Genomic DNA, 60,948 nt, shown 5'->3' with positions numbered 1-60,948 from the left:
TTTTAGCTATTTAGCTTTTTGCCTGCCTATTTTAGTATTTGTGATGCCTTTTTGCGTGCCTATTTTTATGATTCATAATGCCTAAACTTCCGATCTCATTATTATTATTATTATTATTATTATTATTATTATTATTATTATTATTATTATTATTATTATTATTTAGTTTCCGTTGCCACGGCTGACTTGATCTTAAAGAAAGCTGTTCAGGGAATATTGTAATATTTGTTTTACAATCTGAATTGCGAATACGTAACTAATACGGTACGGTAAAGACAGGTTCATTTTCATATTAATGTGTCATAAGGTAAGTCTTTGCTCGTGAATATTATAAATTTTTGCATTCAGTGTAGGTCTGCTGGTGAATTACCCAACTTTGATATCAGTCATTCACAATTTTGTTTTCCAATGCATGCTATTTTATAAGGTGGATGTTGGCTATTATTTATGTCATACCTTATACTACTTAATGGCACTTGGAGAAATGATAAGAGTATGTGCAATGTGCACATCGTTTAAATTAGACTTAATTAAATGAAAAGAACAGGAACGAATGCCCTTTCGTAGCGCTTTAGGAACAAAATCTATATCATGACTTGTGGCTCAATCAACAACTTTATCATACAAAGTATGAAGTACCGTAATTTAAGAATTAAAATATGATCATACCGAGGGGACAACCATTTTTGTGCAGGAATAATTAATTTAATATGTTACTTAGTTCTTTTTTTTTGACGTTGTAGGTAAGTAATTAAAATAACCCACAATCATTTTCGTCCAGAACATACATTTTCGTGCAAACTTTTTTCTTAATTATTATTATATCAAAATAATTAAAATATGACGTCTTGGTCCAGGATCTGTTTTTGGTGCAAGGATAATTCGTTTAACGTGTTTCTTAATTTCTGGTGTATTCATATTAATAAAATACAGTACTTTCTTTTGGTGCACTGATAATCGCATTGACATGTTTCCAATTTATGTTGTATCCTAATAATTAAAATATGATCATTTGGTCCAAGGAGCATCAGGGCCGTACCAAGCCATGTCAGACAATAATGACTATATTTATTGTGATTGCCGTATGTTTTTAAAAGTTTACTGCAGCATTTATATGTAAGGCATTGTTGCCAATTCAGCGGTTTTCCCGCTAAATCTAGCTTTTTTGGATAACCATCTTGCGGGTAAAATTATATTATCCCGCTTAGCGCGAATACTAGCGGTTTTGAATCTTTAAAATTTCTGAAATGAAATTCATATTAGCATTATAAGCGCCTTTCATAATTACGTTTACGCTCGACCATGCCGAAATGCAGTAATTATACACCTGGTAGCAGTCCTTTAATGCATGTCATTAAAGTACACCTACTCATTAAAGTACAGGTCTTCAGCCAATGACAAGTCAGCTTTGTACCGTTATAAAACCGCAAGTATCGATTATTCTCGGATATGCAATCGAAAGAGAATTAGCGAAAAGTCAAGGAGGCTGGAAAGCCAATACTGTCGCAGAAGGTTTTGTTCTGTTACTATAATAATTAGCGTTAATTGTAAATAATATGCAAATAAATTCAATTTGTCATCTCATTTTCCAATGTCTAATTTAATTTCAATGTTATATCAAAGTTAATATTTAGTTTACTCTGTAGGTTCTTATAGGCTGTCAAGGTCAATGTGGACATCTGTTCCTCGGAAAAAAATCAATACTTTCGCGTCTGCGCACATCTCACAATTTACGAGGTATTTCTCAAGGTCAGTTAGATACAAATAAAATGAATAATTTCAAGTTAGAAATATGGTCGAGCATAAAAAGTCGTATGAAACTCGCCTATAATGGTAATTAAGAAGCTCGTATGAAAATTATGAAACTCGCTTGCGCTCGTTTCATAAACATCCATACTCGCTTCTTAATTACTATCATTATAGGCTCGTTGCATAATGTACTATTAATTCGTTCATTGTGTGTTCTGTGAAATAATGGATGTGTTAATGTAGTGTTAATTCCATATTATGTATGTTACCGTTATAACCCAAAATCCGTCAAAACCAGTTTCAGCTAGTAAAAACTAGTTTAAGCAAATAAAGATAGAATGTGAGTTTTCGTATAGGCTAATCGAGAATCATTCTCAGATTAGGTCACAGTCTACTATATACAGTCGCGAAGCTCAATATGTACTAAAAATGCAAACATGGGTACTTGCCCACCACTAGGATCGCTACTATCACCTCATCATCGCAGATCTCTCTCCTAGTAGACGACAAAATATGTTACACTTTCGTTGTGTTGTTTTGGAAAAATTAACACCTTCCTTCCATTATTGAAATATTAAATGCATAAAGTTAATTTATTATTTTAATGAAGTATATTAAATTCCACCATAAACTCGAAGATACCTGCAAGAAATAGGTTAATATTATTTTTGTTTGTGCAAAACGAACTGAAATTTACTATAATAGCTTCACTCATTCAAGATTATAGCGATAATTAACTATGAAACCAATAAATATTAATTTGCATTTCCCTTTACAACAATAATAATGGAAATATGAATTAATGGAGTAACTTACGTGTACCAGTACTTGTAGTGTAGGCTTATGTAGTTAACAAAGTGGGATGAGGTTAAGCAATAATAATCACACCAGAATTGGAAATAAAACGTTATCAATAAATTGTATTGTAACAGACTTTTTCTACGTTCCTAGTAAAGTAACAAATAAAAATAACAACAAAATTAACAGCTATAATTAAAAACATATCCTTTGAAAAAAAAAAGTAGGCCTAAGCAATAATAATCCCACCAGAATTGAAAATAAAACGTGATCAATAAATTTCATTAAAACAAACTTAATTTTTCTACGTCTCTAGTAAAATATTATTATTCCAATTATTGTATTTTAGCCATTAACATTTTCATTACAATCAATAACGAACATTTCACAAGCATCAATGTGAAATACGCGACGAGCTAGCACTCAATGGAAATACGACACAGTCCATAGTCGACCGTGGACAGTCTATTGTTTCTAGTTGCTAACCGCTTGGTGCGCTTTATCACGAGATTTGCAAAAAATCACCTCAAGCTTCGCGACTGTATATAGTAGACTGTGGATTAGGTCTGGTTTGTTTAGGGTTTTGTTTGGTAAAAGCCTAAAAAAACCTATACGAACCAAACCTAACCTGTCATTGATTCTAGATCTCACGAAAATTCGTTTTCTATTTATCTATATTTTAAAATTACTTTTTACTAGTTGAAACTGGTTTTGTCGGATTTTGGGTTTTAACGGTAACATATATATGTATATAGTCCAATAAGAATTTAAATATGTTGTGTATGTAATAAAAGTGTTGAAAATTGCTTTATAGCGCCACATTGGGAATGAAAAAAGTGTGCAGTATTCGTTACATTGGCGGGTGGATGCTCTATCTTGACCATTATTATTATTATTATTATTATTATTATTATTATTATTATTATTATTATTATTATTATAAGTATATATTAAAATGTAGAGATATTTGCTAGAAAATCGCGGGTTTTCGAAAGTCATCTAGCGGGATTATACGAACTGTTGGCAACACTGGTGCAAGGCTTAGCTTGCATTGTGGCGAATTCTTGAATGCCTGTATGCACAGATTGAAAATGTACACCTTCAAAAGTGTAATATGTAGGGCCTGGAATTTTATGTTTTTACATATATCTTTTGCTTCATTGAACATAGCTGAAATTTCGTATGGCGATGTTACGCACCTCCAGGACCCAATTGGCGAAGTTTCATTTCACTTAAAAAATGAACATTTTGTATGTTAGCGCATAAAACCAAATATTTTGAAACAAATACATAAAACTCAAATTTTCTTGATTTATTTGTCTTTAAATCACATAGTGTTAATGAAATTTCATAAAAACCATATATTCATTCATTCATTCGCGGAGTTCTGCGCAAGGGCAGATTTTTCACTGCAAATCCAGCATTCTCCAGTCTCTTATTTTCTGCCTTCATCTTTGTCTCTTTATATGACCATATATTTTAATGTCGTCTATCATTTGATATCTTCTTTTGCCCCGAACTCTTCTCGCGTTCACTATTCCTTCCAGTGCATCCAACGTATAGATAATTATACAGTATGGACACTTCCCGTCAGTACCTTTGATGTAGCAGGACTGATTTCAATGACCTTCAAACCAGCTTGAGCGTGAGATTTTGCTTTTTCCCTAGAGTTGGCGCTGACATGACACCAGCTAGCAGTCGACACAGCGGAATATAACAGAGATACAATTAATATATCTAGGTGCATTATGTACTCAAAATAAATTGGACCAATGAAATAGTAAATCCGTCATTAACTATAATGTCTAGATTCTAGAGTTCCTTTATAATGAGTGTTGAGACGTTGACCCCAACAACAATTAAAATGTAATGATTTAATACCACTGACAATGGAAAAACAAAATTCCTATGAAAAGTAAAATCATATGCTTATATATTGTATACAATTATTAAATAAATTTGATACATAATTTTGTAATATATTATTATTTTATAATATAATTGATTATATATAAAACATAAAAAATTATTATTACATCTAGTTTATCACTGAGAAATAATTAGAAGCTATTAACTTGAATTTATTTGAAGCAAAGCGTTACTGGATTATGCAATAAGGTAGGCGATGTTTGGATCCTGTGTCTCAACTCTACACTCAATTATTAACTTAGCATGTGCTCGATTACACTAACCCCTAGCGATTGAAAGTAGAACTAAATGCCTGTGCACAGAGAAACAAAATAGGAAAATTCGCTCATTGTCCATTCTATTTAATTCTTATTCGCTGGTGCATCCTTCAGAATGCAGTTTCTTCTCAGTCAGTGACCCTGCCAATTCCTTTTCTTCTCTCTGATCAGTTTCAGCATCATTCTTTCTTCACCCACTCTTTCCAACACAGCTTTGTTTCTTGAATAAATACATAAAACTCACATATTTTCGTGATTTCTTTGTCTTTCCCTCACAACTGCCAAGAAATGAGTGCTGCTAACCATACCACTATAGCTAGATTATTTAATGGATTAGTGGCGTTGTTATAGCCATTTGGGATTAACTATGATAACATGCTTCTCCTTCTAACTGATGAAGCGGCATACATGAAGAAAGCTGCCATGGGATTAAGTCTGAGTTATCCAAACCTCATTCATGAGAGGGGGGTGTGTGTGGGTGGGTGTGTGTGTGTGTGTGTGTGTGTGTGTGTGTATGTGCGCTCGTGAGTGCTATACATACTATATTTCCAGACGTACACTGCAAAGGAACTGGCATTATTAAAATACACCATGCTCACAACATGCGATGTGGAATAGTACATTATGCAACGAGCCTATAATTACCATTATAGGCAAGTTTCATACGACTTTTTATGCTCGACCATATTTCTAACTTGAAATTATTCATAAATATTCATATTATTCTTATCAGACTGGGGAGCGGAAGTGACCTTGTGCAATCTCGTAAATTGTGAGATGTGCGCAGACGCGAAAGTATTGATTTTTTCCGAGGAACAAATGTCATTGACCTTGATATAATCTAGAGAGTAAAATGAACATTAATCTTGATATAACCTGGAAATTGATTTAGACATCGAAAAACGAGATGACAAATTGAATTTATTTGAATATGATTTACAATTAACGCTAATTATTATAGTAACAGAACATAACCTTCTGCGAAAGTATTGGATTTCCAGCCTCCGTGACGTTCCACTAGTTGTCTTTCGATTGCATATCCGAGAATAATCGATACTTGCGCTTTCATATTGCTACAATGGTGCTTTCTGATTGGTTGAAAACCTGAACTTTAATGAATAGATGTACTTTAATGAGGTCCATTAAAGGGCTACTACCAGGTGTATAAGTACTACATTTCGGCATGGTCGAGCATAATAGTACATTATGCAACGAGCCTATAATGATAGTAATTAAGACGCGAGGATGTTTATGAAACGAGCGCAAGCGAGTTTCGTAATTTTCATACGAGCGACTTAATTACCATTATAGGCAAGTTTCATACGACTTTTTATGCTCGACCATATTTCTAACTTGAAATTATTCATAAGTATTCATTTTATTATTATGTGACTAGGGAGCGAACTGACCTCGTGCAATCTCGTAAATTGTGAGATGTGCGCAGACGTAAAAGTATTGATTTTTTCCGGGCAACGAATGCCGACGACCTTGATATAACCTAGAGAGTAAACTTGATATAACCTTGAAATTAATTCGACATTGAAAAACGAGATGAAAAATTTAATTTATTTGAATATGATTTACAATTAACGCTAATTATTATAGTAACAGAACATAACCTTCTGCGACAGTATTGGATTTCCAGCCTGCTAGTTGTCTTTCGATTGCATATCCGAGAATAATTGAAAACCTGAACTTTAATGCATAGGTGTACTTTAATGACATGAATTAAAGGACTGCTACCAGGTGTATAATTACTACATTTCGGCATGGGCGAGCATAAAGAACATTTTCACAGTACAAGGACTTGTTTCGTGATAGTCGACATTCTTTCACTAGTGAGAATTTGAGAATGATGTAAGTCCACACCTGTGGAGTAACGGTTAGCACGTCTAGCCGCGAAACCAGGTGGCCCGGGTTCGATTCCCGGTCGGGGCAAGTTACCTGGTTGAGGTTTTTTCCGGGGTTTTCCCTCAACCCAATATGAGCAAATGCTGGGTAACTTTCGGTGTTGGACCCCGGACTCATTTCACCGGCATTATCACCTTCATATCATTCAGACGCTAAATAACCTAAGATGTTGATAAAGCGTCGTAAAATATCCTACTAAAATAAAAAAAAAGATGTATTTTACGCGCTGTAACACCAATAGGATGTAGAGTTAGTAAAATTTAAGAAAATGTTATCACATATATTCGAGTTTTTGGTAACATATTTTCAGATTTTTTAGTATGTTGTTTTAAGACGCTTTATCAACATCTTAGGTTATTTAGCGTCTGACTGGGATGAAGGTGATTATGCCGGTGAAATGAGTCCTGGTTCCATCACTGATAGTTACCCACCAATTACTCATATTGGATTGAGGGAAAATCCCGAAAAAACGTCAACCAGGTAACTTACCCCGACTGGGAATCGAACCCGGGCCACCTGGTTCCGCGGCTAGACGCGCTAACCGCTACTCCACAGGTGTGGACTGTTCAGATTTTATAGCATATAAAAGCATAAATATTTTCCACATTTTTAGCACAAAATTCCGGGCCCTAAGTTATCACAGAGAAATAAAGGAGAAATATGATGTGATGCGGGAAATATCGTTTTAATCGACAGAAACTAGTTTGGGAAACAAAAAATGATATAGGAGAGGGATTATAGGACTGATATTCACTTGTGCCATTTTTGCTCGATGCGCCGTCATTAATCTATCGCCTTATTAAACTCTAGCTCATCCATTGACATTAGACCTACTAGTCACTAATCTAGGTCCTCATCAAAACCTTCCTAACCTTATCTTTGACATCCAAACTGAACTATGTCATTTAACTCCACCTAACTCTATCACGTCCACACCTGTGGAGTAACGGTCAGCGCGTCTGGCCGCGAAACCAGGTGGCCCGGGTTCGAATCCCGGTCGGGGCAAGTTACCTGTTTGAGGTTTTTTCCGGGGTTTTCCCTCAACCCAATACGAGAAATGCTGGGTAACTTTCGGTGCTGGACCCTGGACTCATTTCACCGGCTGCTTGTTACTAATCTATGTCCTCATGAAACCCTACTTAACCTCTTCACTAACAGTGGCACTACTTCTCAGAATGGTAGAGGAAGAAGTAGGAAGGAGAGAGAAAGAAACCAAATTTCTCCTGGTGTGGATGACAAGGTTTGGAGATCTTTTCTTCGAAGAGGTGGAAAAATTCAAATATCTTGGAGCAACAGTAACAAATATAAATGACACTCGGGAGGAAATTAAACGCAGAATAAATATGGGAAATGCCTGTTATTATTCAGTTGTGAAGCTTTTGTCATCTAGTCCGCTGTCAAAAAATCTGAAAGTTAGAATTTATAAAACAGTTATATTACCGGTTCTTTTGTATGGTTGTGAAACTTGGACACTCACTTTGAGAGAGGAACAGAGATTAAGGGTGTTTGAGAATAAGGTTCTTACGAAAATATTTGGGGCTAAGAAAGATGAAGTTATAGGAGAATGAAGAAAGTTACACAACGCAGAACTGCACGCATTGTATTCTTCACCTGACATAATTAGAAACATTAAATCCAGACGTTTGAGAGAGGCAGTGCATGTAGCACGTATGGGCGAATCCAGAAATGCATATAGAGTGTTAGTTGGGAGACGGGGGAAAAATACCTTTGGGGAGGCCGAGACGCAGATGGGAGGATAATATTAAAATGGATTTGAGGGAGGTGTGATATGATGATAGATACTGGATTAATCTTGCACAGGATAGGGACCGATGGTGGGCTTACGTGAGGGCAGCAATGAACCTGCGGGTTCCTTAAGAGCCATTTGTAAGTAAGTAAGTATGGATGGCAAGGTAAACATTATGTCCATATGTTGACGAAATTGTGTATTTGGTTAGCATCGTAATGACATGGGTAAAAGCTTCCATACCTAATCTCCAGTTTAGCGACATATCCTTTTTCTTTCACATTTCAGTCAACTGTTGTGTTATTTTTCTATATGTGTGCGAAATACCGCTAGATGGAAAAGAATGTTGTACTGTATAATGGGCGTTTCAGGTATTGTTGGAGATAAAATAAATGAAACACTGCTTAAAAGGAATAATGTTGGATTTTAAGAAAGAGATAATATATAATATGCACAGGAACAACTAATTATGCAACAGAAATACTCAATCAAAGATAAAACTTCTGGGAATATATTTTCGTAAAAGGTGTACCACAGTTTACTATATACAGGCACGAAGTTTGGGGTGATTTTTTGCAAATCTCGCGATAGTTGCTAGCCGCTTGGAGCGCTGTGAGTACTAGGAACAATAGACTGTGCCACAGCCATCGTGATATAATACAGGCCGTAAGGCAGACCATGTAACTCGCTTTACCCGATCACGAAGGGCGGCGTTTCAACCATATAAATTAGTTGGAATGCATAAACAGTAACATTTGTTTCTCTAAAATGTAGTGTAATTCCATGAATAAAATTTAAACAATGATTGTGAGACACTTCAGACATAATTTACTTGCGAGTTAAGATGTAATATTATTTATGGTGTGAATATCACGTTGTTCGTATGTGTAATACCTGCCTTTATTTCGATTAAATATTGCCAAATTATTGTACATTCATTTAGCACGATTCAATAATTTTCAATTGCACCGCACGGATATTTAGATATGTTGAAATTATAGGTTATGTTTTTACTGTACCAGTTGCCCCTCTCTGTCTAAATTTAGTGATTTCCAATGCCTTGCCATTCATACGAAAATTATAGGTCACGTTTACTATATTTAACTTATATTCCTAAATTCGCAATCATACATTACAATTAAGCATAATGTCATTATGATACCCCGGACATTCAATTTGTCTGTATTTTAATACTAAAATTGAGTACTGAATTATTGTACTTATCTACTACGTAAGAGATGTAACACAATTATTGTACGTACACTAATTTTATAGGAGTGGTATGGTAAATGTTTTGTCTAAAATTAAGGAAGGTAGATGTGCTAAATTGAAATCACAATATAAATTCTTGTTTATTAAACCTCAAAATAGTTTCCATTCTAAACTTGAAATGTTGACGCGAACAGATTATGTTAACATGTAAAATTCTCTTCACATTAAAATAACACAGTTTTGTAATTATTTCTGCAACATATTATGCAACAAGAAGTAAACGGAACTTATGGACACATTACACTAGGCCTAAATAAAACTTAGCAATGATAAGCAATAAAGTTATAATATAATATTTCACTGAACTCCATACAGTGAAATAGAAAGGGGCCCGTTTCACAATCCTTACAAATTAACAATTTACAAATAACAAGTAAAAGTTTACAAATGCTTATAAATTGTGTTTCACAATGCTATTTTATTAGTTTGTAAAAAGTCTGACGAACTTTACAAAATCAGCTAAAGAAATTTACAAATACGCATTATTGGTTACACAATATCGCCAACGACAGTTTACAAAAATCGCTAAGGAGCAGAGCTAAAGTCGCTGTATTTTTACTACATTCGATACATATGTTTATATTTTGTACTAAAATAGATTATTCTAAGCTTGCTGATTCATATTTCACCAACAGAAAATATAAAGTATTGTTTAAAAAAATTAAAAGTATTTAGATTTTTATATATTGGCAACAATGGAGTTTCATATGATGCGTTTGGTCAAATATACCCAATACGTATATTACTTAAATGACCAAAGTTAGCACAAAATTCAATCAAATAAGTAAATAACAGATTTGGTCCACGTACAAATATGCCATTGATAAAATAATTACAATGTCTAAACACAAATCATGTTAATTTTTTGTGTTGATCCATCAGTATTCATTAATGTTGCATTCCTAACCTCAAACATTAGTGATCCCATCAGCAGCATAAAAATTCTGTGCTATAGTAAATGACATTTTGGTGATCAAAAATCTGCCCGAATTTAACTCTTTTAACAACATGAACTACCCTGTGGGCACTTTTGCACACTGATATATCTTAGCAATTCCGTGCTTATCTGCTAACCCACGGAACTCACAGCTAGTATACATCCAATGCAAAACAACACAGTTCTCGCTTTGAGGTTAGGGGCTACGGCATCACTTTTCTCTTTTGGATATGATCAGTGGCGGCTCGTGGGTATTGAAATAAGGGGGGCTGCATACAAAAATAAACCGAACAAGTTATTTTATTTAAAGATTAGTTCCATGCGCCTTGTCTTGTAGGTTGCAAACTTTTGAATCATCTTCTTATTAAAATCCGGTATTTCGTTTAACATAATCTTTGCAATGGAAAACATAGCTAATGCGGTCACTTCTCTCATCGTATTTCTAAGATAGGATTTTACTCTCTTCAAACACGAAAAGCAACGTTCTGGTGCGGAAGTTGTCATTGGTATGGTGACAGCAAAGACGTTGTAGTTATATATCTAGACACACAATTGGCGCTGATGTCGTGTACAGATTTGAAACCTCTCGCGCAGGTTCGCGCGAGGCCATGTCTTGGGAGTAGAAGCACTTTATCAAACATCAACACATGGAGATTCACGTGTTCATTTGTGTTGTTTACTTTCAATAGTGTGTTGATTTGTGTTGTTTACTTTTAATAGTGCATTAAAGTTAAAGTTAACAGCAAGTTTAGTTTTTAGCCATTGATGGAGTGCATTAATAGTCATTTCTAATAATAATATTAGTGTATTTTAAAAATGCGTAATATCTTCGAAGTGTGAATGTGTTCCTACAACTTAGAGATGCACGTTCCTAACGTGTAGATGTTATTAATTGAATTTAATTGGGTGACTAGTGCCATTCTTTATGGTGAATTCGTGTACAACGTTTAATTGTACGTATACATACAAGGAAGGATCTGGAAGCACTTTATCAACACATGGAGATTCACGTGTTCATTTGTGTTTACTTTTAATAGTGTGTTAATTTGTGTTATTTTTTTATAGTGCATTAAAGTTAAAGTTAATAGGAAGTTCAGTTTTTTAGTCAGTGATGGAGTACATTAATAGTGGTTTCTAACAATTAGTGTATTTTAAAAATGCGTAATATCTTCGAAGTGTGAATGTGTTCCTACAAGTTAGAGATACACGTTGCTAACGTGTAGGTTTGTTATTGTTTAATAAGTTCTACGCCTAAGTAGTAAATTTGAGTGTGCCGTTCACTATGGTGAATTCGTGTGCAGCGTTTAATTGTACATATACGTACAAGAAAGGATCTAGAATTTCTCTGCACAAGTAAGTACAGTAATATAATTACCGTACAATTTATTTCTTGCTTGCTTAGCCAAGTTGGACATGTACCGAGATAATAGCTACAGACGAAGACGAATATCTAACACAAAAAAGCGTTGTTCTGAATATTAGGTTTTCAAAATACCGCTAATAAACTTGTTTAAACATATAACTTAGTGCTACTAATTACTAATTCAAAATTTGTTTGACAGAGTAATTAATGCTTGTAAAGTATATTTATAGTCCTACTACTGCTATGATAATAAGCTAATGAATGGTACTTACGCCAATATTTTCAAAATAAAACAATAGGCTTACATATTTTTTTACAGGTATGGAAGCAGAGATATTAATATTTTTAGACGTGTGAAATTGACCATAATGACCATATATACATAAACATCAGATGTCACCATACACCTAAAAGTTCTAACATGAATTTACATAAATTTGTAAGAAATTTAAGGAAGTCCATCTTATTAATTAAGAATCAATAGGTAAGCTCTTATTCTGTACACTAGGCCTAAAATTCATATAGCCTATAAGTGTTCAAGTACCTATGTTTGACGGAGTAATTCCTGCATGTAAAGTTTATTTTCTATTACTATGATAATAAGCTAATGAATGGTATTTATATCTTAAAACTAGAACATTAGTGTACATGTTTTTATTTTACAGACGTATTATACTATACAATATGAAAGCAGATCAAATTGTTCGTTTCTCCTCTACATCAAAGGAAACATATGTGCATAGTAGGATATATATTGTTTTATGTAATGTACAATATATAGCTGGCAGTGTTTTACGAGTAACAGGTAATAGACTACTAATACATAACTTTATTTTCACCCGAACTGGCTTACAATATGCATTTGTATTTTTTATTCGCTCTAAAATGATGTCAAATAACTACAACGTCTTTGATAATTATCAAATTGTTTCCGTCATCTTTCGTTTCACGTCATACTAACGGTAACTTGAATTATGTCCACAACGTAGTCGCTTTAAATCTCAACAGGATTTTGTTTCATTTAGTTACTCCGATTGGTTTATAAAATATAAAAAAACATATTATTTTAAACCCTAAACATTGCATATGCGGATGTCTGCTAGCCGGCGCTCTTCCCAAACATGGCGGCGGGCGCAAGCTTCAATTTGTCCCGACTCTAAACTTCTGCGCAGCCTGGGCTGTAGGGGCTCGGGTGACAGCTATGCGTAGTATTTCCACAACTTCTGAAAATGAGGCCTGCAAGTTCTCAGACAGAAGAAACTGCAAGAGCTTGACTGCGTCACTGATATTTCTGAATTCTTGTCTCTGATACAACACAGTGAGTTACGTTTTAGTTTGTCTTTATCGAACATTGGAAAAAGCTTCACACATACATTTGGGTCATTTTCAGGCGATGAGCTTTTGTAGCATTCAAATTTTTCTTTATCTATGAACTGGAATCGGGTGTTAGCTTGTGTGATAATGAGGTCACACACTTCCTTGGCTGCACCAACCCTTGTCTGAATCCCTTCCACCTTACGACGCTTTTTAGGGTTTTCATTTTCACAGATCTCTCTGCTCAACTGTGCTTGCCTCATTTATTGTGATGTTGTTAGATGTTTCAGATTCCATTATGGTTGGAAAACATTTTAGCAATGGCTCCTTCTTCTCATGAACAACATTTACTGTTATTATTTTAAAACTCCATCTTGTTGCCCCAGCTGATGGAATTGTCTTTGAAACACATTAATCTAATACAGACTGTGTGGAGAACGAGAAAAGAAAGCAGGGATACTGGATAAATTAGCAAAAAATATGCGAGCTTTGTAGGCTATTTTGTTTAGCTGCTCTTTCCATTATGAGATTCAACTGATGGGCACTTAATTTCACATTTCTCCTGAATTGTTAAGATACTGAACTAAATAGACTGTAAATATTGTACAGAATTAAACATTGTTGCACTTGTTATACTCACAACATTAAAGAAACTGTATTTAAAACTGCGCACTACTGACAAACTGCTGCAAATTTTGCAGCGCCTGGAAACTCTGGATTCACGGCAAGGGGCAGCAGGGGGAGGGGTAAAACTAATGCGCAAAGCATCCGAGACGAGTCTGGCAGCTCCAGGGGAGGAAGTGGCTTCATCCTATAGTCCTTGTCTCTGGTTTCGCTCTGGCAGCACCAGGGGAGGAAGTGACTTCACTAACGATTGCGTGCATGTCAATGAGAGCGAAATTTTATAAAAAAAATTCGAACCGCTAAATAGAGACTGTATAATAAATGTATTTCACAGCATAAAACGACAAGAGCCACAAATGTCTGGGGGTGCTGCAGCTCCGCAGCCCCCCTTCGAAAGCCGCCCCTGGATATGATGTCCCATATCTTGTAGGAGAGATTCCAGCGAAACGGGACACGAAACGACTTTAGAATACCGCGTAAGTAGTGTCGCTATTGCATTATTGAATTATTTATGTTTGGTGCAGGGAACTTCTTTATTAATTGCGAGTATTTATTAAATACATCCTTCGTACTGTATATAAATACTTACGCGGTATTCTTAAGTATAGCGCGGGACTCGTTCGAAACCTTTCATTAAATTTATACAATGATACGAACGTGTTATTAATTCTTGCCCGGAGAATTTTGATTAGGCCTAAATTCAATATCTTCGTCTGAGCCATTAGAAGTCCTTAATAACATCAAAACTGCTTTAGTTTAATTCTTAATATTATCCAGTTATTCAAAAATTAATTTAATAAGTATTTCTTTATTGCATTTATTCATAATTTGTTGCAATATCAAACTTTACACATCTCAGAGGTATAGTAGAAAATGTGCTAATTTTACAAGTAAAATTTACACGTTTGTAAAATTACCCTTCATTGTGAAACAGAATACTTGTAAAGTGAACAAAATTTAATTTGTAAAGATTTGATTTCCTTTGTAAAGTTCAACATTACAAACAAAGATTGTGAAACAGAAGTTTACAATTTACAAGCAAAGTTTACCATTTACAAAGATTGTAAACATTGTGAAACAGGCCCCTGGTCTAGATCGAAAATAACTGTGCCGTATTTCGCATTTTTGTGAAAACTTATGTAAACTGTGAAATGTTCGTTATCGGTTGTAATAAATGTAAATGGCTAAAATACAATAATTTGAATAATAATATGGGACAAGGAGACGTTTGTAGTACTATAAATTGTAAGAAAAATAGGTTAGAGTTATGCTTCTTACGAAAGATCCAGGAAGGTGAGTTTATAGAATATAATATATATTTTAGGAGAATAATTTATAAACCTTATGTAGGCTATTTCATATTTCAATAGTGGAAGGAAGGTGTTAATTTTTTCAAAAGAACACGATGTCGAAAGTACAATACATTTTATAGCCTGCTAGGGAAAGTCTCTGTGATGATGCGATAGTAGCGATCCTGGTGGTGAGGAACTATCTATGGATGCATATTTCAACTGTCTATGTCTGCATATTTAGTATTAAGCTTCGTGATTGTATATACTAGACTGTGGGTGTACTTCGAATTGAATGCAACTCAATCGGAAGATGTCAACAATGAGAAGAATCAAATTTATGGTCCAACTGTTCCTTATTATTGACATATGTATAAGTTACAAACAATTGGAATTATTGGCTTATTAGTGGGTGCTAGAGGCATGATTACAAAAAAAAATGTATTAATTTCTGTAAAGAGTTCAATCTTGAATCCTCTTTGGCCAAGACTGTTTCTTTGATAGCTCTAAAACATTCAATCTATCTTGTGAGAAATCACATATATAAAGTAAATTAATAACACAATAATAATCATATTTCTCACGAAAATATTTTCATAAAATTGTACGCATTCACTAGTACTTGTGAATTTGGTATACTTTGTCCTTCAGAGCAACCCCTATTTTAGGGGAAATTTGTTTATCTATCTAAATGCAAAGCATATGTATTATGTTTCATTAAATTTATTGCTCTTATTTAGGTCAGGTACATGTCTGTTTAGAAAATTATCTACTGAAGGTAGATTGCAAGTTGCGGAATTTTCATCAGGAAGGAAGAAATTTTTCATATTATTGCACCTCTTTTAGTTGTCCTGAAAATCCCTTAACTCAACTCTATCCATAGTTGTTGGAACAAATATCTGTTAGTAATTCAGTTTCGTTTTGTAAGTAGCTGTTATTGGGCACGTTGTACTAAAGCGTGCTGAATTCAGTTTTGCCATGATATATGTTTTTGTGGAAAAGATGATACTTTCAATAAGTACCTTAAAGTAGTTGTTTCTTACCAATATATCTCAACACATTCATAAGCTCAAGTAAGACCTAAATTTGTAAGATTATATTTTTACTGACGATATACTGTTAACTCCATGTATTAACTGTACGAGCATCAACCTGATAAATGGAAGCAAACAAGTTTAGATATTTTGGGTAAACGACTGTATGAAATAAAAATGTTTTGTAATATGCAGTCGACTTTTTAATGTAGCCTAGTGAAATTTTTATGACAAAATGAATGTCGTAAAAAAGAACAGTTTGAGTGTAATTGTCACAATGGTGTAAAAATTAGCTTTAAAGAAAATATCTGTGTTGTGAAACACAACCAACAATACTTATTTGGGCTTATTACTGGCTTATAGTGAAATCACTGTTGTGGTATTATCATAGTTTGATTATCTCCAATTGCTGATAACTCTTATGCAAGTCAAAGCATACCAATATTGTCTTTAATTTCTGTAAATGTGTATTAAAATGTTACTGTAATGCAAGGGCGAAAGGAAATTATATCAGATTGCATTTCATTTCGAATGGTTCACAATAGGTTTGTTCGCACAGCAGATCCAAACATGTTTGAACAATTCCGGTCATGCGCACATGGATTTCACTGTTCGCACAGCGCAAACTTCAAATTCAAACTGTTTCTGACTAATAGTCACGCGTTCGTACAGCATGTTAAACTGATCTCAAATCATAGCTGTCGCATGCGCATCAAGATAGTTTTGCCATTGTTTTCTGCATGTTATTTACAGCATAACCTATACGAATATGCCCTAAATAAATAATCAATTGTATTTTAGTACTGTTGTTTTCGTATAACTGCCATTTTTCAGGAAGGTAATACAGACGTGGACAAATTATTAGACTAAATTAATTATATGTGCAACGAAGCTGTATTTATCGGTAGAAATAATGAACAAAAATTGTATTTTACACAGAAATAATGAACAGAAAATTGAGTCTTGAGGTTACTAATATTTTGTGAACATTCCCTTATTCTTTATTAACACGTTGATTTTGTCAGGGATGCTGGAAACCAAAGTTTGACGCTATCTTTGAATATCAGCATTATTTAGCCAGATATCAGTCAGTGCCTAAATGAGTCCATGTTTTCTTGTAAGCCTCTTTTTGTTCACTTTCTTCTTCAGTATAGATCACAGATTTTCAATTTCGTTCATGTCCGGTCTTCTTGCAGGCCATGGGAGAATATCTTCTGCAGTATATAATTAAAACACCAATAGTACCAACATAGCCAGAAAAAATATACTTAACCATTGGAAAAATATACCAGAAGATGTAAACAATCGTATTTACAACAATAGAGATTCTGTGAATTATAGTGATAGTTGATATGAGGAATTATATTATGTTTCCAAGAAAATGTTTTAGTCTAATAATTTGTCCACGTCTGTATATATATATATATATATATATATATATATATATATATATATATATATATATATATATATGCGTGCGTACTAGTCTAAAGTTTTACGGCATAAATATCCTACCAGTCCAGTCTTTTTCCTCTCAGTGCACTCTATGTCATCTTAGTCGACTCTCTGTCGTCTCAGTCTACTCTATGTGCTCTTGCAAGGAGAGCACACGCTCTGTATATCCTAGATCATATACACCCAGATTGCTCGGCGTTATAGGCTTTGACGGTAACGCCTTTTGTCAGGTTTACTATGCTGCCATCTAGTTATTACATAAGGAGTCACGTCATAACTCCCATTTGAATTGCATTAGCGACTGTACTGCCAACTCGTGTTCGTTTACTGCGGACGGGTGGCGATCCTGGCGGTTGTTCTCTTCAAATTGCAACCAATTTAACATAGGAATGAGCAATCTATATGTGATCTGAGTGTATATCACCGAATTAAATAGGATTGTGTGATATGAATGTACAAGACACACTGTTTAAAGTCATACCTGATATGGGAGGCCAATGAGCCCTCGTTTTGGAAATACTGGCTATTTTGTGACATACTTCCGTTAGGTGCCTAATAAGAAAGGATTTGACTGTGTAACGGCGTAGCTCATGTGGTTGGATGCTGATTTGTCATCCAGGCAACCAAAGTTCAAATTCTAATGTCCACATGTTTTAAAGCTTGATATTATTATTATTATTATTATTATTATTATTATTATTATTATTATTATTATTATTATTATTATTGTGAAGGACATGAGACACCACAAACTCTTCTATATTAGAAATTCTAAATCTTCCTGGCCGGTCTCCAGATGTATTAGACATGCTAACTTACATGTAGGCGATTTCGATCCATTCCATGTATAGAAGTATTAGAATATGGCAATGTATTTGCTAATATTATTTGCATAATCCTTATACAGAAATTGGTAGTATGAATCAACTCCTTTCCCTAATATTTTATAGTTTTAATTCTTGTAAATTAATTATTGTAATCTATGTTCTTTATTTTGTTGTTAACTCAAGTATTTAATTGTACCATAGTTGGCCATTTTAGTGTATTAATTGTATCACTATGCTGGACTTTTATTGGCCAATGGCTGTTGTCCAGCACATAAATATCAATAAATTTTGCAAATCTAGTCTTTCAGGTAAAGCTTCCTGCAAAGCACATTTGAATAATTTCAAGGGAAAAATTGTTCCGGGGCCGGGTATCGATCCCGGGACCTCTGGTTGAACGTACCAGCGCTCTACCAACTGAGCTACCCGGGAACTCCACCGACACCGTCTCAACTTTTCCCTTTATATCCACACAACTCGCGTGGGCTGACGAAACGCCAGAGACCCACATCGAGTGCACACAAACTCTGTGTGACTTGGAATTGTGTTTTTCTGTTAACGTACACAGTGACGTGTATATTATGCAAATCTATTCTTTCAGGTGAAGCTTCCTGTAAAGCAGATTTGAATAATTTCAAGGGAAAAATTGTTCCGGGGCCGGGTATCGATCCCGGGACCTCTGGTTGAACGTACCAGCGCTCTGCCAACTGAGCTACCCGGGAACTCCACCCGACACCGTCCAAGTCACACAGAGTTTGTGTGCACTCGATGTGGGTCTCTGGCGTTTCGTCAGTCCACGCGAGTTGTGTGGATATAAAGGGAAAGGTTGAGACGGTGTCGGGTGGACTTCCCGGGTAGCTCAGTTGGCAGAGCGCTGGTACGTTCAACCAGAGGTCCCGGGATCGATACCGGGAACAATTTTTCCCTTGAAATTATTCAAATCAATAAATTTATTATTATTATTATTATTATTATTATTATTATTATTATTATTATTATTAGTTTCATTTTCATTCATGTTGCAATATTTCTGTTTTTTTTTTTTGTATATGATAAATTACTTGCTACTGAGGGCATTGGTCTCTATGCACATACAAATATTAAATTGCAAAATTGTGTTTACGACTTCTATCTATGCAATCACAGGGGCTGGAAGATATTCGCCCTTCCCCAACAAACTGCGGCGTCCTACGGCGTAGTGTATACAAACGGCACCCTCAAGCCCAAGAATAATAACATTCTGGTCAAGTAAGTCAATCTATCCACGGTCTAACGGTTTCAGCAGAATGCCTGAAGAAGCAGAACCTTCTTACAGTAACGAAGAAGACAGGCATATTAACAAACATGTTGCAACTAGTAGTTTTCAGATATGCAAGGAGTTATTGCAGAAAGATAATATCAATGACTACTATGCACATCCAATTAAAAAGACAACCAAAGCATTAGCACTTGGGAAGACTGTGGCAAAAGCAATAACCGAAGTTGTGGAAGATAGAGAATTTATATCGACAGAAGAACTATTTCTCGATAAGGAAGATTATGACTACCCAATTGACAGCAGCAGTGACGAAGTTAGCTCAAGCGAATTTTCGTCTGGAACTGAATATGGATCTCCAAAGAAGAAATCCAAAATGAAATACGTGCCAATCACTGCGAAGACTAAAGTAGTGAAGCTTGCATTCTTGCATCCAAACTGGAACTTACAAACATTACGGAAACACGGAAGTAAACATTTACGTAGCAAAAGTCAGCTTTCTTGGTGGGAGAAAGAAGTTGCAGGCGGTGGTACTGTGTATGATAAATTTGAAGCAATTGATGTATGGACATATGATAGATTCTGTGAAGCCAGATCTGACAAACGTCCCGTTACAACTAGGGTTATTCAGCAATGGGCAACATCTGCAGCTCTGCAATACAAGTGCGACAGTTTTAATTTTGTGGCTTCTAACTCTTGGGTCAAGAAGTTCAAAAGACGTCATAACATTCGACAACGCGCAGTGACCAAATATGTGAAAACAAGTGGAAACTGGACACCTGAAAACATGTCTTAAGCAGAAAAATTCAGCAGTCAGTGTTCTTCAGCAATAAGACAATACAATTTTGATTATATAATCAATTCCGATCAAACAGGATGTGAGTATAGGCTGAATATAAGACGAACCCTAACTCATAAGCAGGCTTCGAGACTTTGGACCCAATAGAGCAATTCAGTGGGAAATCCGCATAACGGCGTACTCAGTATAGTGGTAAAGCGTACAGTGGGTGGGGATACTGTGGAATGAATACCAACAAATATGCAAAGGAAAACGCTCTGGATTTGAAGGTTCTGACGAATAATTTGGTTTTCATACAAACTGTGTCTGAAACTTTTACACGGTTAGAAAAGTCAGAGCAAGAGATGCCAGAAGCCCTCAAATTAATTTAGAAAATGACGCAGAGAATTAATGAGAAATCAAGTACACCGGTTACTGAACATGTAAAACAGAAGTGGAAATCAATTTTATGTAAAAATAACGGATATGGAACATTGTGTAACATAACCAGCAAATTAGTGGGAATAGAATCACCCGAGAATAAAGGACTGTCTCTTAGAAACTGCAATGATGTTAGGTTTTTCGTTTTGCTCCTATCACGTCATGCAACGTAGAGCACAGCTTTCCATAGTAAAAACTTTGGCAGATAACCGAAAAAGATTTACGTTTGAGACACTGAGAATGTATCTTGGAGTAGGTACATTGCAATTCGGTACTGTAACTGCGCTTCCTAAAGACGACCAATAGGATAAATGAAAAAAAAATTAAAATTGCTCCATGATTATTTCCACCATTAATACTGTGTATAATTAAACACAAATGCTTATAAAAGACAGGAGAATAAATGCTTTTCACATTCTTTTGACATTGTCATTGTGTAATGTATATTTACTTTCAGAATGTACATATGTGTGTTTCCCCATAATATCGTATTCTACTCTAAATAGCAACGTTGTTACCTCAACACATCTCTACCTCCTGCAGCGAGTCAACAACCTATAATACATGCACAGTAAACTTACTGTATCGGGTCCAAAGTCTCGAAGCCTGCTCATAAGGTATCAGTTGGTGATATAAAGTAACACATTCTTACACTGCACAATATGCAATAACAAGATCTAGAAAGTTAATACCGTCAGTTTTCTTGTGCATGCAAGAACCAAAAGGACAATTTGGCCCATGAGTGCAACGTCAAGTAGATGAACTCACTTCTGAATTCCGAAATACATGTGTAACACGTTCTTCATCAGGAAAGCTGACATCTCAACTCCATAAGCAATACCTGGAGAAAGTAATACAGACATATGTGAAAGAGCAGGCATTTCTTCTAATTCTGGACTCGTGTGATGAGGTCAGGTAAATCCTTCATTGTATGATGAAATATTTACAAATGAAGAAACTGAAGTAACGTGCAGCCTTTAAGTGATTCCATCAAAATGTACTGGATTATGCCAACCCTATGATGTTTATTTTTTTAGACAGGTGAAGATTTTTATCAAATATTTGCAAAATAGCTCTTTCCTTTGACAAACTGGACGACAAATTGCTTCAAGGGAGAATGCCCTCAAAATTCACTCATTAATTCACTTTCAGTTGTCAGCTCCTATATTCAAAGGCCATGTTGATATATGTGTGGTATACATCAAAATTAATAAACGAACGAGAAGTGTTTGTGAATGTGAAGGATGTCTGTTTCGCAGCAGAAGTGCGGAAAAATGTGTGTGACTGTGGACAACTTTCTTTCATTTGCTGTGCATGGTGCAGGAAGTATGTATGTTTTGTGTGTTTTTATGACATTTGTCATAATGAACCATGTACAAAATGAAGTGAAATAGAAACAGAACAGACACTAGTGACACATCTTACCTGCCTACGTGAGCAATATTTCATTGTTTATCCTTTAAAATGCAATGTTAGTTAATTAGTAATTTGTTTAAAACATGATAAGCGTTCAATACATTGAGATATGATATATGTAAATAGATAACTGTGATCATACTATTAAACATTATTAAAAGAAATAGTTTAGGACCAGTTAAGATTCGAATTCACTTTGCCTGGATAACAACAACTCCAACCATATGAGCTACACCATTACATAGTTTAATGCTTCCCTATTAGGCACCTAATGGAAGTATGTCACAAACAATGGCCAATATTTCCAAAACGAGGGTTCATTGGCCACCCATACCAGGTATGTCTTTAATCAGTACGTCTTGTACTTTCATCTCACACAATCTTATTTAATTCGGTGATATAAAGAGCGTGCCCTCTCCTTGTCCTGTCCTTTCATTGGAGCATTATATATTCTAATTTTACGAGTATTTGCATTTCTGTCGTACTCACACATGTTCCAAGGAATTACATTTATACGGAGATCGAACTAGGGTAATAATTTGTTTGGTCAACAGTTTCTTTGCTGTACGGTTGTCCTGAGCTGGAAGCATCATGTCAATGCGACTCTGTGTTCTGTCTGCAAACTACGTCCACGAATTCTTGGCATTCACATGGATAATAATCTCAACTGGGACATGCAAATCACAGAAACCTGCAGAAGAATATATTCTATTATCCATGTGCTAAAAAGGATATATGTTCATCTTCCCTCTTGCTTAAAAAAGTCCCTTGTGCAGACGCTTGTATTTCCCTATTTTGACTATGCTGACATTTTACTGACTGACCTTTCCAGCGACAACAAAACGAAACTTCAACGTGCTCATAATTTGTGTGTACGTTTTGTAAGCAATGTTCGCAAATATGATCATATTACCCCATCCCTGGAAACAATAGGTTGGCTTAAACTAGATAAGAAAAGAAATTTACATTCACTTCTCCTTCTCTTCGAAATCTTGAACTCTTCGTACCTGTCGTCTCGCTTCACTTACCTTTCTTCGCACCACAATCTGAACACACGCTCTCGCCATGAAACAATACTAACAATACCATCCCATCGCACCTCCTCATACTCATCCTCTTTCACAATAGCCCTGCCAAGACCCTGGAATTCGTTACCTGCTAGCATCAGGGACTGTCGAAATAAAATTGAATTCAAACGCAAACTTACTAGGCACTTGGCCAGTAATTGAGACTCGTTCAGACATGGTTTCTTGTAAATAGTTCTCTTAATCTATCACAAAATATTTCAATATCCGGTAATTTCATTACTATAGATTTTTGTTATTGTAGGTTTAATTTGTAATTCAGTAAATACAAAAATATTCTTTGTTCTTAACTTATATGATAAAATGTCTAGCTTTCATTAATCAGGTAATCTTGTCGTACTTTAATTTTTATTGTAATTGTAATTGTAAATTTAATGTTAATTGTAATTTTATTGTTCATATTATAGTTGTAATCCCCTGGTAGAGGGGCAGAGAAGGCCTGACGGCCTTATCTCTACCAGGTTAAATAAATAAATACAAAATACTACTAAAATTTCATACAGTTACAACCTATTGGCTTTTCAAATACATGATAGCGGCTTTTCTCTCATCGCTAAGGAGTGTAGTGCTTGCTGCCATGCATACATGCTTAATTTTATTTACGTAGTTGCCTTGCGCTCGTCTGCTATGACACTTCGCTTGGCAACATATATTTGGAAATTACCGAAATAATTTTCCGGAAATGTTTTAAAATAGAAGTAAGGCTAATTTAGGCCTGTAATTGTTCTTCCAGATGTCTGATTCAAACACTTATAGTGATAACCATATGGAATATATGAAGGGTTCAGAGTCATAGTGGGCCAAGCGCCATTTATTAAAAACGGAGAAAGCAAGGGTTACAGTTAAGTGAATACCATAGTTTAATGAAGATTGATATATAATTTAGTTTTAATGTGTATACTTTATATTACTTGCTATATGTTTCTATTGAATTATGGTAATAACTTCATTTTAACCCTTGTTTTCTACAGCTTTAGTAAATGTCACTTAGCCCACTATGGTTTTAAATCCTTCATAAATCCTATGGGGATGAGCTAGAGTTGGTGAAATTATCTCTGGAAAGAGACAGGTCCTAAAATGAAACTTATTTTCAACATATTATCTCTAGGTAGAATGATAGCGAATTTATTATTTCCGTGTAACCCGCCGAGTACCAGAGTATCTCTCTCAACAATTTTAAAGTATCACAATATTTTAATTAGCCTAATTGATTCTGATGTCGTAAGTTCAAATACGTATCTAGACGGCAGTGTTTCCAACCAGTTTGGAAATGCGTTCACGGATGGTTTGAAATTTGTTTTCAAACCGATCATGCGCATTAGGTGAAGTTGAGACAGTTTGCAAACAGTTCTGAAACCATCACAAACTTAATAATAATAATAATAATAATAATAATAATAATAATAATAATAATAATAATAATAATAATAATAATAATAACTTGCTGTACGAACAAACCTGATGTTGTGCATGTGTTTGTCACTATGGAAATAACCGTAGGATTGGAAATAGACAAAATTTGTGGCTAATTGTTGCATTTGACAGTTACGTTTATAATTCAAAATTAATTTATGTCTAGCGTAATGAAGTGTTCTGTATCAGACACGATTCCTATTGAAGGTAAGCAGGTGACGTGTAGGTCTAGCTATATTAACAGCAAACTGGTAATTTTCTGACATTGTTCTTCCAGTTGTAATGGATGCTATTAAGACGGAACCTGAGGTCGATCCTCTGGCAGTACAGCCACGTAATGATGCAGTTAAAGAAGAGGAAAATTTTTCACCAGATGCCCTAGAAGTAATATTGAAGCATTGGCATGCACATTCATAGTGTACACTTGTGACCAACTTCCGTCACATTGTAATATATTACTCAGTCAGAATGTCTCTGTGTTCTACAGGAAGGGAATGTATTGGATCTGCACGTGACAGAGATAAAGAAGGAATGCGTGGACGAGACCTGCGAGGATCAAAATCCAGAGATAAAATTTGAAGAAATTTTGTTGCCAAATAATTTTCCCGTGGTGAAATGTGAAGCCGAGGTGAGTGGAGCTTATTGGGTGTGCTGGCTCTTCTTTCCAGTGTTTAACTTGTGTTCTGTTCTTCACAGAAATCTTCCCACTAGGCCTATACAACTATTTTGACAGGGAATTTTGGTATGCTGTGGGAACAGTGAATCTTTCTTATGTCCCAGCCACTATAGAAACTTGGTAAAATACCTTGAAAATGCCTTGGATTTACAGTATTGATTAGTAGAAATTGATGTGATCACTGGGAGAGCTGTAATCCCACCCAACCCACCCTAAATATATACCTTACTTATATACGAAAATCATCGTGCGTGAACGAAGAATACCGACATATTTCTTTAATGTAACAGTGGGTTTCAGCGTTGCCGGCATAGTAATAATACTACACACCTAATCAAACCTAACCTAACCTGTGTCATAATACTACACACCTATTCAAACCTAACCTAACCTGTCACATAATACTACACAAGTGTAGTAACATTCCTCATATTTAGTATAATTTCTTTTTCAAGTATTGCCGGCTCTGCCAATTGTGTCGATTGCTATCTAGTGGAAGTGAATCGTACGAATTCTAATTCATAATTTCATAATAATTACATTTCACATGTATCGTGATATACTAAATGTGTTAATGTAGTAATAATTCTATATATATATATATATGGTACAATAAGATTTGATATGTGTTGTGTTTGTGATAAAAGTATTGAAAATTAGTTTATAGCGCCACATTGGTAGTGATAAAAGTGCGCAATATTCGTTCAGTGGCTGTTGGATGCTCTAGATTGACCGAAAATACTTCCAGTGATAATACAGTTGCTTTTGGCAAATATGCTATCTTGTTATATAGACTGAGGCACCTAATATTATCATCTTGAATATCGCTTAATGATTGGTGTTATCAATATCCTTTGTCCACAAAATATTAATTGTGAAGCTTGGGCACGCCAAGATGAAGTATATTACTGGCCACTGAACGAAATATTGCACTGTTATTCTTCCTGGCAGTACGATCTACTTCCACTAGATGACTCCCCGACACGAGTAGCTGGGTTGCCAATACATGCAAACGAAATGATACTAAACGTGAAGAATGTTGCTACAGGTGGAAGGTTAGGTTAGGTTTTATTAGGTGTGTATTATTACTATGTTGGCGACACTGAAACCCACTATGAAATTAACGAAATATGGCTGCATTCTTCATTCACAGACTACGATTTTCGTATATAAGTAAAGTACCTATTTAGGGCGGGTTGGGTGGGACTACAGCTCTCCAAGTGATCACATGTATTTGCACTAATGAATACTTTCATTTTATAGTTTATTTCAGCGATTTTGAAAAAGGTAAAAAGTGGCGTTCCTGTAATTTACAATTACTGGCAGCACATGTGTCATAACTGTCTTTTTGATAATCGTTCACCCATGCCGGTAGATTATAGGGATAATTCCGCGAACTTCTTCAATGCTGTTTCCTCCGACATTGTACCATGTAAGTAAAACTTCGTTTATGGCGCCAAATTGATATGTATCACAACATCGATTTAATTATTTATTAGTAATATTATGTATTTATTGACTGTGATTCATTATTCGAGTGAATATAGAAGACATAAGTCATATTATTTTCGAATATACAATTTAAAGCACCTTCTAGAACAAATATAATTATATGCGAAATCTGCAGGCTGTCTTACACAATCTTGTATCATAATTGTCACTTGCGAGATCGTGTCAAATATTTTCCTCTTCATAATTTTTAGTGGCAGAAATCATAGGAATAAATTGAGGTTTATTATTTACTACCGATATTAACATTTTACCAAAATATTTGCAAGAATTAAATGTTGTATTTAGATCGTTTAATGGAAAGTATGGTGTAATGTTAAATTTTGTGGACACACATCTTGGAGTTGAGATAGATTTCGCTAATTTCACTTCATTTTTCATTTCATTTATTACATTCCATAGATCTTATAGGAGCAATGAAGCTTTAAGATGTGGAAGAAGTAAAAAATTTGACAATATTACAATTATAATTTTTACAAATTTTAAAAATATTTTACAGTTTTTATAGTTTTACAATTTTGTAACTTTCTACAATTTTTTACCAATATTTTGGCGAGCTGTAGTGAGATGATGTGAGGCCCGAGGATTCATCAAAAGATTACCCTGCATTTGCCTTATGGTTGGAGAAACCTCGGTAAAAACCCAACCAGGTAATCAGACCAAAGGGGGTGGAATGTTGTGAGGCTGAGGACACGCCATAGACCATCCGGCTTCAGTCCCACGGCTGGGGAAGACCTCGGAAGAAACCATTCAATGAGACCAAATGAAGAATCCAACTCAAGACTGAGCGCAGCTCCGGATCAGCAGCCCAGCGAGTCTGCTGACTGAGCTACATCGATGGCTCTACTAAAAATATACAATACATAGCCAATCAGATTAATTAAATTTACAAACGCAAACGATTATTCATCAGTTGATCTATAACATATAATACAAAACAAGTAAGTTAATTCAATTTAAGGCGTAAACAGTTCACTCAGTTGTAATATACAGAAATTGATAATACATATCATGCAAATTACTTCAAATCACAAACACAAAGAATTCATCAATAGAGCTATACAGATTACTATTCAATTTAAAGCATATACCAATCATCAACCAAAACTATAGTAACATATACAATACAAAGCAAGCAGATTAATTCAATTTACAAGCATACTTTCATTAAGCTATACAAATTTGTACATAATCATAAACAATACATCAGTTGAGCTAACAGACTACTAAACCATTTACAGCATATACAATTCATCAATTGATCTATACAGACTACTATTCAATTTACAGCATATACAATTCATCAATTGATCTATACAGACTACTATTCAATTTACAGCATATACAATTCATCAATTGATCTATACAGACTACTATTCAATTTACAGCATATACAATTCATCAGCCAAACTATACAAATATATACAACACAGAGTAAACAAATTAATTCAATTTACAAACATATTTTCGTTAAGCTATACAAAATTGTACAATTCATATTAAGTAGGTTAATTCAATTTATAAGCTAAAACAATTCATCAGTTAAGCTAAATTAATGATTGGGTGAAAGCATCCATATATTTTTTTCTTTCAATAGTATTCAAATGTTAGTGTATTGAAAGTGGAAGAAACATTTGAAATAAGATTATAAGTGTTAAAAAAGAGTATCACACAGTGAATAATATTTCAATTTCTTTGAAAATTAAGAGATATTTTATGTATCTGAATATTATCTTTTATTTTATATTTCCGAATATTATCTTACTGTTTCATAGTGCAGTAATAAGTTATAATCAAATTTAAAATCATCTTACCACTCGGTTTTCAACTTGGATTCAGTAGAATTTAAATGCAAGCCTATGTCATGAAAAATCAATGCATTCTACATGTAAACTTGCGCCATATATCTGTTCTAATTTGTCTTTATTTTTAGGAAGAGTTATGTGGTTCAGACACAGTAAAGGACGAATTGGAACTGGAAGTTGCGGCAGAAGAGAATGAGATTTTGCCCGATAGGTGAGTGTGGTGTGCGAGTCTTCACATGGTCATTTCTTTCATTGTTTCATTAAAATTGTCACATATGATGTTAATTTGAAATCTGTTACGGCATGGAATGGTTTGTCCATATAATAAGAATAACCTCGAAAATTATGAAGGCTGTAATTGCTACAGAGCTTACTTTTTCTTTCATAAAATGAACACAAATGATAAGAACATACTTTTACACCTACAAATCATCATATTTTGTAATGAAATTCAGTATTTATTCCTCCTACTTGTGTGTATGAATTCCCTCGTCCAAACTGCTTCCAGTCCGAATGAGAGAGTGAAAATCTTAATTGGGAGAGAATCTTTGTAGTTCAACTAGTAGTATTAGGACTGGTTGTCACTATACTCTTTTTACACTTCAGTGAACCAAATCGAAGTCTATATTTTTCGACATTTTTGTAAGTTCTAATTGCCTAGTCTCATAATAATAAATATAATATTAGAAACGATTTCACTCTCGGTATAGCTGTTTTATGTGTCTTTTTTAAATAACTATTACATAAAATATGTTCCTAATCGAAACAGTTTATAAATAAAGTTAAGTGACTTAGCTTTTTCAGTACTAGTTACATTTACTACGTTTTCATGGACTATACAGATCGATCTGAATGCACTTACCGTATTGAAATCTTCATTAAAACGGAGATTCAATTCAATCTGACTCTCAAGGTCGATACACCTAAAAAGTGGGATCAGATCATATTCAGTTCGAATTGAGTTCCATGAAAATGGGTATCGTATTCAATTCGATCTCAATATGCTAAGCGCGTGATCGATCGTCCTTTGTTTCATGTGTCAGCTGTTTTATCAACAGCGAAGGAAATATGAATGTTGAAAAAGAGTGTTGTAAAACATAATATTTCGTGTTCTCCTAAAAGTTAATATTACCGTTATTCATTAACAGCCGGAATATTACATTTTCATGCTCCGCATTTGGAAAATGGAACATTGTTTATAGCTAATGCCTGCAGAGTGACCAACATGCTAATATGTCGATGACATGTTAACCAACATAACTACTTTCGAAACTTCAGCTTCCATACTAAGATAGTTTTCAATATGTATCGAAAATTGCATGAAAACAGGGATCATATTCAGTGTGGATCGTATTCAGATCGAATTGAATACTCCATAAAAACATAGTAATTCTTCCATTTCACTTCCGATTTTTCGTATTGCCTCTTTTCCTTCTTTCTCCATAGTATTTTGTTATCAGTGAATGTACATTTTTATATGAATATCCAAGACTGCGCGGAAGTATTTCAGGCTTTATGTGCTATGATGGAGGTGATGCATATAATAAACAAAATATGATGAATCTGGTAATTTACTTGACGGAAATATGTGTATCTGATGGCATGATGAAATCATTTTTGGCAAAGTTAAATTAAATATCACTGATCAACGAAACTAAACATATTTTTTGTTGAAAGATGAAGAATGGGTGATTCTTATAGCATTTTTAGTGCTGATTTCAAATCTCTTTCAAAAGTTTTCTCTCATCCCAGGTTTTTTAGTAATTGTATGAAATGTAATTCAAACTTTTCTAGTACCTTGTAACGTTTTACCTAAAATCATATTTATTTACCTAAAATGTGTGTGAAATAAATTTTAGGCTATATTTCGCTTGAGAAACATCTCTTTTTGAGTGTCCAGCAGTAGTCTGACAGAATATTTGGTCTCCATTTTTCCTGATAGCTTCTTTCTATTTAAGAAAAATCCTGATGAAAACTCTCCCCATGTTCATCGCTCACTACCCGAAAGTTTTGAGGAAAGAAAAAATAATATTTGAGGAGAAAAATTTGCTCCGGCACCGGGGATCGAACCCGAGTCCTTGGTTCTACGTACCAAGCGCTCTGACTACTGAGCTACGCCGAATCCAATCCACAGCACCGAACTCTCTTTCGATGTTTCCCTTTGTGGCCTGACTCGAAATAAACTCCATGTCTTTATGAGTATAAGTGTGTTCTTGTTTTGTGTATATTTTAATTCTTAAAAAGGTAATGGTGGCGTCAAAATGTAACTTACTTTTGAATAATCTTGCACATAAAAAATAAATATGATAGTGTACCTGGTATTGAGGTGTAGTGTTAAAATGTGCTTTCTTGTAATTTATGGAATTACTTGCTTAATATGACTGTTTTATAGATTAAATATATATTTTTATGATAGATTTTCAGATACACATGACAACACAGGAATATCAGAGTATGCGGGTTTTGCACACCAAGCCTACATGACTGTTTGTCAAACTGCAAGGCATTCTATTTCCTCGGAGAAAATTACGGTGTGGCCTCATACAGAAGAAAAGCAATTCAAATGTGAAGTCTGTGAAAAGAGTTTCGTGTATTCGAGCGGATTGAAAAGACATGTCTTGAAGCACACAGGCGAAAAGCCTTTCAAGTGCGATATATGTGGGAAATGTTTCGTTGAACAGAGACATTTAAGATGCCATGCACTTTTGCACACAGGGGAGAAGTCATTCAAATGTGATGTTTGTGGGAAATGTTTCTTTCAAAATGGAGATTTACAACGCCATACACGACTGCACACGGGCGACAAACCATTCAAATGTGAGGATTGTGGAAAGTGTTTCTCGCATTCTGGTAATCTGAAATGCCATAGACGCCTGCATACAGGCGAGAAACCTTTCAAATGTGATATCTGTGAATTGTGTTTCTCGGAGTCGAGTTCTCTAACAAAACATCGCCGCCGACATACCGGAGAGAAACCGTTCAAATGCGATGTGTGCGGAAAGTGTTTCCTTGATTCGGGCCATTTAAGGAGCCATGAGCGCCAGCATACAGGCCACAAACCGTTCAAATGCGATATCTGTGGAATGTGCTTCTCTGATTCTAGTAATCTAAAAAGTCATAAACGTCGCCACACGGGCGAGAAGCCATTCAAATGTGATTATTGTGGAAAATCTTTCTTCAAAAACAGAGATCTGAAACGCCATTTACCCCTGCATACAGGACAGAAACCATTCAAATGCGAACTCTGTGGAAAGACTTTTAATGATCCTGGTACTCTAAAAAGACATGGACTCTTACATACAGGCGAGAAACCATTCAAATGCAGTGCATGTGGGAAAAGTTTCTTGCGTTTGGATCATTTAAGAGGGCATGAACGCCAGCATTGCGCACAGTCACTGCGTTTGAACGTTAGTTCATAAATTTGTTTAACTTACGTCGTTTACTTCTGTGGAGTCAAACGTACTGTAAACAAAAACAAGTGAGAGCCGACACCAATTTCACACCTAAAATAAGGATAGAGAAAGGCTTGCGGAAAACTGTCAGCATAGGTCAGTTCGAGCATTTCATATATCTTGTGTATGTAAAGCCCGTTACACACTTCAAGAGATCTCGCTAGCGAGAAAGAGGGAAAGAATAATCCTCCACACACTTAACGAGTTATATCTCACGAAGATAAGGGTGAGTTTCGGTCATTTATTTCGTATTTGGATGATGATACGTTTAGGCATTATTTCAGATTGATTAGACCTGTTTTTTTGCTTTCTTGATTTGATAGAGGATTCTTTGCTATGTTCTGATTAAAATTATGTAAACTGTTAAGACATATAAATACAATTTCAAATGTTATAATTAATAATATTAAAGCACATCAAAATAAAATATAGCTCTAGTTATTTTCAGATAATTTGTCTCCAGATTTCTGCTTTAAGTTTCGTGTTTTTATAGTTTTTATCCCGTGTATCATACAAATAGGCCTACGGATGGCATCGTACAAGTTAGATAAGTTTCTGGCTGCAATTATCAGCTATCTTTCCTCATTGTCAATGAAAATTACACAATTCTCCGCCACCTGTGATATTATTTCATATTTTTCTACATTCAGTTGTCATAAACGGTATAAATGTCAAAGATCTATGATAAATGTGTCAAGAAAATTCGCTGAGCTACCGATTCCAGCGAGAAACTCGCTCGTGGTTTTCGCCTCGAACGAGACGTGTGTGGACGTCCGTTTGAATCAATGTTATCAAACTTTGACTTAACCTCGCTACACATTACTCGCTAGCGAGATCTCTTCAAGTGTGTAACGGGCCTAAATTTGTGACAGGTTGGCTTAGGCTTCATTTTGAGATTTGAGAATATGTTAACACTAGCTAACTATTTATATAAAAGTTTTAACATGTTTCACATCTCAAAGCTGCAGTGGTGGTGTAAGAACCGTCGAATACTTTAAATGAAAGAGAATGAAAAGTTACAAAGCAGAAATTTATAATTTTCATTTAGTAGGAATTATGAATATGAATAACTGAAATAAACATATTTCATTACATTTCAAATCACACAAAATGGAACAGTATTTGACTTTTATTTGTATGTATGGTTGGGTTTATGTTTCTTATTAACCGTGTGGATCAAATGAAGTAATGTGTGTGCTTTTATTTTCATAAATCCGTATGTATTAAAACCCTTCAACACCCTAGTTTGAAATTGAATTCCCATACTCGAGATAACAGTTTATGTGGTGTTGGTGATGTCAACACTACGCGTACCTATTTTGTAAATGGTGACAGTGACTAAACTGACCAAACTTGTGTAACAAGTAATAAAAATGGACGTTAAGTAGTGACTGTCGCACAGAAATGTGTCCAGAAATGTGTGTGGAAAGTGAGATAAAAAATAAATTATGGGTAGGAGTGATTAGACGTTCGAATATTACATGTGAACCAATATTGAAATATTACTATTAAGGTAAGTGTTCATTACATCGTATCGCAGGCATTGGCTCTCGGCATATCCGTCCACGTTTCTAGGATAAGCAACATTTCCGATGCGTGCGATCATGGCCTTCTTTGATAAGTCTATTTTTTTTTTTTTTTTTTTTGCTCAAGTGTTACTGTTATGTTGTGCCATGTTCAGTGTAGCGCCAAAATGGCAGACGGAAAACGTATTTCGCTTGTAGAAAATTACGAAGAATTTTATTATATAATTTGAGGCGTTCCCATTACAGTAATCAAGTCGTTTCGTACATATATATTATGTAACCAGTAACCAATATCTTTTTCGTTTCTTCCTCTTCAATTAGGATGCATGTAGCAATTACAAATTCTTATTCGCAAACACTCATATTTAATAGACCTAACCTCAAATTCCTCTTTTCAGCAATGTCAATATCGTATGACGTCATGTTTTGAACAGCTGATAGGGAATCCGATGAGGCGATGAGCTAGAGCCGTTACAGTGAACGCACTCCACTCAAAATATCCATTGCGTGCGATTCGTACTAGGAGTGCGATACGATGTAGTGAATGCTTACCTTTACTGTACATTAATTATAACATTGTGTTTAGTATTAAGATGTTTCATATAGTTGTATAAATAAAAAAATGGAGCGATATTTTAATTGTTCAAATAAATTAACCTATAAGAACCCATTATATTTGGAGTATTAGCAACACCTCGCGCGACTCTTAAGGTGCATCTACACATATCAACTATTCTCTCAACTTTACTCATTCAAGCAATGTATGTAAGATTGATTTTTAATATTAATCAATATTCAGAGTATAACAAAAAGGTACGGCCAGATTTTTAGGAAACATTCCTCACATGTAGGAGAAGAAAATATGTTATATGGACATGGTTCCACAAGCGCTTTGTTTCCATGTTAGAACTCATTTTCTACCACTCTTCATAATACATTAATCATGGGAAACACACAGGAACAGAACGTACCAGCATACCACATGAAACTTTCTTACATGAAATGTTCAAAATGCCCTCCATGAGCACGTGCAGCAGCCCGCAGTCGCATTGAATCCCAGATGCAGTGATGTATCCCTGGAAAATTGCGTATTGTTGCACAGCCTTTCATAATACGGGCACGAAGACTCTCTCCATCTTGTGCTGGGGTTCCATAGACAATAGCTTTCAAATGCTCCCCACAAATAAAAGTGTAGTGGGTTTAGGTCTGGAGAGCGTGGAGGCCAAGATATTGGTCCACCTCTGCCTGTCCATCTGTTATTTAGAATGCGACGAAAATTAACACTGAAATAAGGAGACGCTCCTTATGCATGAAGTACATGTTTCGTCGCACTGGTAAAGATACGTCTTCTAGCAGAACAGGTAGAGTATAGTGCAGTTTGGACATTTCATGTAAGAAGAGTTTCACGTGGTATTCTGGTACTTTCTGTTCCTGTGCTTCCCATGATTAATGTAATATAAAGAGTTGTAGAAAATGAGTACTAACATGGAAATAAAGCATTTGCGGAACCATGCCCATATAACATTTTCTCTTCAACGCGTTCCTGAAAGTTCGGCCATACCTTTTTGTTACACACTGTATATACGCAGTGAAGATTATGTTAAAAATGGCGCACCATGTAGACACAAAATCTTCACGCATTTTAATTGAACGCGCATTGTAAAATTTATTATTTCATTATTTTTCCCAGACTGCATGCGTACACGCATGGAAAATTGAACTATGTAGATGCAGGTTTATAAGTCCCATAAGACACTACAGCAAAAAGTATGTAATGCGTTTGTCAGCTATGGAGAATGCTTTCCTTTGGCACTGAGTAATGTTCGAATTAAGGCATAGGTGACATTGATAGGCTAGCGAGTTTTTGAAAACATAGCTACTTATTTCCCGCTCCCACAGGTAACTAACCTAATTGTATCCTATAAAATTTATATTACGTTTTATGGAATTTTAACAATCAATAGGAAGTCAGATGTTCAAATTTATGTAACTTTATTTCTATCAGCGCACATCAAACCCAAAGACTGTGTATAGTATTACAACCTTACAAAGTATTATATACAAGGTCTTTGATCAATCTGCCTTCTGTATGACGTAATGAAATAAGATGACTCCACTGTGTCGCAACATATTTTTCGCTGTACTATTAAGACATTAGGTTAAGCTAAGCTGTGTCCACACATTACGTAGTTCATAGCTCTCACTGTAGTGTGTAAGGGTACGTACACGTTGGAGCAACGATAAACGATAAAAGAAACGATCTAGCGACGCTTTGGTATTATCAAAGAATCAAGTGTACATATTGGAGCAACGAGGACGCGGGAAGTGAACATTTTGATTTATCAGTAGAAGATATTCTATGCATCCACTTAATGAAAGAAGATACATAGGAAATATCAGCTGTTAAGTTCAAGGTTAATATAACTGAAATACGTACAAAATTAAACCCGTTTCTCATCCCAAAGATAGTATAAATTCGTTGTGTTATGATTGGTTCTTGTGATCACATAACATATGACGAATAAATACACAACTGATCAATTTTCCAACATCTACAGTAATTAATTTAATATGCCGAAATAATAATAAATCGATTAATATTCGGATATATTGATAACCACCGGTAATTATATAGATTAATATTATCTTAATCAGAGATCATGTGAACGACAAGAGCGAAGAAAATGGAACTTTTCTTTTTCGTCGCTTTTACTGTGTATCTTCGCTTTTATCGTTATTCCAAAATGCACACCTCAATGACAATGAATGCTTCAATTCTCCCTGATATAGCATCGCTGCTTCTTTTATAGTTTATCGTCGCTCCAACGTGTACGTACACTTACGGGCCTGGTATTTCGCAGAGAATTATTATAGGATGTAGAAGGTGTAGTTTGACGTCATATCCATCGCAGCGATTCTAAGCATATTAGCTTGGATTGCTCTCTTTCTTTTTATCCTCTCAGGTTGAGGTACTGACCTTGCCATTGCAGATATGCACCTTCAACCGATTTACATGTCTTAGTTTTTATTAAAAGCACATAAAAGTGATTTAACACTGAAAACTCTATTATATGCTTAATTAGTATATGGTTTGTTAACAATGGGTTGTTATATATAATTTTGATTCAAAGAGTTGAGTGATTTATATAGAAACAACCAATAAGATTTATGTTTTTCTTTTCTAATTTTACTGCTTGTTGGCTGCAATTTACCATTGTCGTTTACGTCTTCCCGCTTTATATTCAAATCGATTCAGTACCTCATTAGAGAGTAGATTGTTGCAAACATGAGTACTTTAGGAATATACTGTAATTTCAGTTCTTGTGTTCACAGCCGGGAAAAATGTACATATTATACATTATGACCATAGTTTTAAGTTGAAATATTTTAAGTGTCTGTTTATTTTATTGGTACAATGAGTGATCCTCAAGAAGGACCGTCCATGACAAAAAAAAAAAAAAAAAAAAAAAAAAAAAAAAACTTTAAATCAGGAAAGAGTTATCTAAAAGTGAGAAATCTTGGCGGAAACAATCATTTGTTGAATAATGTTGGAGGGACCTCCTTTTAAAGGTTGGTTGGCTAAATCTAATGATCCTTATAAAGTACCGGTAAAATGTTTGTGTTGCAAAAAGGAACTATCGGCCGGTAAGAGTGAATTAGAAAGACTCAGCTCCACTGCCACGCATAAAAAATGCATTACAGTTGAAAAATGTCCCCAAAATTACCTATGTTTTTACAAGAAAGCCATCTGATGACAAAGTAAAAGTTCAGATTACGATGTTTGCGTTCTATCAAGTAGCTTTCAATGAGTCCTTGAAAAGATCGCCCATTCAACAAGATGTAATAAGTAATTTGACTTTTCTAGATCCAAAAATTGCTTTAGGTGTCAGTAAGATTGTTGAAAGATCTGGTATCACACTTACTTCACTAGGTGATAAATGTAAGACAAAAGTAAACCAAGAATCAGTGTTAAATGAATGGAGTCTTTTACCCAATTATTTTTCTTCTGAAGAGAAAATTGCTTATCTAAATTTGCCTGTATTAGAATTTTGGAAGCGAATAGAAGAATGTCACAATTTCAATTCTGAATTTTTTTTCTGAGCTGTGGAGGGCATATTTTCAATCGTTAGTGATATAAAAACGAAGAAAAGAAATAAACTATCAGCAAAAAGTGTCGTCTCTAGTGCTGGTGAAACTTGACATGAGCAACATGAACTAAAAGTGTTACAACTATCCAATCATCGACGAAATGTTGACACTGTTGAATGAAAATATAAAGCCCACAACAAGGATTCAAGAGACAACAAAATAGCTGGGCTGCTCGTTGTGGAAGAAGAGGGAGAAGAAGAATGTGAACAGGATTATCAATAATATGACGATCTGAGGGTGAGTACTCTGTTGCACTCTGATATTTATTAGGAACATTGTCTTGTTCTAATTTATTATTTTAATTTGTTTTTAAAATGTGTAATTTTGTGTTTAGACTATACCACCCCAAGAGGGATTTTTTCTAAATTTGAAGGATTTTTCAACCCATTTGAGGGATTTTCTTTCGTAGAAACCTGGCATAAGTGATCATGGCTTCCTTGATCACGTCATTTTAAACTTACCCGTTAAATATAGTTCGAATATTATCCCAATACTTTGTATTGATATTGAACGTGACTGTTACAGAGTGACAGCTGAAACAGGTATGAATCCATCATATTGTTGCACAAATGTAAGTATATTATTACTTTGTGTTGTATCTAAGTATGAGTTCTATGATCTATTCTTCACAAACGGATTTTGACTCGAACCAAGATACAATTTTTTGGAATAAACCGCATCCACACACTTTCCGCCTGCATTCCAATCCATCTCCCCGTTGTGGTGTACGTCTGCTCATAGTGGAGAAATCTGTTTCATTCTTAGCACTGTTATATAAATTTCGGAGAATGTGAAGACGTGTTGGGCTTCTGTCGGAAAGGGGAGTTATTGGGTAACAATAGGCATCATTGAACCCATGGAGCTGTCTTCGGAACAAGGGTTGGGAAGTTCATGTAGAGGTCCACTATATTTCTGAATATGACCACAGTCTACTATGTACAGTCTCGAAGCTCAATACGTAGTAAATATGCTAACCACTAGGATCGCTATTATCGCCTCATTACAAACAATGTGAAATAGTACCTGCACAGTCTGTTGTTCCTAGTACCCTCATAAACTCAAGCTTCGTGGCTGTGATATGGCTCTTACGGAAGAGATAATGATAGGTTTGTTCCAGCAAGCAATTCAGAACGCCTTCCGAACTAATAGGCCTACCGAACTGTTCTTTCAAGGCCTTCGGAGTTTCTTCTCATATTAAAATTATATTCATCTTCCGAACTTAAGTCGTCATAAAACTTACCACTATCACATTCGAAATCACACATGATCGACTATTTTTTTTTATTTTAACTGCCTAGTCTCGAAGGATTTTAACCATAATTTCAGACTAAACCATCTGCGCATGCGTCAGCACAGAATTTCCAGTTTCTGGTATTATTTCACTCTTTACGAACGAGTGCTGAAAGACGTTGGAACAGGGAACTGGGAGTTAAGTATCGATTCACAATCAGTTCTTGTCTTGTTGGAACACACATTGGTCTACTGCGCATGAGCAGGCAGTTCAGAATCGAATTTGAACCGTGATGGAAAAAACGTATAATAGCATTAAACAGGCAACAACAAAAGCCTGTTATCATAGATCCAACTATATGCATGGAGAGAAATCTCAACAGAGTTCATCAGGTTGATCATAAGCCTTGTATTCCCTACTTACCTTTGTGCCATGTATAACGTCCCTCTCTTGAATTGGTCAGTAATAGGTTTACTTTTTTGTACTTGTGGTTCTTTACCAAAATTGAAGGATTCAGAGCCATAGTGGGCCAAGCGGCATTTATTAAAAACGGAGAAAGGAAGGGTTAAAAAGTTAAGTGAATACGATAGTTTAATGAAGATTGACATAGGGTGTCGTTTAGTTTTAATGTGTATACTTTTTATTATTTGTTATATTTTTGCATTGAATTATGGTATTAACTTCATTTTTACCCTGTTTTGTACGGTTTTAGTAAATGGCGCTTGGCACACTATGTTTTTTTTTATTTTATTGGGTTATTTTACGACGCTGTATCAACATCTAGGTTATTTAGCGTCTGAATGAAATGAAGGTGATAATGCAAGTGAAATGAGTCCGGGGTCCAGCACCGAAAGTTACCCAGCATTTGCTCGTATTGGATTGAGGGAAAACCCCGGAAAAAACCTCAATCAAGTAACTTGTCCCGACCGGGATTCGAACCCGGGCCACCTGGTTTCGCGGCCAGACGTACTGACCGTTACTCCACAGGTGTGGACCCCACTATGGTTCTGAACTCTTCAATTTAAATATATATATTTTTTTTAAACTATTATCAATACCACCTTTTTAAATTAAAAAAAAATCACGCAATTCTTAAAGATTCCCTGCAGGCTATACAATTTTATTTATACCACTCAGAAGGTTTTTAATTAAGGATAAGCTGTATGTTAATTTTAACTAAAATCTGTTATTTAAAAATTTAATTTTAATGTAATCTTTTGAGATTTGATATTACAATTGATATTGACAGTGCTTAATTATTACAATTTATTTTACAACAATATTCATCTTTAATTCATTATATTATTGCTGTTAATGTCCGGATCCTCGTGGTCATCCTTAAGGCCTGTTACACACTTGAAGAGATCTCGCTAGCGAGAAATGTGTTGCGAGAAAGAGGCGAAGAGCCTTCCTCCACACATTTTGCGAGTTCTCGCTATCATAGATCACACCTCGCTATGATTATCTATGCACTGTCTTCATGCAGAGAGTAATTTTCTGATTATAGTAATCACTCGTTGGGGGAAATATTACAGGTTATGTATTTACATATATTGTAGTACTTAATTATATAATCTGTAAGATTGTCGTACTTTACAAATTATGTACTAATCTGAATCTTCAGATGATGAGGAAATGGAGTTACATGAACATATTTTGTTAATGAAAAGAAAAAGTAACCCAAAAATTGAAGTCAGAATTATCTGGAAATCACATTGTATCTCACAAAGATAAGGGCGATTTTCGGTCACTGATTTCGATTTGGATGGTGATACGTTTAGGCGTCATTTCAGGTTGATTAAACCTCAGTTTTTTCCCATTCATGATATGATAAAAGATTCTTTGCTAGGTATGTTCTGGTTAAAATTATGTAAACTGTTACGACATATAGGTAACATTATTTCAAATGTTATATTCCCAATTAATACTATTAAATCTCATCAGTGTAACTATAGCCCTATTTATTTTCAGATCATCTGATATTTGTCTCCATATTTCTTCCTTAAGTTTAATGTTTTTATAGTTTTTATCCCATGTGTCATATGATAGGCCTATGTGTGACATCGTACAAGTTCGATAAGTCTCTGACTGCAATTATCAGCCATCTTTCCTCATTGTCAATAAAAAGAATACAACTATTACTTCTTCATTCTTTCTACACTCAATCGTCATAAAGAGTATAAATGTCAAACATCTTTTATAAAAGTGTCAAGAAAATTCGCTGAGCTACCGATTTCAGCGAGAAACTCGCTCGAGGTTTTCGCCTCGAACTAGAATCTCTTCCAGTGTTTGGACGTCTATTTGAATCCATGTTATCAATCTTTGAATTTTCTCGCAACACATTTCTCGCTAGCAAGATCTCTTAAAGTGTATAACAGGCCTAATTAAGGCCGGACAATTTATTTTTCTTTAAATCTCTCTCCCATTTGAAACTTTTATGCTATGCTATTGTTTCTCATTGTCGTTGAATTGCTAGTACAGCATATGTCGACGGTTAATGTCTTTCTGACAACTTCAGCCTTCAGTTCTCCGGTTTTGTAAGGTACCTACTGTAACATCTCTAGAAACAACAAGCTCTTCTGTTCTCGTGTTCGTTTGTGTGTGCTCTGGGGATGTGGAATTATTATTACACATGCTAGCAACTATATCCAAATAGCTGACATATTGCATGTCAATTTAAGTTTATTATTATTTTCTTTTTCAGTCGTGATGGACATGATCAAGATGGAACCTGATATCGACCCTCTGGAAAAAGAAATAAGTTATAAAACAGATATAGAAAGGGGGAATTCTTTATCAGAGGTAATCTAAACTGAGAGCAGTTATTAATTACTGTTTATTTTCTAAATACGTAAAAAAAGAAAAAGCAACTTAGAAAAATTCTAGATGCGATGGCCCGCACATGGACAAGGCCGACTATGAGCCCTCGTTCTTGCGGTTGTTATCGTATAAGCCATTTTAAATGTTTTTCATTTACTTCAAAATTTAATACTGTGTCAATAAACTACATATTTCCATAGAAATCAACATTATTATGGCACAAAATAATTAAATACATTTCCATAGCAACCCTTTTTTTTAAATTGTATTTTGGAATACTTGTTACCCAAAAATGAACAAAATAGCCTATTCGAGAACAAAGTATTTAGTTGACACAGAAACTAGTGGACAAAGAAAAATTGGGAAAAAAAATTATAGATACAATAATTCTTGACAGAAATATTAGTGGACAAATTTTTTGGTGGACGAAATGTTTGCTGGACTAATTTCCTTGGGCAAAATAGCTGTGGACGTGAGATAGTGGACAAATTGTCTCATGGACGTACTGCTGTGGACATATCGTCCTGAAAGCCTCTAAATATATTGTCGATAGGTTTTATTGTTAGCATAAGATCTGTAAATTCACTGATGTGCTAATAATTTTTAATTCTGAGCATGTAATTGTTTATACAATTAATTTTTATGTTAATGGTGTGAAAAGTTGTTCTTAAATTGTATACAATTTGCTAACATAATGTAATTATATAAAAAAAACAACAAAACGTGCAAATTTCAGCTTTCCTTACTTTATGAGAAACTTAAATAAATGTTTAATAACAACAATAAAATACGTAAAAGAATTTTATCATTGTTGTTATTGATGAAAATATGTTCGGTTTCCTGAGACCCATAGATCATTACTAATGTCTCAGAAAATGATGGTCACTACTAGAGGGCTAGTTTCATCAGCAAGGAGATGTTGCTGCTTAAAACAAGGCACTGGTTTATTTCTTACCTTGCCCAAAGCTTTGAATTACAGATTAAATAGCGAACTTGTCTCGCTGCAGTAATATAAGGAGAGATGTCACAGACCACAGACAATTATGCTCAATTTAATATTAGAGAGAAACTCTACTATAATCTGTCCCTGATTATTCTAAAAAAAAAAAAAAAAAAAAAAAAACTTCTAATACATTAACTCAATAGACAGTATGTGGTATGTCTTGTAGACCAAATCCTCTATGTGAAGAATTGTGTCTGTGTAGGTGACAAGAGAGTTCACATACGACATAGGTAAGCAATAGGTTGGCTTAAACTAGATAAGAAAAATTTACATTCACTCCTCTTTCTCTTTGAAATCTTCAACTCTTCTATTCCTTCGTACCTGTCGTCTCGCTTCACTTACCTTTCTTCCCACCATAATCTGAACACACGCTCTCGTCATGAAACAATACTAACAATACCATCCCATCGCACCTCGCCATACTCATCCTCTTTCACAATAGCCCTGCCAAGACTCTGGAATTCGCTACCTGCTAGCATCAGGGACTGTCGAAATAAAATTGAATTCAAACGCAAACTTACTAGGCACTTGGTCAGTAATTGATTTCTTGTAAATAGTTTCCTTAATCTATCACATAATATTTCAATATCCAGTAAGTATACAGTTTTGTTCTAGGTTTAATTTGTAATTCAGTAATTCTTTGTTTTTCTATGATAAATTATCTAGCTTTAATTAGTCAGGGAATCTTTTCGTACTTCGATTTTTATTGTAATTGTATTGTAAATTTAATACTAATTGTAATGTTATTTGTAATTGTAATTGTAAATTTAATACTAATTGTAATTTTATTCTTCACATTACAGTTGGAATCTCCTGGTAAAGGGGCAGAGAAGGCCTGACGGCCTTATCTCTACCAGGTTAAATAAATAAATACTAATACTACTAATACATTTCACATACTGCGCATTTGGAATACGTCATTTGACATACTAGATATTTCACATACGCCATTTTTCACATGTCAGTTAACATAATACACATTTCACATATAGAGTAATTTACATATTTTATTAATGATTAAAAACATTGAATTTCTAACCCGAATGCATTTACTAAAACTTATAAAGTGAAGTTGTAACCCAAAGACATTAGATATTGTAGTACTCGGTTACCATTTTTGTACTCTTGGTACGTCCTCACTATATTCTGCACCCTACGGTTAAGTGTAGCATACTTCTTTCGAAGTTGCGGACGGATTTTCCTTCCTGCATCCAATTCTCTCATCATGGTTTAAGTGTCCTCTTGCTCCTTATTCATTTCTCGTATGTGTGAATAGAGTGATGGGTGCGCTTTTCCTACAAGCAACTGAAAGGGATTGTGTCAGGCTTAAGTGAGGTGGTTAGTCCTTGGTTCATTGCGAAGCACTGAGTCATACTGATTCCACCACGAATGAGGGTATCACACTCTGACTGCTGGTAGGCTTATCAGCCGCTGTCCTTGTCTTCGAGCTGGCGTACCGCAAATGTAAAAATTGGCGAAATAATCTCCCAATCCCTAAGCCAGTGATGTCAAAGCAAGCGCATTTTTCTGACCTTGACGTCGTGCGCGGGCATTAAGCACTAGGTGTGCTAGAGGGAATAAGCAGCCTGTTGGATTAAGGAAACAGTGGTGCACAAAATTCAAACGGAACGTGAAATTTTATGTCGTTATTTTTATATGGCTTCTTTCTGTTTGTTATTTTCTATATTGTCTGTAAAACAAAAGTACTAACACCTATTTCTTAGCCTAATATTGCAGTTGTGTTTTAAACGTTAATAATATAATAAAGAGTAAAGAAGGAATATTCACACAAATTCCACAATAACTACAATTATACTGTACTAAGTGAATTAAACACATCATTCATAAAGAAAGTGTTATCCCAAAGAAAGACAATGAATATGACATGATAAGTTGAAATTGATATTGATGGTATCTTTAACCTTATAAAAGTAATCAAAACAATATTAGTACAAAGCAAAGTTGTTTAAGTATATGTTTTAACTGTAACTAATATTACATAATAAAACTCTTACCGCATTATGTTTTTAGGTGATATTGGTGCGCAACTTTCTCTTATCAGAATATTCAATTATCTCGAAATCTGCTGAAGCTGTAGAGCTTGCGTTTTACCAACACATAGGCTCTTATCTTTTGTTTGTGATGTAACAGTATTTGCTTTGTTAATTCATTTCCTTACAAACATGTTCCATGCGAATATTTTCAAGCATTTTAACACACTATCTTCAGTAATACCTATTTGCGATATATTAGATTTACGAAAACATTGTTTTAATACCTGTAAGGCTACTAAACAAACATATCTGAAAATTTCACTTTTCTGTAAAAAAGTTGAGAAAATATTCCTTTTGAATAAAAAAGCAAACTTGTGAAAGAAGAACATTAAAATTAAAACTTACATTCTTATAATGCACTTATACTTCTAAGACAAATCTAAAAATTACCATGGATACAGTTTTAATAAGTTCTCTTCCCTTTATCCATTGAATCAGTGCTGGCCATCCCTGTATATAGCTCGACCTAGCGGCATATACTACCTCTTACGTCTGTCTCTTTCCTTTGCGCTGTAAAGCACTCAGGCTCTCCTGGGCTCTAAAGCGCGCGCTTGCTCCTATGGGCATCAGTTGACATCACTGCCCTAAGCAATGATTTGGAGTTGTCGCATACAATTCTTCAAAAGTGCTTACAACATCTTCGTCCAGAACAAATACTAAACAAAGGATTTGATGCATTACATCCTTCACTTCGCGCGAACAGATGCACTATAGGGGCAAATCTCCTTACTGCTTGAATGGTATGAATGTTATTATCGATATGTATTGTTGTTATAATCGATATAAAATATGTTGCCAACTTCTAAATTAACAGTCAGTTTTATATTGTTTACTTATAGCCTACTTCAAAATGGAAATAACAGGAGTAATAATAAAATTTATTTACCCTGAACCAAAAATAAATTAGGCCTACAGACTGACTAAAATCACATCAGTAGTAACAAACTGTTTAAATTCTTTTTATTTATTTTTTAATTTGATAGTATTTAATGCTTATCGAATATCGAATACTAACAACGCTAATCGAACCATTACTTTCGCTTACCTTTTTTTTTTGTGTATAATGTGTGATGATGACCCCTATAATGCATCTGTTTTCATGACCCCTATAATGCGATTGTTTTCTTCGGTATAATCAGGTTCTAGTCCTTCTGTTTGAACTTTCCTAGATACATTGCTTGGCGCAGATGGAAAAAAAAAAAAAAAAAAAAAAAAAAAAAAAAAAAAAACTTAATCTCGTTGTAGCATGTGGGAATGCAATATGATGCGCATTAATAATGTCTACGTAACTCCATCGCCACGGAAACGGCAACAAATAGATATAAAAATGGTATATGAAATACGTATATCACCACGGAAATGGCAACAAATAGATATAAAAATGGTATATGAAATACGTATATCACCACGGAAATGGCAACAAATAGATATAAAAATGGTATATGAAATATGTATATCACCACGGAAATGGCAACAAATAGATATAAAAATGGTATATGAAATACGTATATCACCACGGAAATGGCAACAAATAGATATAAAAATGGAATATGAAATACGTATATCACCACGGAAATGGCAACAAATAGATATAAAAATGGTATATGAAATACGTATATCACCACGGAAACGGCAACAAATAGATATAAAAATGGTATATGAAATACGTATATCATCACGGAAATGGCAACAAATAGATATAAAAATGGTATATGGAATACGTATATCATCACGGAAATGGCAACAAATAGATATAAAAATGGTATATGAAATACGTATATCATCACGGAAATGGCAACAAATAGATATAAAAATGGTATATGGAATACGTATATCATCACGGAAATGGCAACAAATAGATATAAAAATGGTATATGAAATACGTATATCACCACGGAAACGGCAACAAATAGATATAAAAATGGTATATGAAATACGTATATCACCACGGAAACGGCAACAAATAGATATAAAAATGGTATATGAAATACGTATATCACCACGGAAATGGCAACAAATAGATATAAAAATGGTATATGAAATACGTATATCATCACGGAAATGACGAGATATAAAACTGGCATATGAAATTATATGTAGGTGAATTTGTGTATGTAAAAATATGTATGCGAAATGGAGTGTGCCAAATGTCAGGTTGTATACTGAATGACAGTGTGTCAATAGACAGTTTGTGAAATGTCTTGTAGACCAAATCCTTTATGTGAAGAGCCGTGTAATCATTTCACACTTCCCGGCATACATTTTCTGTAATAACGTATGTTATTGAGAAGTGAAATGTATTTGTATGTGGAAATATAAAAGCAGTAATCATGTACTTTAACATAACAGTATCGTATTACAGAGCTGTTCTTTTATGTGCTGCACTACGAGGTATTCCACTCTGTAGTGAGTACACGTGCGCTTGTTGGTGTGACGATTTAATAATAATGGAGTGGAGAGAGATTGAAATAAGTAGTCACAAGTTCTTAGTGATACTCTGTATATTACATGTTTCATAATTATTATGTTTCGTGTCATGCAGGAAGGAAATGTATTCGATCTACACGCGACTGAAATAAAGATGGAAAGTATGGATCACAACTACGATCTGAAATCAGAGATGACATTTGAGGAAACTCCTGTGCCAATTGACTTTCCCATCGTGAAAAGTGAAGCTGAGGTGAGTGTAGTTTATGAAGTGTGTTGGTCGGTAGTTCACACTTTGTTATTTATTGGCTGACGTGGATGCTATGTTCATGTGACCAGAGCTACGAATTGTGCTCTCTTGCTACCATTTCTTCATCATCTTCAATTTTCTCCATCCGATTTTTCTGGTAGACATTGCGATACTGAACGTTCACTTAATCCTATCCATTTTGAATTTTTAAAATTCCGGTGACAATATTTACCACGTGCACTACAGCTTTAATTGGTGGTCTGGTATAGATAGGGGGGTCAGTCTCAATTCAGGGGTAGGTGAATAAGCTTGTGGCTTGTGCATGGTGTAGGAAATGCAATTAATTATGTTTTTTGTACTGTAGATCATCGATTTTCCGAAACAATTAGGGACGGGGGATAACTGATTTTTCCGGTAACAGGTCATTTATGAAAACAAATTGTACCGGTGTCATAGGAGCAGTATGAGACAAAGAAACACTGATATTAAACACAAAACTGTACATACAGTATATATTTTGTATCACAAGTCTTACAAATAACACAGAGAACTGACTAGCCTAGTTTGACAAGTTCAGAATGGTCAATAAATTAGCCTACAGTTTAGTAAAAGAAGTCCAATCTTCTTTTTTGCTTCAGAGCTGAGACTCGTTTTTTTGCCGCTAAATCTCGCAAATAGCGCTAGCAAAACTTCTACACGGCGTGCGCGCAAATTTGAATTTGCCGACTGGAACTCTTTCGGTTAACCTATGTTTCGGTTGATCATTATTCAGATAATCGATGCTCTACTGTAGTTCTTTTTAAATTCCATTGATTGATGATTGATGTTTATGATTCGAGGGTCATTCTTATTTACTCTTCCAGGTAACTTATTCTTTGCAATTCATACTTAAAATGGGATATCGCTTACAAAATGCCATAATATTTTGTCTTTGTTCTTTTTAAATTGCTTTGCTTTTCTCAGCGACAGTGTTTGACGTATTATTGGGTTTAGTAGGATTTAAAATGAAGTCTACAACATACAGGGTGATTTACGAAAATTGTGCATTAGCCTAGGACAATCATGTCATCTGATGCCCATAGGTGCAAGCTCGCGCTTTAGAGATCAGGAGAGCCTGAGGAAAGAGACAGACGAGTGAGGTAGTATATGCCACTTGGTCGAGCTAATAAATAGGGATGGCCAGCACTAATTCAGTGGATAAAGGGGAGAGAACTTATTAAAACTGTATCCATGTTCATTTTTAGATTTGTCTGCGAAGTGCATTATAAGAATGTAAGTTTTAATTTTAATGCTCATTTTTCACAAGTTTGCTGCTTTTTATTTGAAAGGAATATTTTCTCAACTTTTTATACAGAAAATGAAATTTTCGGATATGTTTATTTAGTAGCCTTACAGGTACTGAAACAATATTTTCGTAAATTTAATATATTGTATATACATATTATTAAAGATAGTGTATTGAAAATTTTGAAAGTATTCACATAGGAAATGCTTTTAAGGAAATGAATTAACAAAGCAACTACTGTTACATCATAAACAGAAGATATGTGCCCATTAGGGTGGCCCTTATTTTTCAACTTTCTAAAAGTTTAGCTCCCACCCCTCTATCTTGTTCCAATCAACAAAAAAACGATCTGTGCAAATTTTCAGCTCAATCGGACAACTGCAAGGCGACCCTCATCGACCATGAAGTTTTGAAATTTTAGCCCAGAAAATATTTTTTATAATATTATGAGATAAACCTTTATTATTATTATTATTATTATTATTATTATTATTATTATTATTATTATTATTATTATTATTATTTGTGCTTTATTCACTTATTTTATAACTAAACAAGATCTTGTTGATGAATAATTTTTCAGTTATTGATTCAGAACTGTCTGTGCTGACCTGCTGACTGCTGGTGTAAAGTGACTTTCAAGACTTTTTTCCTAGAGTTGTAAAATGGCATCAATATCTTCACGTAGTTCGTCACATAAGTTAAGACAATACTTTTATGTCTCTCTTGTTGGCTACATCTCCAATCAAATAATCGGAGCCAAACTACCTTCAAACCGGCAAGTTCTAAGTGGTTTCTTCTACAATGTACAAGTTGTAAATCTTACAACAAAGGAAAGTGTAGTATTGGAGATTCAAGAAGTTTTAATCTTTTGGTAAAAAGCACGAATCCGTACTAGAAAAAGTGACCACTGTGTTCATAAGTTATTCAAACTCTATGATGATTGAAAAGGTTTATAGAAATATTTGAGTAGAACTGCAGGCAAGGGAAAAGAAAAAAGAGATATTTTGTGAAAATTATGGACTATCTCTTTGACATAGTTCATTCAGAGCTTTGGGACAGATGAAAAATGAAGAGAATAAGAATTTTTAACGATGATTTTTCTTGGCTGCTTTCCAAAGAAGGGGATATCGTTTCATATACTAGGAGCTGGAAGTCATGCTAGGTGAATGGCAAAAGCAATTTTTGCAATCAAGATATACTTGTTTCAAGATCAATTTCAGTTACCTCATAAGGAGAAGTACTCTTTAAGAAGAATATGTATTTTTCTTGCTCGAGTGTAGGCTATGTTCGAGCCTGGTTTCTGTCAGAAGCAATTAAAGCACCTTATCATGATTTCCTATTCATGCGTGAACTGATAAATTATCAGGATATTGATCCAGAAATCAGTAAGGCTGCTCAAATAAATCTTCCAATCATCTCTGGTACTTAGTTCCCGAAACTGTGGCTCTATCCTTATTTGATGACTATGTTCCAACAGCAGTTAAAGCAGATATGGCTCAAGTTATACTGGAAGCAAACGAAGGTGAAGAAGAAAAAGAAGAAGAAAATCAACTGAAGAGCTACATTCTGGAACAGAAAGATTTTTCTTCCTTTACAAATCTTGACTTTTCGTCTTTTGTAACTCCTGGTACTAAAATTTTCTTCACGAGATTTTCTATCAGCACCGATTTCCTCAACAAAGACCCTTCAACTTGGAAGGATGGTTCTGTTTACAAAAGTGGAATTTAAAAAACTTTAGAAGATAGTTGTTGTGAAGGACGTTGCAGAAAAAGAAGTCAAATTTATTCAGGATTACAGTAATATTCTCACAAAAGATGAAACTGAGAAACAATTTGTTTTACAGATTTTTACCAGAGACTGTAAAAAATATCCAACTGCTACTAAATCCTCCCTTAGGAAAAAATAATGTTCAATGTTCGTTCATATATATAGTGTTTTGATTCTATAGAAATTATTGTTGTAAATAAAAATGTGTTTCTCTTATAAAAGTTGTGTGCGTTACTAAAAAAAAAAAAAACCTTATATTTCTTAAATTTTTCATTATATTTTCAGGAATTTTTTTAATTAATTTTTTAGAAATTTCGTTCAGAATATTTTTAAACAATTGCTGGGGTCGCTAGAATGTCCACATAAATTTCTTTAAGAAGGAAAAAAGAAATGGTCGAGATAGAGAAGAGTATACCACTTTTGTATGGAATTAATCGTTGCGTATACTATGTTCCAACTTCAAAGCATTTGAGGGTCGCCAAGCAGTTGTCCGATTGAGCTGTAAATTTGCACAGATTATTTTTTTGTCAATTGGAACAAGATAAGGGGGTGGGAGTAGCACAATTTTAACTTTCGGAAAATTACCTATAGCTAAGGGCCACCCTAATGCCCATGTGTTGGTAACACGTCAGCTCCATAGCTTCAGCAGAATTCGAGAAAATAAGTTAATATTCTGATGATACGAAGTTGCGCACCAATATTACCTTAAAAGCATAATGCGATAAGAGTTTTGTTCTGTAATATTATATACAGTTAAAACATGCGTAGGTAACTTTGCTTTCTACTATAATATTTTTTTAATTAGTTTATTGATTACTTTTATAAGGCTAAAGATATCATCAAGATCAATTCCAACCTATGTCATACTCAATCTCTTTCTTTGGGATGTCACTTTCTTTATGAATGATGTGTTTCATTCACTTAGTATAGTATAGTTGTACCACTATGGAATTTATGTGAATATTCCTTCTTAATTCTTTATTATGTTATTAACATTTAAAACACAACTGCAAGATTAAGAAATTGGTGTTAGTACATTTGTTTTACAGACAATATATATATAATCTCAAACAGAAAGAAGCCATATAAAAATAACAACAAAATTTCACGTTCCATTTGAAGTTTGTGCACCACTGTTTTCTTAATCCAACAGGCTGCTTATTCATATACATAATTCTTTCTCCTTCCATACCTAGCGCTTGATGCTCTCGCACGACGTCAAAGACAGAAAAATGCTGTTGCTTTGACATCATTGCTCTAGGATGTGATTTCTGGCATCATTCTGATGAAAAATGTTCATATAAACAATTATTAGAACAATGGTACTGGGTGTATTATAAATTCATTAAAGAACGTTCAAGTTATTACCCACCTGAAAAGTGTATTAAAGCTGGTTTTCAAAGATCCCACCTTGTACAGCAATACACATACCCACTGTGGCCGCCACAGTCCTTGACTTCCGTTGTTTGCCACGAATCTCCTCGAATGCTAGCAGGATACGTTGCACCAATTCTTCTCGCGTGTTCACTCTTACACTGTACACAACGTCTTTAAACCATCCCCACAAATAATAGTGTAATTGGGTGAAATCAGGACATCTAGCTGGGCAAGAAAAAGGACTGCTACGACCTATCCAATGTCCTGGGAATCTATCATTTAAATAATTCACTACTTCGCTTGAAAAGTGAGGGAGCACACCATGTTGCTGGAAATACATTAGTCCTCATGTATGCAATGGTATTTCCTACAATTATGGAGGTAATTGATCTCGCAAAAATTGCAGATACCTTTTGTCCGTAAAATGACCCTCGAAAATGTATGGACCAATTAAATTCTGTGGTGTTCGGGTAAAGGGGTATAAGTCATTTTTTTGTCCAGGTGGAATTTTGTTCCCCAGATGAACACACAAGTTAAATTATACAAATGAATGTGCAAAAATCAAAGAATACTAGCAGTTGATGTGTTTTATTTGTGTAGAAAATTATTTGTAATAAGGGTTCCAAGTTTAATTTTCATTTATCTCCGAACTCAATTTTATGACTTATCTCCCTTTACCCAAACACCACAGAATTATTGTTAATGAAACCACACCACACATTGCAACTGAAGCAATGCTAGACATTACACACCACCATCTCGTGGGGATTTTTCTCCGACCAAACCTGTGAATTATGCATATTGAAAACTCCATTGCAGGTAAACTGAGCTTCGTTACTAAATAAAATGAACCGATGCAACTCAAGATCACCATTTATTCACGCACAAAATTACATTTGTCTAGAATAGTTCTCTGGGTGAAGATGTTTAACTCGCTGCAAATGATAGGGGTATATTCCCTCATCATTCAATGTTCTCCACACCCTACTTCGAGAAACAGCTAGTCGTCTGGATATGCTCCTGGTACCCGTGCTTGGGCTTCGTTGTACCATATGGAGAATATTTTCGCGTTCTGCTTCATTCTCGGCAACGCATGCTCATATGCATTCGCAACACAGGGGACTGAACCAGTATCCCTCAGTGACTGAAACTTGCAAACGAAAACACCACGTGACGGCATTCTACGATCCGGAAATCTTCGATATCCGTCCACAGAATTATTAGCATTCCCGGCACAAAAGCCGTAAACATAAATCATATCTGTGTACTCGTATTGAAAAAAATGAAACGGAATTTTTGTTAACACACACGCACTGAATGACAGACAATAACCCACTACGACTCTGATCTTGTTTGTGCCTGGCTGTGTGTAACCAATGTTGTTTGAGTTATCTTTAACCTTGACTCCTGATGTCACGAGACTCCGTGTCGTCCATATCAGCTGTACTATAATGCTTACAGCACAGGTGATGTCCAGAAAGAGAGAAGTTCACAAGATTGCATGTTACCGTAGAAAGAAAAGTGATTTTATCCAAAACTATTCAAAATCGAATATACAGTGTGGTTCACGAAAATTGTGGAATATTCTAGGATGTGATTTCTAACATCATTCTGATGAAAAAAGTTCATATTATACATGTGTCTGATTTTCAATAGTTCCGGATAAAATTACGTTTCTTTCTTCCGTAACACGCATTCTTGTGAATTCACTCTCTTTGGATGTCTGGAGCTGTAGGTGTTACAGTACAGCTGATAGCAGCGACACAAGGTCTCGTGACATCAGGGTCAAGGTTAGAGATAATTCAACACCGGTCCAACGTATCTACCAAGCTTCCGAACAACGGAAGTTACGGAATGAGGCGCGTGCAGTTCACACTCAGGCGGCTACATTTTCACCTGCAGAATGTGAGATCTTTGAAAACCTGCTTTAATACAGATTTTTCAGGTGAGTAATAATGTGAATGGTCTTTAATGAATTTATAATACACCCAGTACCATTGTTGTAAATAATTTAAATGATTAAACCTTAATAATATCTACGTCTATGTCCACGCCTGTGGAGTAACGGTTAGCACGTCTAGCCGCGAAACCAGGTGGCCCGGGTTCGATTCCCGGTCGGGACAAGTTACCTGGTTGAGGTTTTTTCCGGGGTTTTCCCTCAACCCAATATGAGCAAATGCTGGGTAATTTTCGGTGTTGGACCCCGGACTCATTTCACCGGCATTATCACCTTCATCTCATTCAGACGCTAAATAACCAAAGCTGTTGATAAAGCGTCGTAAAATAACCTACTAAAATAAAAAAAAATAAATAAATCTACGTTTATGTCTGACATTCATAAGGACGTTACTCAATTTAAAAAATATGACATGTTTATATAAACTTTTTTCATCACAATAATCTCAGAAATCACATTCTAGAGCAGGCGTCTCAAGGCCAACGCATAAAAGTTGTTACAGAGAGCAAATGTAGATAGTGTAGTCAGCTGAAGAGATAAGCGCAATACCTGAAGATAGCCGATCGCTGATTATGTTACAAACATGAGTGAGCTAAGTTGCAACAGTTGCGGGAGAAATGCCACAAAGCTGCACTTTTGAGTGGTAATGTCACAATAAACGGTTGTTTTCGGAAGGAATTTCTTAAGTAGTTTGCAATAATAATAATAATAAATTTATTTTCTAATTATATATCAATAAGTAAAAAGAAGACATCTGAAGCATGAAGAACCATGCATGTTACGTAATTATTTAAGCACAAGGAACTGACCACCCTACCCCATTATCTCCTGGCCTAATTACCTCATAAGTGGCGCCTTGATGGTATCACTTGTGAGGTTCAGACGTGCCTTCGGACAATTGATTTAAACAACAGCAATACTTCATTTCTAGTAAATGGTTTTTGATATCTTTCTTTTCTTTTAAGTTTATACTATATTTAATAAAATAAAATTCACTTAAATAATAATAATAATAATAATAATAATAATAATAATAATAATAATAATAATAGTAATAATAATAATAATAATAATAATAATAATAGTAATAATAATAATAATAGTTAAATAATATGTTTCATAATGTTTTCAGTAATTAAAAATAACCAAAACATCTTAGAAATTCACAAACAATTACTTTAAATTAGAACTATTCAAATCTTAAATCTGGTTTCAAATTCTTTCTTCAAGTCCTTCAGTACTTTATTATATTTGTTACACTGGTCTTGATTCAAATTAGGTAACAATAAATTTTAGATTAATAAAGTGGTAACAGTTATCCACTGAAACTTGCGACTCCCACAATTTCGCTTTCCTTACGAAAGCTTTTATTTCTGCATACATTTGCGGTAATAAGGACATTCTTTCTTCGGAGATGGACATAGCATCGTAGCGGTTGCAGATGTTTATTCAAACGTCGCGGTCAATGACGTCATCCGGAGATACACGTACTGGTCCCGCATCTTGTTCCACTCTTACATTAAAAAAGAGAAAGAGGAAGAAGTGCTCCGAGAAGGCCCTATTGAGACGTCTGTTCTAGAGTACTGCACAATCTTCGTGAATCACTCTGTACAAACTGCCGTGTATTGATTCTTCAACTATTACTTCCCTATATCTTCGTCTCACATAATCTTTTCAGGTGGAGGCACATGAGTTAAATAAAGTGGAAGAGGAGGTCAAACTGGAAGTAATGGCAGAAAAGGATGAAGTCTTAACTGAGAGGTGAGTGAAGCGTATGAGGCTTTTCTTCGTTGTTGATGTCACTGTTTCATTGATATAATAATGATGGATACAAATTCTGTAATTAATTTAAATATGACTTTTATTCAAATCAACGCTTCAGTATTAACTGAAAATTTCTACCTGTGACTATATCTTTATCTCTCTCTATGTGTTTTTTTTTTTCTCTCTTGTACGAACGAGGAACCCGAAGGCTTATACTGCAGCCTGAGGCTTATTGTGCTTACCACTCCTATTCTGTGAATGACTGGGTAACCGAACGGCCACGCTCTTGTATGAGTACAACACACTGCACCCTGAACTTAACCCAGGCTATTGTATGGATGATGATATGTGAATTAATGATGGCGATATGAGTCCGAGGTCCAGTACCTAGTCTTCGTCCATTTATCTGTCTCTGTGTGTGTTTGTCTATTGCCTTCTTTCTTTATAATATTTTTCTGATATAAGGAATAATATTCATGCATTATGTAATATAATATATGTTATCCTGTTTCAGGCAAATAAAGCGATAGGTTTGGAAGTAAACCCCAAAAAAGACAAAGTGTATGATTACGTCTCGTGATCAGAATATTATATGAAATGGAAATATAAAAATTGGATATTTATTCTTCGAAGAGGTGGAAAAGTTCAAATATCTTGGAGCAACAGTAACAAATATAAATGACACTCGGAAGGAACTTCAACGCAGAATAAATATGGGAAAAGCTTTTGTCATCTAGTCTGCTGTCAAAAAATCTGAAAGTTACAATTTATAAAACAGTTATATTACCGGTTGTTCTGTATGGTTGTGAAACTTGGACTCTCACTTGAGAGAGGAAGAGAGATTAAGGGTGTTTGAGAATAAGGTTCTTAGGAAAATATTTGGGGCTAAGAGGGATGAAGTTACAGGTGAATGGAGTAAAGTTACACAACGTAAAACTGCACACATTGTATTCTTCACCTGACATAATTAAGAACATTAAGTCCAGACGTTTGAGGTGGGCAGGACATGTATCACTTCACTCCATTCTACAATCTAGCCAACATAAATTCTTATAAAAACAATAACGATATCCTATAATCAAGTAAACCCAATTTTGCCGCCTATAGGCACATGCGCATCTGCTCTCCCCGATCTCCATTTCTCTTTTAGTAATGTCTGCATCTCGCTCCCCTGAGCTGTTTTCTGTCGTCACTCATGACATGTCAATTTAATGAAAACATAAAGAAAAATCTTCAGTACTGCATAAGGTGATACTTATACCTTATAACAAGGAATAATTGTAGTAATTATTATTTATTTATCACTCGTAATGCCGTAATAATATTTGATTGGCTTGGAGCATGAGGGGAGTACGTTACACTAAACTTAGCACGCGCAACATTAAAATCGCGTTGCTGCGTATGTTGTGTCCTAAATAATGCAAATGGTATATGTGTCAATATTCAGCAGTAATAATTAACCATTGTCGTAGAATATTTCGCCATTACAAATGATTTTTAATCATACTCTTTCCCTCGAAAGTATTGAATAACACTACTGATTGTCTTAAGGCAAGACAAACTAACAACTATACTATTTTAATGATAATGATTTATTTATTTATTATTAATATTTGTGTGCTGAACAACAGCCAGAGACCAATTATAATTCAGCACAATACACAAACAGAAGATACAAAGGTGAAAAAATAAAGTAATATCTTAAATCAAGAAATCATACATAAATAAAATTGAGAACAAGGGCAGTAAATTAAAAAAAAAACGAAACTATACTTTAAAAGGATCTATATTGTGCCCATGCAAATTGGCATATTTTATTCATCTACAGACTGGAGAAGGTGATTTAGAATTTCTGTTGTAAAAAAAATTTTGAAACCTTAAACCCTTTGTAGGAATACGAAGGCTGATATTGTTTATGATAGACTCGCAATCAATATCATCCTTGATAACTTTGAAAAAAAAATAAAATAAAAAAATTAATAATAATAATAATAATAATAATAATAATAATAATGATGATAATAATGTCTGAAAGTAGAAGTACACCAGTAGATCACTTTCAGCAATTAAAACGAATTAGGGGGAACGAAATCTGAAGAAAAAACACGAAACTGAAAACAATCAACTTGCCAAAGTAACTGAACCAGATGAAGAATGTAGTTTGAGAGCAAAATTTTTAATTGAACAAACCCAGACTTTCGGGAAACAAAATTGTAAATTTCATTAAATCACACTGAAAATATGCACACTGTTACTTAACAAGTCATCGATAAATCTCGAATAAGATTGCAATATGCTTGGCATGTTTATAATCTTCGTATTCGATCAATAATGCAAAATTAATCAAAGAATTTTCACGATACACAATGCTTAGTAATGGAACTATTCATCATTAATAGAACTGCAAAGCGAACCTAGTGGCATAAATTGTCATGGCGCTCACAGACCCACTCTTGATCGTGGAATGCGCCACGCCAGCTTTTATATAATCTCGAAAGCAACGGAATATAGTTACGAGTTTTACAACCAACATGTCGATTCTATTTTGTTCATATAGTTTGGTATGTGACTGACTAGTGACGATTCTAGTCATTGCTGCTGTACAGTCTGCGTTATAATTTTGTTCTGTAGACTTTTTATACAAAGATCTTTAATTAGAGTAGATTTATATACATCGCAATATGTTTCAACGTTAGTTATTAGTTACTAAGTGTAATAAAATATTGTCTCTAATAAATTTTTTTTAGGTTATTTATTGTCCTTTCTTCCTTATTAATCGAACTCAAATCAGGTATTCTTCACAGGATTGGAGAGCCAGCATACTATGACAGTATTACAGAAGACGAGTGTCCGCAGACGGAAGAAAAGACATTCAAATGTGACGTTTGTGAAAAGTGGTTTTTCGATTCGGCACACCTCAAAAGCCACGCTCTTCTACACACGTCCAAAAGACCGTTCATTTGTGACGTTTGTGGAAAGGATTGTTTAAAGTTGGATCATCTCAAAAGACATGAACGCATACATACAGGGGAGAAGCCTTTCGTTTGTGATAAATGTGGAAAGAAATTTTCGCAATCTACTCATCTTAGGAAGCATGAACGTCATCACACAGGCGAGAAGGCATTCACTTGTGACATCTGTGGAAAGAAATTTTCGGAGTCTGGTAATCTGAAAAGGCATGCACTCGTGCACACAGGGGAGAAAGCGTTCGGTTGTGATATTTGTGGAAAGAAATTTTCGGAATCTGGTAGCCTAAAAAAACATTCACTTTTACATAGTGGCCAGAAGCCATTCGGTTGTGATTTATGTGAAAAGAAATTTTCTACATCTAGTGATGTGAAAAAGCATGCACGTGTGCATACTGGCGAGAAGCCATTCAGTTGCGGAATATGTGGAAAGAAATTTTCGGAATCTAGTAATCGGATAAAGCATGAACGCTTACATACAAGCGATAAGACATGAAGCGTGCAATTTTGTGGATGTAAAATCCTATTATTAAAAAACAAACGTATTGTGCCATCTTTTTCGGTAACGTGTGGGCATTAGCACTGGATGGATTATTTCTACTTCGAGTAGTGAGTTGTTTTTTTTTATTTTTTAATTAGATAGTAACTCTATAATTAAATCAGTAATTTATAAAAGGATTTTATTCAATTTCTTTTTCCTAAAATCTATTTAGGACGCTATTATGTTCTTACTTGAATACGCCTTTCTGATGATGGGCATTATTCCATGTATTTTATTCCGATCTACGAATGCTTCACAATATTCACAGCACTTCTCAGAGGGCCCTAATCCTGCAGTAATGCGATTTTTATGGTGATGTGATTTCTGTTGTAATTTTGGAATAAAGCCTCGCTATCCTTCGGCAGGTCTTCGTACACAACTTCTTTCTTTGTCTTGTTTTATCTCCGCCATAACCGACTCAACAAGCCAACGAGATGTAGGGGATGGCATATCTCTCACAATACAGGACCATCGTGTAGATGTTACAGGACAAGTGCAACACCTACTGAGTCCTGTGGCATAGAGATAAATTTCACCCCATGTCAGGAATGGAACCACGGACTGCCTAGTTGGGAAGCACCACGTTGTCGTAACTGCGGACCCTACACTTCTTTCTTGTGAAAATTTATTGCTAGCTACTTTCACAACGCGACTTCTTAAAAGTATTATTTTATTCTATTTTTACAACAAAGTGCTGGCTGCCACTTTCTCTTAATTTGCAGTTAACTTATCGAAACAATTTTGAAATTACTGATGAGTGTGATTAACTAGCAATTTATTAAAGGAATGTGTTAATTCATTTACAGCTGTTGAAAGGATTGCGACTGGATAGGCATAACATTTTCCCGTTACTAATTAAACTACATCATAGCGAACTAGTATTTACTATTTAGCTGTAGTTATAGTCATTTTTAGAATACCCTCAGATCGCTTTAATGTGTATTTTCTATTTGATATATTACATTTAGGACACTGCAGTCCAAGTTTCCAATAATGTTTTAATTACCGTCACAAATGTTTGATGAAATAGTTAATTTTGGCGAACTAATGTACAGTGAAACCTGTCTAAAGCGGTCATCTGAAGTTACCTGGAAAAATGGCCGTTTTATCAGGTGGCCGCTTGATTAAGGTTGCGGTTTTTTATGAATCAGCATGAAAGTACTGAATATCATTAACTTTTTAGTACTGTGCGCGTACGACAATCGTGCATATTAATGTCAGCCTCTTCCATTCTTGCAACTAGTCTTTTCAAAACTCGCTTGCGGTACCTCAGTTTAAATGACTGGCTAATACCTTGATCAAGGAGCTAGAGGTGTGACGTCGTATTTGGGGGAAGAAACACCATTTCACGGATCACATTGCGATTTTGTCGTTTAATCTTGGAATTGAAATCACATAGCTAATTCTCAAACGATAATGTTATCCAAGCTTTAATGTTGGCAGTCCACTTCATCCCCTGTAAGCCCATGTCAACATTTTTCAAACATCTCGGTTT

The 60,948-nt window shown here is 34.8% G+C and overlaps 2 protein-coding genes across 6 annotated transcripts; both read left to right on the top strand.

Moving 5' to 3' along the window:
- Positions 1-204: 204 nt before the first annotated feature.
- On the top strand, positions 205-34,521 carry LOC138691724 (zinc finger protein 726-like). 5 transcript variants are annotated; one of them, XM_069814028.1, is made up of 5 exons: positions 205-307; positions 25,169-25,275; positions 25,379-25,519; positions 29,010-29,092; positions 31,298-34,521. In XM_069814028.1, exons 2-5 carry the CDS (start codon positions 25,174-25,176, stop codon positions 32,298-32,300), a joined length of 1,329 nt encoding a protein of 442 aa, XP_069670129.1. In that variant the 5' UTR covers positions 205-307; positions 25,169-25,173; the 3' UTR covers positions 32,301-34,521. The 5 variants fall into 5 exon arrangements, with proteins under 5 accessions (XP_069670129.1, XP_069670126.1, XP_069670127.1 ...); XM_069814025.1 differs by having other exon boundaries at positions 25,355-25,519; XM_069814026.1 differs by lacking the exon at positions 205-307 and adding an exon at positions 13,795-14,377 and having other exon boundaries at positions 25,355-25,519.
- Positions 34,522-38,484: 3,963 nt separating this feature from the next.
- On the top strand, positions 38,485-60,084 carry LOC138691719 (zinc finger protein 233-like). Its single transcript, XM_069814015.1, has 5 exons — positions 38,485-38,550; positions 41,944-42,041; positions 47,659-47,796; positions 55,861-55,943; positions 58,751-60,084. The coding sequence occupies exons 2-5, from the start codon at positions 41,949-41,951 to the stop codon at positions 59,406-59,408; spliced, it is 972 nt and encodes a 323-aa protein (XP_069670116.1). The 5' UTR covers positions 38,485-38,550; positions 41,944-41,948; the 3' UTR covers positions 59,409-60,084.
- Positions 60,085-60,948: the final 864 nt, after the last annotated feature.

Source organism: Periplaneta americana, chromosome 16 (genome assembly GCF_040183065.1).
Source record: "Periplaneta americana isolate PAMFEO1 chromosome 16, P.americana_PAMFEO1_priV1, whole genome shotgun sequence".
Classification (NCBI taxonomy): Eukaryota; Metazoa; Arthropoda; class Insecta; order Blattodea; family Blattidae; genus Periplaneta; species Periplaneta americana.
This window is presented reverse-complemented; position numbering and strand designations above follow the sequence as displayed.

Bases quoted from the DNA above. Each gene is read 5' to 3' on its own strand.
- LOC138691724 (XM_069814023.1), top strand. From the start codon at position 25,050: ATGTCTAGCGTAATGAAGTGTTCTGTATCAGACACGATTCCTATTGAA. The intron at 25,276-25,354 runs GTAATATTGAAG...TATATTACTCAG, and splicing joins TTTCACCAGATGCCCTAGAA to TCAGAATGTCTCTGTGTTCT. The intron at 29,093-31,297 runs GTGAGTGTGGTG...TTTTTATGATAG, and splicing joins AATGAGATTTTGCCCGATAG to ATTTTCAGATACACATGACA.
- LOC138691719 (XM_069814015.1), top strand. From the start codon at position 41,949: ATGGACATGATCAAGATGGAACCTGATATCGACCCTCTGGAAAAAGAA. The intron at 42,042-47,658 runs GTAATCTAAACT...CGTGTCATGCAG, and splicing joins GGGGGAATTCTTTATCAGAG to GAAGGAAATGTATTCGATCT. The intron at 55,944-58,750 runs GTGAGTGAAGCG...TATTCTTCACAG, and splicing joins GATGAAGTCTTAACTGAGAG to GATTGGAGAGCCAGCATACT.